At 36.7% G+C, this 72089-nt stretch overlaps 1 protein-coding gene and 1 long non-coding RNA gene across 2 annotated transcripts; both read left to right on the top strand.

The window, feature by feature from the left end:
• The first annotated feature begins 37547 nt into the window (after nt 1-37547).
• On the top strand, nt 37548-39458 carry LOC131648316 (uncharacterized). Its single transcript, XR_009298107.1, has 3 exons — nt 37548-37818; nt 38894-38990; nt 39284-39458. It is a non-coding gene; the product is annotated as an uncharacterized LOC131648316 (long non-coding RNA).
• An 18132-nt stretch (nt 39459-57590) lies between these two features.
• LOC131651427 (uncharacterized) lies at nt 57591-57986 on the top strand. The gene has a single exon (XM_058921094.1). It carries the CDS (start codon nt 57591-57593, stop codon nt 57984-57986), a length of 396 nt encoding a protein of 131 aa, XP_058777077.1.
• The last annotated feature ends 14103 nt before the right edge of the window (nt 57987-72089 follow it).

Here is a 72089-nt window from a genome sequence, read left to right as displayed (position 1 = left end):
TTAAATTTAAATTTTTTCTTCATTTAAAGTTTTTACATCCGATGCAATTACTTTTATTAATAGATAAAAATTATAAATTATTTGATTTGTATTTGTATGAAAAATGTTAGTCTAATATAATATTTAAAATAAAATTTAAATGATTTGTTTCTCGATTTTAAAATTAACAGTAGCTTTTATGAGTCTCAATGTATAGACTATGCTTCTGTCATGTCTCAAAACATATACTCACATATACTCACATATAAAACATAAATGTATAAAGTTTATAAATTTAGATAATTATATAGATTATGTTAGTAGTCTGTAACTCAATTCACCTCTTTTTTTACAGATGCTTCTCTTTTATTTTTTTATTCTTGTACTTTTGATGGATGGGCCTTAAGCCTATTTATAGTTAATGTTGCATTTATCCCACATTTCATGTATGCACCTTTACTTTATCCCACATTTCATGTATGCACCTTTACTTTATCCCACATTTCATGTATCCCACATTTATCCCACATTTCATGTATGCGCCTTTACTTTATCCCACATTTCATGTATGCACCTCTCCCTTTATTTTAGATTGTTTCTATTTTATTTTATTTAAATAACTCAAGTAAATAATTAGGATAGTTAATAAAAAACCTATTTCAATTTTCAGAGCAATTTAAAATTAATCTTTTTATAAATTTAAAAATCTTTATCAACATCAAGGACTTTTCAAAACATACTTAACTTGTGGTTAGAATGTTTGGCCCCCTTAAGGACATATGGTTTAGTTAAGTCATGTCACAAATTTCCTAAATATATTTGAGATTAAAAAAATGGATGGTTTGAACGTATTTATCCTCTCTATTTCTCAAACATGTTTGATTATTATAAGGCCTAGAGAATGAAATAATGCAATAAAAATTAGCCATGATCAACCATAAAAATAAAGCTAAGTTTAAGAATAAACGAACACAAAAATAATAACCAAGCCAAATGTTAATTATAATTATTCAATCAAATTAATCAATTTAGATTAATTAATCGAATAAAATAGAACTAATTAGTAACACTAATTAATCACAAAAACAAACATATTAATTTTACACTACATAAAAGATTAACTAATATATTCCTAAAAACTAACCAAACAATTAGACCCTAGTTAGACATAAAAACTAATTAAAAACTAATAATAAAAATTTAATTAAAAAACTAATTTATAAGATAAAATTATAATCAAACATAAAATCAATTTTAAACCAAAATAAAGTTTAAAAAAATGAAAAGGAGAAATTAAAACATCTCATCTGTAAAAAAGAGCCGTCACCGGTTTGTGCGGTCTCAATTTTAGACTCATCTTCTGACTCCTCATCATCAAACCAAGATACAGTAAAGTTCTTTTTATGTTTCATGAGAAAGGTGGGACATTCTCTAATATGACCAAACCCTTCACACTCATAACATTGAACAATTTGCTTTGTTTGGACTTCTCTTCAGGTCTGGTATTATTTTAACAATCATTGACATTTCTGATGTAATATGAGATGTTCTTCACATCTAGTCTTCCTCTTCTATTCATTCTCTTTTGAATTCTAGTGAATCTTTCCCAAGTTACACAATGGTATTGGACAGTCATTCCTCAGTATTCAAATTAGTTTGATTTGTTTCATCTTGAACATTGGATATAAAATTTATGTCTTTGTTATTTTTCTCTGACTTTTCACTAATAGTTAATTCAAAAGTTTGAAGTGAGCCAACAAGTTCATCAACCCTCATAGCTCTGATGTCACGAGCTTCTTCAATGGCTGTTACTTTCATGTCAAATTTCCTAGATAGAGACCTAAGAATTTTTCTTACAAGCGTTTCTTCTGACATATTTTCTTCCAAGGCACTAGATGCAATTACTATTTCAAGAACCTTCATATGATATTGTTGGATAGTCTCATCACCATTCATTCATCTTCATATTTTCAAATTTAAAAATGAGAAGTTAAAGTCTAGACATCTTCACTTTGGATATGCCTTCATGAGTTAATCTGAGGATTTCCTAAGCATCCTTGGTTAGTTTACAGGTATTGATCAACTTGAAAAATTATTTACTCCATTTAATAGAGCATTCAAAGCCTTGAAGGTACCAATAAAAAAGTTATCACCGTCATCAGAACAATCTTCTTCTTGTTTTAAAGAAACATTCTCTTCTTTGTCCTTCTCAACAGGATGATCTCATCCTTTCAAAACAACCTTATAAGCTCTATTATCCATGAATTTTAAGAAAGCCACTATTCTGACCATCCACCTGTCATAATTTGAATTATCTTTCAGAGGTGGTCTGTTGTTATATCCTCATTCCTTATGCATAGTACCAGAAAATATTTTCCCCAGAGCTTACCCAATAGACATAACATGGGTCCTACTCTGATGCCAATTGAAATTCTGGCACTTGCTATACAAATTCTATAACATCGACTGCTGATAGAAAAATGAACATAATCAATTGTTAACCAAATTCGGTGCAAATCACCTAATTTGGGGTCTACCAAGCCAGAGAGAAAATACACTATTATAGTATTAGTTCAAAGCCTAAACAATCCCAGTTTACAACTTGTCATCTAATCGTTACTTTTATGCAATTTCTACCTAGGAACCTCCTATTTGTGAGAACTAACTATCACTTTTCACTATCACTTAATGTATCAGAAGATACATGAATGACATACAAACAAAAACACAAAGAACTTGAACTACTCTCTAAACCTAAACCCTTATGTTTCACTGATTGTTTTTTGTTTTAAATACATGCTATTCTAGGTTTAGCAGGTCCTTATTTATAAACTTTTATAGTATGGGCTTGGACTTGAATCAAATACAATCTTCTCCTTTTTCAATTTGCTGCAAGATCTTCACAATAATTAGGAACAAACCAAATCAAATCTAATCATATTTATGTTATCCTGTATTTATGCGGTTGCATGGTGTTCTGATACGAACCAAAATGAAACCAATACAGAGATAGAAGATGGTGGGCCAACATTAGGGTTTCTTTAAATCATGTTTCATTTTGGTATTTCATCAACATTATCTTTGACTTTTGTTGAGGCGGTAAAGCAGCAAGCAAAAATTAATCATTTTATTATTAAAGGGTGATATAGATTATATTGTATCGTAGCCCACACAGATTAGTTGAGAAGCACTGTCGTTCGACTATCTCGCGTTCTAAGTTTCATGACTTGGGTGCGGAAAGGTAATGCGGGAAAAGTAAATAAAGGTGAACTCAATATGAGATTGAGACATTCTTGGCTTGTTTAAAGTCTGGTTTGAAGAGTGAAAGAAACTCATCAGGGTAGGCTAAAAGGTGACTAAAGACCCGTTCCTATGTTTATAAGAAACCTGATGGGTCCTTGTATACAAGCTCAAGAGGAAGCTGGGAATGATTTTAAGAAGCCTGTGGGTCCTTGTACAAAGCCCAAGAGGAGGCTAATCGAGGGTCCTTGTTATAGCACAAGAGAAAGCTATGTGGTTTTGAACTTATTTTGGCGCTAAGCAAATGGGTAAGAGATTTCACCGGAAATAATTCCTCTTGGGTGGATGTATCCTATTTGGATTCTAAGGCTTTTTTCAAGATATTTCACCGGGAATAATTTATCTTGAGGTTTGAACTAAAGATCTCTAATTAGGAAAGAGCCTTCACCGGGAAGACATTCTCAATCCTAGGCCATAGTCCTAATTTGATCCCTCCTCATATATATATATATATATATATATATATATATATATATATATATATATATATATATATATTTTAATTGTCCTAATGTTTACACTGAGAAGTAGTCCTAAACAAAATATAAACAGTTTATATTTGACAGTAATTTAAATGAAGACTGTAAATTGAAAGCTTGTAAAGCCTAACCTGGATGGAGTGGATGCCTTTGAAGATGTATGTACAACGCCTTTACCAGCAGTTTGATTGTTTATTGATAGCAGTTGAATATTTATTATAAATAGTTAAAGGTTTTTGAAAACAGAAGAAGTGAAGATGGACATAGGTCACATAGGTATCTGTAGAGTTTCACCGGGAATAATGCCCCTTCAAATACCAGAAGAATGTTTTGAAAACAGAAATAAGATTTTGTAAATACAGTTTTTGAAATCAAACTAAGAAAAGAAAAAGGTGTTGGGTCTTAAACTCTAATAGAGGCCCAAAGAAGAAATATTTATTGTTCATGAGAAACAATTGTTTGAAGATGATGTCGCTACCGCGAAAATTAACAGAGTCGCCACTAACATATTTATCCTGAAAAGGAAGGGAATGCCAGCAAACCACAAAACAAAACAACGGTCTCACGACCAGAGAAAAGGGTAAGGGAGTCGGTTACGCGAGGGGAAGGTGCTAGCACCCCTCGCGCCCATCGTACTCGATGGTATCCACGCTAGTGTCTAAATCTATGGGTGTGTAAGCAAACTGCGCTAATCTGGACTAAAATGAATGCATAATGTAGGGAAAAGAAAGGATTATGCTCGCACGGGCCCTACCCCGCTGCCTACGTATCTGTTTTGCAGAATCAGAGCTACCGTAGCTCGGCTAACTAGTTTCTATTTGTTTTGTGTTTTTTAGGTGAACGAGTTACATTCGCACTCCGCTGCTCGACCTTTGGAGACTTATGCTTGGGAATGGAGCGGAAATAACAAGCTCTTAAGAAAAGAAAATCAAAGAGTGTGGTTTGTGTTTTAAAGAATGCATGAGGAAGACCTAAGCTAAGGGGGAAAGCTTGCTACCTAATGTTATCATACAAAGGGTACAAGTCTAAACTAGCCTATCAACCTACGGGGAGAAGCGAAAGCAAACAAATAGCAGACAAACGAGCATCCGCTCGTAAAGCAAACAAACCAACGGTACTGACCGAATGGTAGAAAAGCGGTCCCGCCATAGCCAAGGGGAGCAGCTCAACCCAAGTCAACCAAGCATTAGACCTCGTGAAAATGATCGGGCCATAGACAAGAGGGCGGACCCCTCTCAGCAACCAAGCCGTCACGGATCGTAAAGGAAAACGGTGCGTGCGTACACCGAGCATCAACGTCGAGCAACGCGAGCTATAAGAAAGGCGGGGGTCCGGCTGCATGAACCCTTTTCCTGACATACTCGATAACAAGATCTTGTGCAGGTTCAGAAGCGAGCAACGCGTGGCGTGCGCATACCGAACGGACTCGATGAGACTAGGCGGGGGTTGATTGCTAACCCTTTCCGCATGCCTTCCATGAGGACTTAACGGAGTGCCATATAGGACTTATTACACCGTGACTCCCTGCCGCAAAGCACAAATATAAACACACCAACAAAAACAGAGCCTCTTTCGAGGGCTTGGCCAGATACATGTCTAGGTCCTACTTCTCATGTTACAGGATGATGCGGAAAAGCGATAAAGTGCAAGAGAAATAAAATGAAACGGGAGACAATACTAAACGGATAGCAAATCCGTAATGAGCTAGCAAGCGTAAGCAGAGAAGTCTGAAGTACTTCGCGTAATCTAACATCCAGCAAAGCTAGGAGTCCAGCATAAGCGTCAAAGCGATGCGGTGTGAAAATAAATCACAACCGCTATGTAGTACGTATCAAACACAACCACATAAGCAACCTGCAAGAGAAACACAATCCAGACAATACAGGAATATACATCTCAATGAATGAGAGATCAGGTGAATCGCATCGGGAATAAATTCGTGTCCCACAAATAAAGTGGAACACGATGCAAATCAATCGCACTGGAAGCGAATTCGTGTCCCACAAGTAAAGTAGAACACGGAGCAAGTCGAATCTCAATCGAAGGCTCTCTCGAAGTACCTCGCACATCTCAGCAAACGCATCAGTAATAACAAGGAAGCATGCACCGACCATAGAGAATAATAGAAATTAAATTCTAAGTAAATTCTAAAAGAAAAGTTAGCAAGATTAAATTGTTTTTTATGGCATTTTTTATCTAAAAGAAAATAGAGCAAAACTATGTAACAAAAGCATTTAAAATCTAACAAAGAAAATATTACATGTTTTTGGTATTATCTAAAACAAACATAGAAAACAAAATCTAATTCTAACTAAAAAGATTACATGTTTTTATTCATTTTTTATCATGTTAAAAATCTAACAAATGATTGATTTTATAGCATCTATTCACTAAGGAAAAACATAAAAAAAAAAAAAGAAAACTATTTCTAACATGCAAAGAAATGTAAATCAGGGGGGTGTATTGCTGAGTGAAGGAGTAAGGGCGCAGGCCCAAGCACACTAGCCCATCAGCATGTTTTTGTCATAGTTTTCAGATTTTTATGTCAAAAGAAAATGATGGAATTGGGCTCATGGAGGTGAGATCAGCAGTAATTTCGCATGAAGCCCAGGGAAATTGAATTGATCCAGTTTAAAATTGATCCAGTTTTAAAGCTAAACAAATCAGATTATGGTACAATTAATTAACAGTAAATCAGATTAAAGCCAAAGTGAAAATTAAAAAGGGATTAGGTTTACATTTTGTGGCTATTGAGCTTTTCCTCTTTTCTTCTTCACGATGAAACGGCGGTGCGGCGGTCTTCTCAAACGTCCCCGATCAACGCAGCGGCGGCGATTCTCCCCTCTCCTCCCCGATTCGAAACTCTCACTTTCTCCTTTGATCTCATCTCGCTGCTCCCTTGATTCAAATTGAATCATTGCGATTCTGAAGAAAGCTCGGTGTTCTTCGAATTGGAGATCTTCGAATTGGAGAAAGATGTAATGAAAGAAGTTGATTGATGATGTATGGAGCGTGGATGACGATTGCAGGTGATGATTGAAGAACGAAGTGATATTGTCGATGATGTGACTCTCAAATTTTCGTTGCGATGATGAAGTGATTTGCAGATGATGTGAGATCGCAGAGAACGCTAAAGGTGAGTTGATTCTTTTTCCTTTCGATCTTTCCTTTTTGCGTTTCTATATCTGTGACGTGATCTTGAACGATGCTGTTACCGTTTTTTGTTAGAGTTTTCTGATGATCATTGAGTTGAGGTCAATTGGTGAATGAAGGTTGTTGAAGCCGATGAAGATGATTGATGTGAAGATTATGCAGGGTTCTAGAGGATCTTGTTTGTCTATGAATTCAAGGATATCGTCAATTGAATGGAGAAAGATTGATTGGTTCTGCAAATTCTCAATGAAGGTTATGGAGATGGTTGAAGATCGATGATCTTGTGATGAAGATTTGAAGTTGCAGAGATGGTGAATCGAGAGAGAAAGATGAAGATTCAAGGGTGAGAGAAAAAGTTTGTTACATTTTTCTGTTATCTGATTTTTTCTCCTTGCAATTTCCGTTATGCTTCTCCTATAAACATCCTCTGAAATTCTGTTATATGCTGCACTCAGTTTTGGGATGACTTTTGAAATTGATTTTACTCTGCCGAACCGGCTTCGATTTTTTTCTTCTTTCATGTGCAGGCTAAGGCTCGGTTTGATGGCAGATAGTGCTGCAGGGTCGGTTCGTTTTTGAAGGTTCATTGCATATTATTAGTTTGCACATGATGACAAAGGATGTGGATCAAGGACGCGAAGCATGGATAAGGCACCAGGACTCAATGTCACATTTGGATATTTTTTAATAATACGACTACTGTACTGAAACTTTGTAATAGAATGGACTATGATTGTAATGGGCTTTGACTTTAGGAATGGACATCTTGGAGAATTATATTTGTGATATTTGGATTTTGAATTTTGTAAAAATGTGCTTGTATGTTGAAATTGAACGTGAAATGAACAAACTTCCGGGAATGTAATATCTCTTTTTTTTTAAGAAACGAGAGTTTCTCCTTTTCCTCCAACATATCTCAACCTTGAATACCTTGAATTCAACTGATAATTGCAACCACAATGATGAACTCCTAGCTTTAGTCTCAAATTACCTCACATCATAAGCAACAAGTCATAAACGACAGAGAGAACAAACAATTGTCTTGATCGCTACTTTATTTCTTTATGCCATAATTTGCATTTGAACTTCAATCCAACACAACAATAATGCCTTAAGGAATCCTTGAAGAAGATAGCAATTAAAGCACATAAGAACACCTTGACACTGAAATCCAATGACCCTCAGGTGGATTAACGATTGCAGCCACCATGCATAAGAAACTCTTTATTATTTTCTTTGATTTTCGAACGACGAAATAAACGTCCTTTCATAACTTATAGCACAGAAAAAGAGGGCAAATTTTGGGGTGCAACAGCTGCCCCTATTCAAACTTCTTGAACTAGACGAGTAAGAAATGAAAGTTTCGAACCGTCGAGGTGGAAGGAGATTGAATACCAGAATGAACTCGAAAATTTGCGCTCTTGATCAAATAGAAGATTCCATCTTGCAATAAGAAGGAATGTACCACCCCGCAAGCAGGGAGAAAAAACTTCAATTGACCTGGATAATTAAATAAGCTCCAACTTGTGATAAGAAGGAACGGACACCCACAGGCAGGGGAAACACTTCAATTGATCTGGGCATCAAGAGAAGGAACATCTCGACTGATCTGTGTATCAGACGTAGCAGATGTCTCCGAACTTGCATCGGGATAGATGTCTTAAGTCGATCTGGGAATCGAAGGAGATACATCGGTTGATCTGGGCATCAACAGGTAAAAAGTATCTCTGATCTGGGAATCATGATCTGGGAATCTGGGCAGACATCTCTTCTGATGCAATTAAATCATCAGGTAGATATTCCAACTAATCTGGGAATTAGCGGCTAGCTCCTTCGTAAGACCACAGGGATCCGGAGGCGGTTCCTTCAACTGAACTGGAAATCAGGATAGGAACAATATCTCTTCCAAACTGTGTACGCCGGGGAAAGAATGCCTTTAAACTGATCTGGACATGATGCCAGAAAATAAGTAGGACAATCTTCATCTGAATGAAAAAGTCAATCAGGCAAACATCTCCATCTGATCTGATGATATCAGTGGCTTGCTCCTTAGTAAGATCACAGGAGATCCGGAGGCGGTTCCTTCAACTAATCTGAAACTGGATATTAGGATAGGAACGGATGTTTCTTCCGAACTGTGTACGCCGGGTAAAGAAAACGTCCTCAACTGATAGTAAGGTATCAGGACTGGGCAAACGAGTTTCTTCTTCTGAACGAACTAAATCGTCAGGGAGTAGATATTTCCAACTGATCTGATGTATCAGAGGGCTTGCTCCTTCGGAAGATCTTGGGAGATCCGGAGGCGGTTCCTTCAACTGAAAGTCTGATTTATCAGGAATGGGAACAAATATCTTCCACCGATCTGGGGGCATCGGGAATAGGAATGTCTTTGAACTGATCTGAGCTGTGCCAGAAAATAAGTAGAACAATCCTCTTCTGATTCGAAATATCAGGATAAGCGCCTGTAATGACTAGGCGAATATTGCTCTCTATGGAGCATTTGAATCTGGATGACTTTCTTGTAGAAAGAGACAACAGATATGATATGGTTTATGCATGATGTATGTATGAATGTGTATGGAATAACATTTTCGAGAAGGAAGACGCTATACGCTTTTGAGAATGCAATGCAAATGATGCATGATTCGAACGTTGCTTAGGGAGACAACGGAGGAGCACTGAATTGCTGAAGAAGTCCTGGAGAGAGTATGGAACTCCGCGGAGAGGACAAGATGGGTGACCAAGGGTCACAAACTGCGAGCTGGCCAAGATGAATCAGAAATCTGCTGGAGACGATCAAATCTAGATGCGAGCTCTGGTTGGGGAATAAATCTTGCTTGAAGATATGAACATCCCACTTAACTGCTTGGGGAAGACCCATGCAACTTCACTGGAGAAGCAAATTCTCGACACCCTGGGGATGTGGAGATAAGAGCAAGTCGTGGAGATAACTCTGGTGAAGAGTAACCAACTTGCTGGTGTAGGACGCATTCCGCTGGGGAAGTCCTAGATGAGAACAGATTCTGCTGAGGATGCATGTGGATCTTTGCTGAGGAAAGAAAACCCAGTGGGGAAGATGAATACTTCTGCAAAGCAAGCTGCTGAGGATATGAGAAATCCGCTGGGGATAAGGAACTTAGCACAAGAACCTTTGTTAGGATCATTCCACTGGGGAATAAGATGACGCTCTTGGGGAAAACAGTTCCATCTGTTGGAGAGAGAAGCGCTCTACTGGGGAAAGAGAGGCATTTGGGCAAGGAACCTCATTAATAGCTTGCTGGGGAATCAGATTCCATTTAATCATGATTCAACTGGGGAGAAAATATTCCACCGGGGAAAAGGGCTTCTGAAGCACGGAGATTGCATCGAAATGTGCTTTACTGAGGATATGAGAATCTTGGAACAAAGAAAGTCTCATCTGAATGTGCTCAGCTGGGGAATGAGGATCTCTCTTTTGGCTAGATCCGCCAATGCGCTGACACAATGCGCTCAAAAGGATATACCTGCGAGATAAACAGATGAAAATGCCCCAGGATATAGCATGACATCCATGGGATTTCCTCTCATGGCAGAGGATGGTGATGCTCACCCATAATATGCAAATGCGAGGGCAAACAGATTATCAGACATCTGCTTTGAAGCTTTCCAAACATGTATTGGATTCGAAGAGTTGGTAGGCAAACAGTGATTAGAACACCAAACAAGTATCGGCCGGAGCATCAAACAGGCATTGGTTCTCCAAGAGAAAGCCACCAGGAAGTGGGCTTAAGGGGTCAAGCAAGTGTTGATTTCAAAGGGACCAAACAAGCATTGGCTTTCAAAGAATTATGCAGATTCTCATTGATTGTGAGGATGCCAACAAGTATTGGACTTTCAGCTTCTAACTGCTGAGGATGAAGACCCTGACGGTTCTCAAGTTCATAAGTTGTTTAGCTCACACCTGAACTTTAAACTGAACACCTCCTGATGAGGATAAAATGCCAATGCATAGTGTCTTGCCCCAGCCTGTAAGGACTTTGAAGAAATTTTTCTTGTAAGGACCTTTTGAGATTTGTTCACATCAAACTGACTTGCCCCAGTATCGTGAACTTTGAAACCGTGCCCTGATTGATCAGTGTTGTAGTTAGCTTCAAATGTGCTTGGGTGAATGCCCCTGATTGCTTAGCACTTTGAGAGATTCTTCTAATCTTGACCTAATTGCCTCAGATTGATTGAAAACTTACTTGATAGAGTATTCAAATGCTTCTATGCCCATGAGGGTGATCAGACTTTGAAATATTGCTGCCTCTACTCAACGGAGTTCGGAAGACAACTTGTCCTTCGGGAGGACAAAACTTTTCATCTGAAGTTCATGATGGAAACTTTCTTGATGTTAAGCACTAGTTCATATGCAAAGAATGTTTATTATGAGAAATATAATTCTAATGCAAAGAGTATGTTTGTCTCGAAGTTTAAAGAAACTTTATGAAAGGATGTCGTAACATCGAGTTTTTTTTTTTGAAAGAAAGATGGTGTGATACCAACTCAAGCGTTTAGCAGATCTCCTAAGAGTCAGCTTACCGTATTCTCGTGTATAGTCTGCTTTCAAATTAACCATGCTTCAATTAGGACTTTTCAGGGTTGTAACGTGGCCAGGTTCACGGTTTGAGAAAAAAGGATTTTTAGGCTCAAATTATTTGGTGCCCACCCCCTTCATGATGTTCTCCAGTCCTAAATTCAGTTAACTTGATGCGAGCATTCATCTTTCAAGAGAAGTTTGGAAATGATTGAGGAGTCAATGAGGTCTTCTGGACACGGCCGTCACTTTAGCTTTTGTTTTTGGTGTCTGATCACACGACTTTGTTCTTTTGATGAGGATTCTTATTTTGCAATCCTTGTTTGCTTTGCTTTGCTTTTCTTTTTTTTCGTTTCCCTAACTTTTGCCTGGACAAATTCTTTTGAATTTTGATTTGGATGTCCAGCGGGATGCCCTAATTTTTGCCTAAGTCACATGTTCTCAAGTTGTTGACTTAGCGAGCTTTCTTTCTTTTTTTTCATTCTTTTTTCTTTCTTTTTTTTTCTTTCTTTTTTTTATTCTTTTCTTTTGAACAAGTCGTGTGATCCTGAATCTCTGATTTGTTGGAAGTGATTGTGACTGCCTGAGTCTTTAATTAATGAGGAATTATCATTGTGGTATCATCATATTTTGACCTCTTGATGTGAGGGATAAACCACAGCGGCTTTGATGTTGGTCTCGACCTCCTGATGTGAGGGATAAATTTGATGTCTCGACCTCCTGAGGTGAGGGATAACCGTTGTGGATTTGACTTTCCTCAACCTTTTGAAAGATAGCCATTGTTGTATCCTTATATGTGTGCTCCTGATGAATTTAGAATGCTCGATCAGATTAACTGAATACTACCCTGCCCCAGGGTTAAAATAAGGGTTTTTTCTGCATAGAAAAGAAACTCCTACTTCGAAGGCTCAGAAGGGTTGACGAAGGTCTATCTCCCTTATATCTCCAGTGTTTGGGGATTTGAAACAATGCCTGTACATCATCAACAGGGTTCTACTCAAAAGCATACCATTTGAGATTATTGGTATTATGTGTTCATCATCCTCCCTTCGGAGTTATCATGCTTTATTAACAAGAGTTAAATATCACAAAAAGCGTAGAAAAACATATAAGAGCAAAAAGCGAATGGATTTTTTCAAGACAAACATATCCAATGCATTATTATTATAGTTCAAAAACAAACAAGTATTGCATGCACCAATATTGAACAAAGCAAGAAGGCTTAAACATGAACATGCAAGATGATTTAAGAAATGCCAACATTGAGGAGATCCTCTCCGTATGGACTTATTGCTTCAAAAGATCCGCTGAGTCGGAGGAGAACTTCAATTATGGCCCTCAAGTGCGAATGTGATAATCTCAGTGTCAATCAGGTCTTGAACCTTGTCTTTGAATGACTGTCAGCCTTCAATCAGATAACCAAGTTCCCCAGAGTGGAGAACACACCAAGCACTACGTCAAAACACTTTAGGCCACTTCCTGGAAGAAGATTTCGGCAAAGTCATACAGAAGTTGTAAGTGCTCAGCTTTAGGGATTTGAGCTGTGCCAGTGGTGCACAAACTCAAGATACAAGGCGTCTTGCTTATCCCTCGGTCGGGAGCCCCAAATATAGCGACTGGAGTTGGTGAATGCTTTAGGGATTTGAGCTGCCAATGATGCGAACTCAAGAACACGGAGTCTTGCTTATCCCTCGGTCGGGAGCCCTAAGTATAGCTGCTGAAACAGAAAACACCATTATGAATGGAGGAACATTGTATTGCTATCAGCGAACAACAATAACCTCTGCTGCTTGGTCATCAAAGTCGTTACTTGGAACACACAACAGTTGTTGAGAAGGAAGCCTCTAGCAGTACCTATTGCAAGTGACTCTCATGAGTTACTTCCTCGAGGAAGAACAAACATTCTACTTGCCGCAGATGAAATGGGATTGACCAGTAGAAACCATTATGAATAAGCTCAAACATCTCTGCATCGAGCAAGTCCCGGACTCTTTGTACCTCAACACCTTGTAAGACTTGACATTATGATCAGGTGCCCCGAGAATGGAAAACACCAAGTATTGTCATTGAAACCAAGAGAGCTATTTGTGGTGAGAAACACCCAAAGCACGAGTCTTAACCGATTGAAATTCCATCAAGCGAGGAAGCAACTAAACACCAGACATGGGGATAACATCAACTTGCTTCTTACTCTTTCCGTCTCTGTTGACAAGCAAATGATACTGACAAGCAAACTCCAAGAGAGGAGGAGGTGAATCGGGATATGAAGCAGAACCTTGAGAATGAAAGGCATCTCTGTAGAACACTTTTGATTACTGTCTGCCAGAAGATTCTGGCAAAGTCACACGGAATTTGTAAGTGCTTTAGGGATTCGAGCAATGCAAATGGTGCAAGCTCAAGATAGACAATGTCTTGCTTATCCCTCGTTCGGGAGCCCCAAGCAATTTCAAAGACTTGAAGATCTTAACATCACGACTAGGTTCCCCAGAATAGAACTCACACCTAGTGTCATCATCATCAAGCAGAGAATCTGTGGACGTCCACACGGTACAAAGCTTTAACCAGTTGCAAATAAAGCAAGCTTGGAAGCAAGTGAGCATAAGACAAGTCTTCAAAAAGAACCTCAACTGAGCTTTCCTCTTGATCACCCCACAAAGTTGTTTCATGACTGATATTTGAACACACAATAAGAACAAATCAAGTCTCTGAGTCTGGTGAGAGTACCAAGTCTGAATAAGAAATCCTCGATCCTGAACCCCTGTTATGCATGGAATGTATGAGATGCATGTTATGAATGCAATGCCATGTTCATCCGATTTCCAAGGAATCCTCACGTTTTGATTTTTTTTTTGAAAGCAAGAGATGGAAAAGCTCGACACGAGGCTTAAAGATACAATTCCTTGGAAATGAGAGGAACATGTATGCTAGTTATTTTTTGTACATCATTTTTTCGAAAGTAAATATGCAATGATGCAACATGGTGGGAACCACAATACTGGATATATCTGGGATACCGACAAATCACACGGCGCAGGATCAAAGGTTCGGCATAGTTTCAGATCACCACACAAACCACAAGTCACCAACGGAACAAGTTACCATCGGAACCAGAACATATAGTCACCAACACACTGGAATAGAACATAGATTACCACTCGAACAGAACCATAGTACCCCATGAATAGGAACCAATAGTACACTCGAACAAGAACAGCGGTAACCCACGAACAAGAACAGCGGTAACCCACGAACAAGAACAGCGGTAACCCACGAACGAGAACAACGGTCACCAACAATGTACCTGTTAAACAATGATTGATTCCCGCCCCACTCACGGGTAAATCTAGGCCAAGGTAGGTCAAAAAGCCAACAGAGGATCGAATGTAGGCGTTATCATACGATATTGCCTCATTCCACCAAGCTCTGCCCGTGGATACGTGATCAGATCAATCAGGCATACGCCTTCTGTCCGTCACGGCCACTCTAGTCCTAGTTCCTATGGTATCACTCATAGCCTGGGTATTGGGCCTTTTACCTCTTGAAACACCCACCCACAGACAGAAATCCAGACAGTCCAGAATATGATGCAGAAAAGTAAAAGCGCACATAGAATGCAATGCAAACAGGTAAATATGCAAAGCAGTAAAACACCCAAAGATAAACACACAAGCGCTAGGATCAACTCGCTAGGTCCGGACCCGCAACAGGTCGAGACGTCCCCAGCAGAGTCGCCAGCTGTCGCTACCGCGAAAATTAACAGAGTCGCCACTAACATATTTATCTTGAAAAGGAAGGGAATGCCAGCAAACCACAAAACAAAACAACGGTCTCACGACCAGAGAAAAGGGTAAGGGAGTCGGTTACGCGAGGGGAAGGTGCTAGCACCCCTCGCGCCCATCGTACTCGATGGTATCCACGCTAGTGTCTAAATCTATGGGTGTGTAAGCAAACTGCGCTAATATGGACTAAAATGAATGCATAATGTAGGGAAAAGAAAGGATTATGCTCGCACGGGCCCTACCCCGCTGCCTACGTATCTGTTTTGCAGAATCAGAGCTACCGTAGCTCGGCTAACTAGTTTCTATTTGTTTTGTGTTTTTTAGGTGAACGAGTTACATTCGCACTCCGCTGCTCGACCTTTGGAGACTTATGCTTGGGAATGGAGCGGAAATAACAAGCTCTTAAGAAAAGAAAATCAAAGAGTGTGGTTTGTGTTTTAAAGAATGCATGAGGAAGACCTAAGCTAAGGGGGAAAGCTTGCTACCTAATGTTATCATACAAAGGGTACAAGTCTAAACTAGCCTATCAACCTACGGGGAGAAGCGAAAGCAAACAAATAGCAGACAAACGAGCATCCGCTCGTAAAGCAAACAAACCAACGGTACTGACCGAATGGTAGAAAAGCGGTCCCGCCATAGCCAAGGGGAGCAGCTCAACCCAAGTCAACCAAGCATTAGACCTCGTGAAAATGATCGGGCCATAGACAAGAGGGCGGACCCCTCTCAGCAACCAAGCCGTCACGGATCGTAAAGGAAAACGGTGCGTGCGTACACCGAGCATCAACGTCGAGCAACGCGAGCTATAAGAAAGGCGGGGGTCCGGCTGCATGAACCCTTTTCCTGACATACTCGATAACAAGATCTTGTGCAGGTTCAGAAGCGAGCAACGCGTGGCGTGCGCATACCGAACGGACTCGATGAGACTAGGCGGGGGTTGATTGCTAACCCTTTCCGCATGCCTTCCATGAGGACTTAACGGAGTGCCATATAGGACTTATTACACCGTGACTCCCTGCCGCAAAGCACAAATATAAACACACCAACAAAAACAGAGCCTCTTTCGAGGGCTTGGCCAGATACATGTCTAGGTCCTACTTCTCATGTTACAGGATGATGCGGAAAAGCGATAAAGTGCAAGAGAAATAAAATGAAACGGGAGACAATACTAAACGGATAGCAAATCCGCAATGAGCTAGCAAGCGTAAGCAGAGAAGTCTGAAGTACTTCGCGTAATCTAACATCCAGCAAAGCTAGGAGTCCAGCATAAGCGTCAAAGCGATGCGGTGTGAAAATAAATCACAACCGCTATGTAGTACGTATCAAACACAACCACATAAGCAACCTGCAAGAGAAACACAATCCAGACAATACAGGAATATACATCTCAATGAATGAGAGATCAGGTGAATCGCATCGGGAATAAATTCGTGTCCCACAAATAAAGTGGAACACGATGCAAATCAATCGCACTGGAAGCGAATTCGTGTCCCACAAGTAAAGTAGAACACGGAGCAAGTCGAATCTCAATCGAAGGCTCTCTCGAAGTACCTCGCACATCTCAGCAAACGCATCAGTAATAACAAGGAAGCATGCACCGACCATAGAGAATAATAGAAATTAAATTCTAAGTAAATTCTAAAAGAAAAGTTAGCAAGATTAAATTGTTTTTTATGGCATTTTTTATCTAAAAGAAAATAGAGCAAAACTATGTAACAAAAGCATTTAAAATCTAACAAAGAAAATATTACATGTTTTTGGTATTATCTAAAACAAACATAGAAAACAAAATCTAATTCTAACTAAAAAGATTACATGTTTTTATTCATTTTTTATCATGTTAAAAATCTAACAAATGATTGATTTTATAGCATCTATTCACTAAGGAAAAACATAAAAAAAAAAAAAAGAAAACTATTTCTAACATGCAAAGAAATGTAAATCAGGGGGGTGTATTGCTGAGTGAAGGAGTAAGGGCGCAGGCCCAAGCACACTAGCCCATCAGCATGTTTTTGTCATAGTTTTCAGATTTTTATGTCAAAAGAAAATGATGGAATTGGGCTCATGGAGGTGAGATCAGCAGTAATTTCGCATGAAGCCCAGGGAAATTGAATTGATCCAGTTTAAAATTGATCCAGTTTTAAAGCTAAACAAATCAGATTATGGTACAATTAATTAACAGTAAATCAGATTAAAGCCAAAGTGAAAATTAAAAAGGGATTAGGTTTACATTTTGTGGCTATTGAGCTTTTCCTCTTTTCTTCTTCACGATGAAACGGCGGTGCGGCGGTCTTCTCAAACGTCCCCGATCAACGCAGCGGCGGCGATTCTCCCCTCTCCTCCCCGATTCGAAACTCTCACTTTCTCCTTTGATCTCATCTCGCTGCTCCCTTGATTCAAATTGAATCATTGCGATTTTGAAGAAAGCTCGGTGTTCTTCGAATTGGAGATCTTCGAATTGGAGAAAGATGTAATGAAAGAAGTTGATTGATGATGTATGGAGCGTGGATGACGATTGCAGGTGATGATTGAAGAACAAAGTGATATTGTCGATGATGTGACTCTCAAATTTTTGTTGCGATGATGAAGTGATTTGCAGATGATGTGAGATCGCAGAGAACGCTAAAGGTGAGTTGATTCTTTTTCCTTTCGATCTTTCCTTTTTGCGTTTCTATATCTGTGACGTGATCTTGAACGATGCTGTTACCGTTTTTTGTTAGAGTTTTCTGATGATCATTGAGTTGAGGTCAATTGGTGAATGAAGGTTGTTGAAGCCGATGAAGATGATTGATGTGAAGATTATGCAGGGTTCTAGAGGATCTTGTTTGTCTGTGAATTCAAGGATATCGTCAATTGAATGGAGAAAGATTGATTGGTTATGCAAATTCTCAATGAAGGTTATGGAGATGGTTGAAGATCGATGATCTTGTGATGAAGATTTGAAGTTGCAGAGATGGTGAATCGAGAGAGAAAGATGAAGATTCAAGGGTGAGAGAAAAAGTTTGTTACATTTTTCTGTTATCTGATTTTTTCTCCTTGCAATTTCCGTTATGCTTCTCCTATAAACATCCTCTGAAATTCTGTTATATGCTGCACTCAGTTTTGGGATGACTTTTGAAATTGATTTTACTCTGCCGAACCGGCTTCGATTTTTTTCTTCTTTCATGTGCAGGCTAAGGCTCGGTTTGATGGCAGATAGTGCTGCAGGGTCGGTTCGTTTTTGAAGGTTCATTGCATATTATTAGTTTGCACATGATGACAAAGGATGTGGATCAAGGACGCGAAGCATGGATAAGGCACCAGGACTCAATGTCACATTTGGATATTTTTTAATAATACGACTACTGTACTGAAACTTTGTAATAGAATGGACTATGATTGTAATGGGCTTTGACTTTAGGAATGGACATCTTGGAGAATTATATTTGTGATATTTGGATTTTGAATTTTGTAAAAATGTGCTTGTATGTTGAAATTGAACGTGAAATGAACAAACTTCCGGGAATGTAATATCTCTTTTTTTTTAAGAAACGAGAGTTTCTCCTTTTCCCCCAACATATCTCAACCTTGAATACCTTGAATTCAACTGATAATTGCAACCACAATGATGAACTCCTAGCTTTAGTCTCAAATTACCTCACATCATAAGCAATAAGTCATAAACGACAGAGAGAACAAACAATTGTCTTGATCGCTACTTTATTTCTTTATGCCATAATTTGCATTTGAACTTCAATCCAACACAACAATAATGCCTTAAGGAATCCTTGAAGAAGATAGCAATTAAAGCACATAAGAACACCTTGACACTGAAATCCAATGACCCTCAGGTGGATTAACGATTGCAGCCACCATGCATAAGAAACTCTTTATTATTTTCTTTGATTTTCGAACGACGAAATAAACGTCCTTTCATAACTTATAGCACAGAGAAAGAGGGCAAATTTTGGGGTGCAACAGATGATATACTGTTGTTATAAACAGTTTCATTGACTGTACTTGAGAGTTGAAAATAAAATGAAAAGGGGGTGGGACCTACACTCTATTAGAGGCCCAAAGATGATTTATTGTTCATGAGAAACAATTGAAAAGATACGAGGTTTTGTTGTCTGAAAACCTGGATCGTCTGGTTAACAGTTTAAGTTATTAACAAAAGTCAACTTAATTAGGGTAATAACAAAGTCTATACCTAATTATGACCTAAATGATTAGGATTTTAACATAAAAGTATTTACAAGAGATTAGGTTTTGAAAATCAAGTGAAATTTATATTCTTTATAGTATTAAAACAAACCTAAAATATGTGATTTTAAACCTAATTAAAACATATTAAAATAAAATATTTTTTATGTTTTTTTTGGTATATTCTCAAAATAGATATATTAAATGAGAAGTGTGTGAAAAATGAAGTGAAAATGACTTAATTTGATAGGTGAATTAATTGTGCAAAGTTGTGAAGAAAATAAAGAAAATAAGTGGTAAAAAAAATAGGTTTGTCTTCACCAAGGCTTGAACCCACGCCCTTATGGTCACACACTCAAAATAATACCACTGGGCCAGACGATGAATTCCTTTATAAAACGCATACCAATTAAAATAAAATAAACCTTGCCCAGAGATTTGAATTTTGCGTGCCACAGCCATGGTCGTCTTCTTCCTCAAACTCTCAAATTTTGAATTTGTGAACTTGCTCGTTTCTCAACCAAACAGGGTGATGTGAACATGGATTTAACTGTAAATTTTCTCACGAACTCAAATATGTAACTATCATAGATTTATATTAACTACATTTAAAGAATTAACTAAAAAACGTGAAGAACCCTAAATTTTAAAAATCAAATTAAATGGCTTTACTGAAAGATAAATGGATGATGATAGAGGATTTTTAATCCTCTGATGATGCTGAATGATATGATATTGAGTTTTATCACAAAGAGTGCATAAATTAAAAAGGTGGAGTTCAAAAACTTACCTCTGAAACTGAAGGTCGTGATGATGATAAAGAGCTTTTGGCTTTGAGTGAATGATTGCAAAAGCTTCCAGGGACCTTGTTGATGCTATCTGGGCACTTGGATTGCTTTGAATACCTCTGAATCAATCTACTCGATCCCTCTTGCTTGAGCCTCAAGTAGAAATGGAAGATGGTGATTGAAGCCTTTGAGTGATGCCCTGGAGCTTTTTAGGGTTTCCCAAATGTGGTCCCAAATTTGAGTCTTGTGATTGTTTTAGATATCATTACCTTTATTGATTGATCCTTTGCCTGAGCTCTTTTGTCCTTGAACATCCTCGATTAAGTATCAGATGAATAGATGACTACTCTGAGTATCTGTTTTGAATCTGATGAAAAGTCTGTAGATGTGACATCTTAGGGGGGGTCAAAATTAGGGTATGGAAAGATGTCTGAATATGCCATATGAAATATGAAGTCTGACTTGCACGAATTTCACAAATAAACAAAAATAGGCTATCACACTTAAAGGAGGGTCCCCAGTGAAGTCGCCACTTTTCTGTTGTGGCGGAAAATTTGAGATCGGAGCCATTGGATTTGACTTGACTCATTATTTCAGTGAAAGTTGCCACCACACTTTATTTTTTCCAAAGGAAATGAGAAAAGAGCGAAATAAACCCCAAAAGAAGTTATAAGAACCCCTCATATTTGTGGTACTCCACAAGAACCTTTTTGAAAATCTCTGTTTATTAAAAAGATATTGTGTTTAAAAGAAAGTTTATTTGATTTTTTTAAAATAAGATCGGCAAGACATTACATCTTATGCCTACATACCTCCTCGGTGCAATGGAGAAGTCTAAGGTAATGTAGTTCCACTTGAGGGAAAGGGGTTTTAAAAGGAATAAACACTTTATCATCATAGGAGAGAATACTCAGCATTGATCTTAAACATGAGAACAAATGAATCCTTTGCATCATAAATGAAAGTAAGGATCCAACTTGGATAAAATCAAAAAGTATGCCACTAGCTCTCTCAACTAGAAATGGTTCCATCATATCAATATATATCAAAATCGTGGGGTATCAAAATTCCCCATAATAATTAATCGTGTCTAAACTTTGAAAGAAACACCAATAAGGGTAAAAGATACTTTTAAGAAAATAAGGTTTTGCAAAAGGGAGAAGATTTTGAAAATCTAAGAAGGGGGAAGGAGATGAAGGGAATATCCTAAACAAAAAGTAAAAGCTAAGAAAAAGAACAATCTAACAAAACAAGAAGCCAACACTTGACATTAAAGAGTCAATGTAAATTTCTCATCCTTTGGACTACCATAAGCAAGCAATTATATTACCAACTAGGGATCCAGATGAACTTGATATCTTTAAGATATTCTTGCACCAAGCCTTTGGAATGCATCATAAGCTCTTGACAAAAATCGAGCAGAGTAACGACTATGTACAGATGAATTCCTTATCACAATGTCTTGGAATTAACCATCAAGGACTTTCAAAGAATCACCTGCATTCACAAAGAGAAAACAACCCAATGCCTTGGAGTAAAACTCCAAGGACTTCTAGAGAAATAGAATATAACCACAATCATAGAATTTAAATGAAACTGCAAGATGCTGGGGTCAAAATCCCAATTTTATGTCCATCCTCTAAGCTTAGGGTACAATAATCAAAGTCCGAGTCCACATTAAATCTGTTATGATTCATGTTTATTATTAGTGTTTTAGGCGTGAAAAGTAAAGTATGGTCCAAGTGGACAAAAGAAAAATAGCATAAACATAAACATGTATCCAAGTGGACAAAAGAAAAATAGCAAAAACATAAAAAATAAGATCGAGTGGACAAAGAAAAAATAGCATAAACATAAAGATGATGAATGATAAATAAAAGCATAAAGCGTAAAAAATAAATGCAATATAATAAAGAGCATAAAAGTAAAGTTAATGGTTAATTATCAATAGTTAGTAATTTCATATCAATGGTTAGTGAATGATGAACTCGGGTTTAAATTCAATGAAAGTTCATTAGAAGATTGATAGAATCAAAGTAACTGCACGATAAACTTTCAAAAGTCTTAAACCAACCACATACAATCTCTGCCATTTTTTTTATCTTTTTCCAATTCCGGACAAGGAATGTAGCGCTATGCTAAGAAATCACCAAGTAACTTATATAGAAGTCACCCTACAACGAGGCCGGTCAATCACGATTTGTGTGCTAATGCATACCAATATGTAGATTGTTTTCTGAAAGCAATGTCGCACGAAAAGAAAAGAGGTAACGGTCTCATCTTCATCAAGAACTCAAAAGAATTCCAATGATATCAATAATTTTCATCGACCAAAATAAAAGAGAAGAAAAAGATGGAAATACATTAAAGGTTCCTTCCATCTTCAAGTTCAATCACTTAATATTGTAGATTAGGATTTTCACCCCATCAACACCCTAATATAGGCTTAACTTGAATCCAAGTGGACAAAAGAAAAATAGCATAAACATAAAAAATAAGATCAAATGGACAAAGGAAAAATAGCATAAACATAAAGATGACGAATGATAAATAAAAGCATAAAAGCGTAAAAAATAAATGCAATATAATAAAGAGCATAAAAGTAAAGTTAATGTTTAATTATCAATAGTTAGTAATTGCATATCATTGGTTAGTGAATGATGAACTCGGGTTTAAATTCAATGAAAGTTCATCAGAAGATTGGTAGAATCAAAGTAACTGCACGATAAGCTTTCAAAAGTCTTAAACCAACCACATACAATCTCTGCCATTTTTTTTTATCTTTTTCCAATTCCGGACAAGGAATGTAGCGCTATGCTAAGAAATCACCAAGTAACTTATATAGAAGTCACCCTACAACGAGGCCGGTCAATAACGATTTGTGTGCTAATGCATACCAATATGTAGATTGTTTTCTGAAAGCAATGTCGCACGAAAAGAAAAGAGGTAACGGTCTCATCTTCATCAAGAACTCAAAAGAATTCCAATGATATCAATAATTTTCATCGACCAAAATAAAAGAGAAGAAAAATATGGAATTACATTAAAGGTTCCTTCCATCTTCAAGTTCAATCACCTAATATTGTGGATTAGGATTTTCATCCCATCAACACCCTAAGTCCATTGAATTTGAATAGGAATTGGACCTCTAAACTTGCAATTCAAAGCAAATCTCAAAAGAAAGAAGTAGAAGAAGTTGTATTATCAAAAACAAGGTAATAAAGGCAAAAAAGCACGTAATGCTGTCAGGAAATCGATTTCCCAAAACACGGAAAAGGATTTCCTATAAACATTTTGTTCAAATTTGGCAAAAACTGTTATGGAAATCGATTTTCCCAAATAGGGTAATCGATTTCCTGCACGAAATTTTCAAAAAATCAGCATTTTAAGAGAGAAAACTTTGCTCAAATATAATATCAAACACATTATGATCTTGATTGTGATTGAGCTAAAAAATACCATCAAATCACTAGAAAGTAGCACCAAAGTAACACCAAAGATGTAGCACACATAATCAATAAAGAATCACATCCTCAAGGATGGAAGTGGAACAAGAAATTACCAATTGAAATCAACTTCTTCACGAACAAACACCAACAAGCCTTGATCTACCAAGAATGGATGAAGAAAAAGTGTTTGGATGAAGGTTTAGTACAAAGATTAGTAAGATTCAATTTGAACCTCGCTAATTTTTTGTGGAAGAAGAGCTTTAAGTGATTTGGAATTTGGAGGGGATTGAGAAAAGATTCAAGAGATTTTCTTGCAAGGTGAGTTTGGCTATCAAAAGCTTGAAAAATGAATGAGAGGAGGCCTCTATTTATAGAATTGGGAGTGAGGGTAGTGGTAAATTAGTAATTGTCCTTTGGAGATTAATTTGAATTTAATTGGTAAAAATGAGATTAAAATGAAGTTTATGAAGGAAAATAATTATGGTAGTGATGTGGAATATTGTTGGTAATTAAGAATAATCAAAGAAATGAGATCGGTGCTAAAATGATATCATGTTACCCTCCTTTTTTTTTCTTCAAATTTCGTCCATGGAAATCGATTTCCCTATATGGGTAAATCAATTTCCCCAACCTATTTTCCAAAAAATTTCCTTTTGAATTGCTTTGGCTCTTGATCGGTTCTCACCTGTAAAAAACAAACAAAAACAACAAAAAATGCACATTTTTTTGATTTTGGTTAGTATAACACATACAAGCTAAGCAATCATAAGTGGTTGATTGTCCCCCTTAAAGATGAGGTGAGCACAACACCAAAGCTAAACCTTTAAGACTGTGATGTTGACCAATGATTGAAATGCAAATGAATACATAATCTTAGGGGTCAAAAATTGGGGTATGATAGTTAGCAAACTTGTCAATTCAAGCATTCTTTTCTCTAAAAATGTGAGACACGATGAAGTGCATACTATTTATACATTCTTGCCAGCGGGTTTTGATCTTTGAAGCAACAAGACAAGCATTGTAAAATGCTTACACAACAATCAAAGTATGAAATTCAAGCAAAAAATGAGTCCAATTTTTTTGCCAACGAGCACAACAACCATCATAGGACCTATGAGTTCAGAGGTGATTGCATAACCTTCCCAGATGAAATTAGCAAAATGACCAACATGATCACCCTTTGAGTTTCAAAAAATACCTAAATAATCTGACAAAGAAGGGGTGTCAGCCGCCATCCTGTCAGAATTACCTTCGGTAAAACCAAGAGGGGGGACACCACATAATTTCCTTGATACAAGGAGGAAAAATGATGAAGGTTTAGGGAAATGCCTTTTCACAAATTCTCTCATATTGATGTTGGCAAGATGAGGGAATCCTCAATAGAAAGGTTACCGATGATCAAGTTCCTACAAGCAAATCAATAATGTATAGAATGTATTTGATCTACCTTGATTGTAAGCAAACCAAATACCATTGACAATACATAAATATGAAGGGTAAAGATAAAGGATAATAAAGAAGGAAAAGCTACAGTAGTTTTATCATGAATCTCCCAATATTTGTTAACAATATAGTCATTAACCATTTTGTTTAAAAGATTGGAATCTAAAACGGTCAGATCCAAAGTTTGAGCCAAATAAGGTCCGCACCAAGAGTCTAGCCAGAAATTAATTTGATTATCGTTACTAAGATATTGGGAAGACTTCTCCATGATAATAGAAAAATAATGCTTAGTAGAACTCCAAATAGAGGATAAGATATGGTATTTGATTGTTCCTCTTTTCCTCAAAATCCGATCTTTGAGGAGATGCGCGCATCTCTCTATGTTAATAGCGTCGCAAACCTCTAAAGACCTACAACACTTCTTCCAAGCTACGATATCAAAAATATATATAGATAGAAAGTAAAAATTTATCAATCCTTTTATTTATTTATTTAGAATCTATTTAAAAGTTATCATTAAAAAACTATATATCCAATAAAGTATTTGTAATATCATTAACAAAGAAAATAAAAAAATAATAATAGTATAAATTCTAAATCTAAAATGTTTATTAACATATCATGTCAAGCTAGCGAACAAACGAGAAAAAAAAAATCTCAATACTTGAAAAATGAAGAGAATAAACAAGATATGTAAAGTACTAATAGTAAGACAAATGTAATGTAAGAAATAGTTTAAAATTAACTATAATAGAAAAATAATTTATAAAAAAGGACTTTCAAATAGTTACAATTATTTTTTATATAGTCTGCAAGGGTGCACCAAAAAATATCATCAAAGAAACCTGTCTTTTGTTTGAAATTTCCATTTTTGAGAAATCTTTTTTCAATGTACAGGTTTGGCTCGGAAGCAAAATTAATAGAGTTGTCGTTATTTGAATTTGAATGCTTCACAGTTCACACTTCATTTAATTTTCACTATATTAAAAGTAATGTGACAGAACATCAATGATATAATGGTCCACAGTACTAGTGTCATTGTGTTGATGGTACAGCCTTGTTAAATTCACTTTCTTTATATTAATGAATAATGCTATAATATTCGTATCAAAATTCATACAAAAGCTAATCAAATTAATTCAACTATACCTCTTATTAGTTTTACTTTTCACATTCCTTTCATATATATATATATATATATATATATATATATATATATATATATATATATATATATATATATATATATATATATATATATATATATATATATATATATATATATATATATATATATATATATATATATATATATATATATATATATATACACACACACACACTTACAACTTCATCTCATTTTATTATCCATCTCACAACACCACTCTTCAACTCAATTCTTATCTTCTAAGATAATTGTTGTCTTCACCATTTCTTAAAAAAAGAAAATCATTATAGGCCAGAAAAATCTCTATAAACATCAGTTGGTATGGAAAATTCAAACCATTCCAAAGAGCCATCATCATATGTTTCATCATCAAATGAAATGTTATCAATTAAATAAAAACATTTCTTTGATTAGTATTATCATCTAAAATAATAATAATGTAACAAAATCCTATCATAAATATATTTTAGCTGTTAATTTTATCTGTTTTTTTGCTTATTTACAAATTTCTTTTCATGATCTACCATCCTCCAATACAACAAAAAAGTAATCAAAGCAAGCTCTAGGCAAAATTTTGAAACAAACGAACTTCAGTTCTTCATCTACTAATAGAACACAAAAAAAAAATAAAAATAAACATGAATATTAACGGTTGAATTTAATTTTAAAGTAAGTCACAAATTTTTTTTTTTTGGTGTTAATCGACCGGTATCCGCGGGGAAAGGAGCCCCACGTGACTAATCTGGACCCGGGTTCAGAGGCGACGGCACCGTGGCCCCAGGGCGTTTTTGACTCCAGCCGGGATCGAACACGGGTACTAGCCGGTTCCGTTCCTTTTTGGAAAAAGCTCATTTGACAACTGAGTCAACCCTTTGAGGTTCAAATTTTATTTCTATTCTAGTGATGATGATGATGATGATTCTGCGGTATAAATTATATTAATGATTAAGTCCCATCAAATAGAAAGAAGGATTGTAAATGAATGTTGCGCTTGATTGGGAGAAAAATCTTAATTCTTTGTTCATTTTAAAAGTTTATATGAATTAATTTTTTAAAAAATTATCAATTCTAAAAATGGAAAGTGAGTTTTGGGCATGGTTATATGTTAATTATTCCAATCTTCTTTGAAAATATTCACTTCCAAAAATTATCAATAGTTCACTACTACATAAAAATATTTCACATCGGATAAAATAAGTTTTACAGGTAAAGTTACTTTCTTAGGAGATTACTCCTCGCACTTTATTTGTAAACAAATTTATTTTAAATATTTTAGCCTTAAACATAAGTAAAATTTACCAAACCTATGTGTATTTAATTTTTATTTCAAAATTATTCCGACATTAATGACTTAATATTGTTAGTGAATGATAATTTAATGAAGGGTATTATCTCTTTTAGATGAAATCAAGAACATTAAATGCACTGAACTATTATTTTTAATAAGTATGAAAATTGTCTTTTTTTACTTATAAATTAAGTCGAAATAGTATGTAATATATCACTTTCACATCGGTTGACTAATAGAAGTCAATATTTTTTTATAACCAATCATTCTTACCAAAAGAAACATAGTACGGCTATTCTAATCGACCAACAAACGAGAGTTATACACTAACTCACTATAAACAATGAAAATTAACCTCTCTTCATAATACCTTCCAAAGGAGAGGTTAACCACTCATAGATTTACATTAAGAGGAAGAGTTACAAACCAAACTTAACCATTTCCACAACATAACATTAATCGAGATAAATATATGATTATCACCTCGTTCAGCAAGAAAATAATACTTTTATCCATCACCTTTACGAGTTTAGCAAAGATCATTTGTCATTCTTATCGTAATCCCAAATTGGTTAGTAATCTCTCTCTCTTTTTGTCGAATTTTATCCTGTTCAGTTGTGTAAACAGGTTGGAGAACCCTTAATTCTCTCGTTAATATAATTCTGGCTTGCACACAAAAAACCATTTATTTTTTTACTTCGGCTAAGGGGGTGATGCTGAACAAATGTGACATAGTTTTCTTTTGAGAGGATAATCCTTGTATCCATAAATTTTAGATAATTTTTTATTCGTTCTCAACAATCATAAATATTTATTGTGATAATTATTGAGCGTGATTCAAGGTTAAAGTACATATAAAGTACAGATATATTGTTAAGGTAGAGAACAGAATAAGATGTTGATATGTCACACTTTGTGAGTTATTATAAACCTTAGCAATTGAGTTTATCTTTTTAATTCAGTTATTTATTAGTTTAATTTAGTGCATTTTACTATTTTTGAGTAGATTGTAAAAAGTCCAATATGTGCTTTTGTTTGTTAGCTTTTATGTGTTTTTTATTTTTGTAGAGATGGCGTTTGGTGAAACCTAACACGATAGTACTGGAGATATATCTTAACCCTAATCGAAGGTGGAGAGCTAGATGCAATGGAAGACACAAATAGTATATATTCACGGTTTTAGGGCTTATGTGTGACCATCCAGCAAGATGGAGTGTGTTTGAATCAATGGCAATGGGATAAGGTCAATGCGCTAGAGGACTAAACTCTACACCACCGTACAACTACTACAACACCAACTTGTCTCCTTGTTGGAAAGAATTGTTGCAAGGTATCACTGCCTGAATAACTACGCCACTAGCTTGCCACAAGACACTTTGTTTTCCATATACTGTTTGTACCCTACTCTACAATGGTATGAAAGAGGGAGAATTTGAGGGAAGCTTGTTGATTTCTATGGGCAAGAATTCACGAATATCCAAAAGTTCATGATCCAAGACAACTCAAAAATCCTAGATGAAAGTGCCTATAAATGGAGTTCAACAATTCAGAGAGAGAAATACCTAGTGAGATTTGGTGAATAAATTGAGTTGAACAAAGTGGGGGAACTTATTCATATCATCGTCTTAAGTGTATACTACCAGTATCTGGCGTGATAAAGTCAGTCTCTTGCTGACTGGATATTGCAAGAAGATGAAGAAGTTATTCTTAGGTTTCCATTTTTGTTTCATTATGCATTTATGAATGTTTATCTAAGGATCTGGTATTGATGTATGTATTAAGCTCGTTATGAGCTAAAATCCTTTATATTGAGCAATGTGAAATTAATATGAAGTAGTCATTTGTGTTAAATGATGTGTTGTTAGTGATTCCCTTCTTTGAATGATCAACTTAGAAAAAGACACAGATTTGTTGTTGTGAGAGATCCAGTAACAAGTGCAACTCATGATAAAAATGATTTAATACTACAAAAAATACATCTTACCTCTAATGCAAAGTGGTAATTACCTCGGTTACAACGATGAGCTAATGAAGGGAGACACACTACTACAAATAAGACATCTTACCTAGACGCGAAAGGGATTTTACCTCGGTTACACAAGTGAGATAACAAAGGGCGTCATGAAAAGTATTCCACTTATCCTCTTTGGATATTGCTAAGCCGAAGTGTAATTTGTAAAGTAGTCACTGTTTGATCTCCACTGATATCATTTTTGGAATTTTTAAATGGATAATTTTTCCCCTCAGTTTTAAAAATAACTTACGGGTTAAACTAGTTATGCGGATTGCTTATTCTACCAAACTCTAACTAAAAATGTAAACTTAAAAATTTATTTTGAAAATAAAAATACGAAAATCTAAGTTATGCTTCAAAAACAAGTATAAAACTTCTCTATATGTTACAATTTTTTCAATCAACACTTCATCCTCTATTAATTATGCTTCGAAAATCTAAGTTATGCTTCAAAAACAAGTATAAAACTTCTCTATATGTTACAATTTTTTCAATCAACACTTCATCCTCTATAATATCACTCGTTTTATAAAAATAATCAATAACATTCTAACCAACAACATTGATCTCAATTTAAACCTCTAGGGTTTGTATAAATTATTTGACAGATGCAAACTCTATAGAAAGGAAACTTAAATGAATGAACAATTCAATATGGCATCCCAAGAAAAATAAGTTGTTATGTCACTGAACCTTATGACACTAGATAGTCAACTTATAGGTGCTTAATAATCAATGACAAATCATAAAGTTAGACTTTTGGACAGCCTACAAGACTTTGTTTTTTAGTTATTTTGTTTGTTGGTTAATCATTTATTTTAGTTTTGTTGTAATATGATAAAGTGTGTGCTATTTTGGCCTTACAAATGGTATAAAATATGATTATGTAATACATGTTCTATTTCAATGTTTTTGTTTCGTAATGGGTAAAATATGGTCATGTAATACAGGTTCAAACAAAAATATAGAAAAATTAAAAAAAATATTTCCCCTCGGTTAATATTACAAATTGAAGTAATAATATTGCTCTATTATTTTGATTTATTTCCAACTGTGAGCAAACTTTGGGTGCACCGTCCATTCTTGAAAATAATAGAAACGCAGTTGCTGGGAATCGAAACCATGCATAAAACTTAACCCATCGATTAATCAAAAACCAAGGCATAAAGTGACAAATTTTCATGAGGTCCTTCGTTACCTCACTTGTGTAACTGAGGTTAAATCTCACTCGCGCCTGAAATTAAATATGTTTCTTGTTGTAGTGATATATTGTTAGCAATCAACCAAGAAATTAAAAGAGGATGAAACCACTTATAGTTATGAGTGATTCAATATCTCTTGCAATTCAAGTCTTCTATAATGACAAGTTTGTTCATTTAAATTTATTGTTGGAGATATAACATCCAAAATATTCATTCTTTAAGAATTAAAATCTCATGTATCTTTTCCAAATGGCCCAAAGGGAATACTTGAGCGGATAGATTGACTTACGCATGACTCGTGGTGAAATATTTTACCACATTGTGGTTAAAATATAGATCATTTTGGTTTAACTAACTAGCATTTTTATTAGATTTGATTATAAAAACAAATTTTAAATTTTTTTCACTCAATTAACACTTCAAAAACAAAATAATGTTATTTATTTAAATAGCTTTTATCTTCAAATATATAATATAAGCAATATATAGAAAGGTAACGTGAAAATTTTACCAACTATTTCATTCCAATGAACTATATATTTAAAAGTTATCATAGAAAAACTTTTTAAAAAACATTCATACTAAAATATTTCTTAACATTATACAATGCAGAAAAACCTAAAAAGTTCTTCATTCTAAAAAGATGAAGAAGATAAACAACATATGTGAAAATATAAATATTAGAGAAATTAATTTAATAATAAAACAGTTTAGAAATTAATTTAAAATTAGCTATAATATATCAAAGTAAAGCTCAAAACTCCATTGGAGAAGGAAAAATGGTGAAAGAGATTAAAGGAAAAGGGAGAGAAAGATGAAGCTATCTTGTTATTCCAAAAGTGCTTAACAGAAAACTGTTACCAAGTGGCTTATATATGCAGCTTACTAAGAGTAAACTAACTCAGGCCACGTCATCTTTTGTAACTAACACAAACTAACTATCATGTAACTACCATGCCATGCATACATACTTTACACTACATGCATACGTAGATTACAATGAATTAAGTATTCTCCATGGTATTTGTTACCCCCCCACAAGCTTGAGGCTGGTAGATGTCAACCAAACCAAGCTTGGATATGCAATCAAAAAACAGTCGTGGGCCAAGAGATTTCGTGAAAACATCAGCGGCCTGCTGTTGAGACGTGACTGGGAGCAAACGCATGAGACCAGCTTGCAATTTCTCCCTAACCAAATGACAATCAATGTCAAGATGTTTTGTGCGTTCATGGAAAACCGGATTGGCAGAGATGTGTAACGCACTTTGGTTGTCACAATATATCACGGGAAGACGAGCTGGGTGTTGTTTAAGATCATGGAGAAGAAAGCAAAGCCATTGTAGTTCGCGTGTGGCAGAAGCAAGGGCACGGTATTCTGCTTCGGCAGATGAGCAACTAACGGTAACTTGCTTCTTGGATTTCCAAGATACAAGTGATTGTCCAATGAAGAAACAATAACCCGATATGGATCGACGCGTATCAATACACCCACCCCAATCTGCATCACTGAATCCCAATATTTGCAAGCTTGAAGATTGAGGCAAGAAAATACCACGAGCCGGAGACCGTTTGAGGTAACGCAGCACATGCAAAGCAGCACGGTAATGAACCTCAGTTGGAGAGCTCATAAACTGGCTCAATTGTTGAGTGGCATACGCAATATCTGGACGCGTCGTGGTAAGGTACAACAATCTTCCCACAAGTCGCTTATATGCTGTGACATCCGGATAAGCAGAGCTACTATCTTGGTGAAGACGAATTGCAGCATCCAAAGGAGTAGAAGCAGGTTTGCAACCACTGAGTCCTGAATCACGAAGAAGTTCCAAACAATATTTCCTTTGGCATAGAGTAATTCCCTTGGAAGAACGAGCCACTTCAAGACCAAGAAAAAATTTCAACTGTCCCAGGTCCTTAATATGAAAGGTGCGATCCAAAGCATGTTTCAAATCAGCAAACACAGTTAATGAGGTACCTGCCAGGATTATGTCATCGACATAGACGAGGAGAGCTGTGAATGATGTTGGCGTGGACTTGGTAAATAAGGTATGATCAGCATGAGCAGAGATAAAGCCTTGAGAGTGAAGAAAAGCAGTGAGCTTTTCAAACCACTGACGACTCGCTTGTTTTAAACCGTATAAGGACTTAAGCAAACGACAAACCTGGCCTGGCTTAGGAGAAGACACACCTTGTGGTACTTTCATATAGACTGCTTCATGCAAATCTCCATGGAGAAACGCATTGTTAACGTCTAATTGATGTAAGTGCCAGCCATGAATGGCAGCCAGAGCCAAAAGCACACGCACAGTGGAGAGCTTTGCCACTGGCGAAAATGTTTCAAAATAATCCAAGCCCTCAGTTTGATTAAAACCCTGAGCCACGAGCCGTGCCTTAAAACGTTCAATTGACCCATCTGCATGTCTCTTAATTTTGAATACCCATTTATTGCCAATGGGAACAGCATTGGGAGGTAAATCCACAAATTCCCAGGTGTGATTAGAGTTAAGAGCCTCAACTTCTTTATTCATGGCTTCAACCCACCTAGAATCCTTGGAAGCTACACTGAAATTGGAAGGTTCAATTTCAGATGACAAGGCCATTATGTAGGCTTTATGTTTTGGTGAGAGATTGGAGTAGGATATGGAGTTAGCAAGAGGATATTGACATGTAGGAGAAACATTGGAGTTACACACATAATCCTTGAGATGACTAGGAGGTTTGGCAACTCTAGCAGACTTTCTTATCTCAGGTTGTGTAGGAGGACTTGTTTCAGGTTGGGAGATAGGTATAGGATTAGAAGAAATGGTTGGAACATCTGTTGTAAAAGACAAATCAGATGAGGAATTGTTTGAAAAAGTGGTTTCTTGTTGAATGAGACTAGGTTCAGATGAAGAGTGGTTATGAGGAATATTATCAAAATCAGATGGTGTTGTAACATCATTTACAGGATGTGAAGATATTTGTTCAGGTTCAGATATATTTGTGGTAGGAGTAATGGTAGACTGATCAAAAACAGGTTGAGATATGTACACATCAGTTGGAACACAATCAGCAGAATAATCTTTGCATGGAAATTCGAGATCAAAGAATTTAACATTTCTAGAGATAAAGATATTGTGATTTGTAATATCTAATAATACAAAACCCTTCATACCTGCCTTGTAGCCTAAGAAAACAGACTTTCTTGCCCTAGTATCAAATTTAAGTCTGTTGGTTGGTAGTGTTGAAGCATAGCTCAAGCAACCAAACACTTTTAGGGAGCTAAGATCAGGTGCAACTCCATATAACATCTCATAAGAGGATTTGTTTTTCAAGATCTTTGTAGGTATTCTATTCATGAGAAAGACAGCATGTAACACAGCATAAGACCAATACTCTTTTGCCAAGCCTGACTGAAACATAAGAGCACGACTAATGTTCAATATATGCTGATGCCTCCTTTCAACTCTGCCATTTTGCTGTGGAGTATACACACAGCTCTTTTGATGTAGGATTCCTTTAGAAGCATAATACATTGGCATGGCTAACTCAACTCAATTGTCACTTCTAACTGCTTTGACTGTTGAATTAAATTGTGTTTCTACCATGCTTATAAAGTCTCTAACTTTCTGTGGTACTTCAGATTTGACTTTTATCATTACCACCCAAACATGCCTACTAAAATCATCAAGAATAGTCAAAAAATATTTGTATCCATGAATAGAAGCAGTGCTGAATGGTCCCCAAATATCCAAATGCACAAGATCAAAAGCTTTATTTGCATTTCTACTGCTAATTGGAAAAGGCAGAATTTTCTGCCTGGCTTGCTGGCATACATCACATGCAGCATTCATGCCATTTGGAATATAGCTATACAATTTATTCATACAATTCATCCTATCATATGACAAATGTCCTAGCCTAAGATGCCACAGTACACTAGGTGGTATGCTCTCTTTATTTGCAATTTTTCTATTTACAAATACACTAGAAACAATTCCTATGCTCTTGCTTCTTCTTGCTTCCAAGTGATAGAGACCATCATGCTCCTTAGCCAAACCAATCCTCTTCAAATCCTTCTTTCCCTGTATTATGCAACTATCAGTACCAAATACAAGATCACAATCCTGTTCCTTACACAACTTTGATACAGAAATCAGATTTACTTCAAACTGTGGCAAATAAAGCACATTTGAAATTGTAAGATTATCTGATAACTTCACATTACCAGATATAGAGGCAGTAATAGAGTTCCCATTAGGTAGATTAACCATAATAGAACTTATCTCATTATATTCATCAAACCAATCCAAAGAGAAACATATATGATGTGTGGCTCCAGTATCAAGGATCCAATCTACACTACTGTGAACATTAAAACTGGCTATGAAAGGATTACCTCCTTTAGTCAGATTGACAGATCCAGTGTTCTTTTCCAGCAAAGCCATCAATGATTGATATTGATCTTTTGTCAAAGTCACGCTTCCATTGTCACTAGTTGAACCAATTGTGGATTTAGTCTCTGCTTCTTCACTATCCACTTGATTCACATAGGAATTCCCTTTGCCATTGTTTGGAGGATACCCATGCTTCTTATAACATCCATCAATGGTGTGACCGGTTTTCCCACAGTATGTACAAACCTTTGGATTTCCTCTTCCTCTTCCTTGGTTATAGTTCCCATTACCTCTTCCTCTTCCATATTGCCTTTGTCCATCCACTGCATTCACTAATCCAGCACTCTCCTCATTCACATTTGTGCTGAAAGAGCTTGTTCCATATTGCAACTTTCTCTCTTGTTGCATAACCAGAGAGAAGACTCTATTTATTGGTGGCATAGGATCCATGAGTAGCACTTGTGATGCTACTCCCTGATATTCTTCACTTAGCCCAATCAGGAATTGTATTATCCTGTCTTCAGCTTTGAAAGTCTTAACATTCCTCATTGCTAAGCATGTGCAAGGAACTCTACAAGTGCAATTAGGGACTGGTCTATATTGATCCAGTTCTTCCCATAATCCTCTCAATTCAGTGAAATAATCAGATATCTTCTTAGTACCTTGTTTGAGATTCGAGATTTCTTGGTGCAGCTGTGCAACCCTAATTCGATCTCCTCTCATGAACCGATCTTTGAGATCGTTCCACATATCAATTGCATTATCAATGAACACTACACTCTGTGCTATTGATGGTGTAGTAGAGTTGATGATCCATGTGTGAACCAAATTGTTACATCTCTGCCATGCAGCATAATTGAGATCACCTTCATTTGGAACTTGTATGGATCCATCAACGAATTTGAATTTGTTCTTCATCGCCAATGCTCTTCTCATCTTCATTGACCATGCATGATAATTGTCACCAGATAAAGCTGGTGTAACACAAACTGTAGATGAATTTTCAGATGGATGAACGTAATAAGGATCGAGTTGATCCACTTGATTTTGTCCGTTGTTGGTCTGATTTCTCGCCATGGCTACGATCAAGATCTTCAATCAACCAAAACTGAACGCAGAAAGAAAATACGAAAGAGAATCAAGAAAGAGAACTGAATCTCTAAAAATCCTCGATCACCATAACCAATCAATCGAAGAAAACAAGAAAATAGTATCGCAGCGAAAGCAGAGCAGGACGAACCTGCTCTGATACCATCAAAGTAAAGCTCAAAACTCCATTGGAGAAGGAAAAATGGTGAAAGAGATTAAAGGAAAAGGGAGAGAAAGATGAAGCTATCTTGTTATTCCAAAAGTGCTTAACAGAAAACTGTTACCAAGTGGCTTATATATGCAGCTTACTAAGAGTAAACTAACTCAGGCCACGTCATCTTTTGTAACTAACACAAACTAACTATCATGTAACTACCATGCCATGCATACATACTTTACACTACATGCATACGTAGATTACAATGAATTAAGTATTCTCCATGGTATTTGTTAATATAAAGTAATTTATAAACTAGTTTCATTTTTATTTTAATCACTAACGAAAAATCTCAAATATGTACAAAAAAAATTCAAATTATAGGTAATCAAACTTACAATTATTTTTCGTATAATATTGTCTGGAAGGAGCACACAACCAATACTATCAACACAATAATATTGTTTTGTGATTCCATTTTTCAGTTAAATTTTGCTATACTCTACAAAGAGAAAAATCTAAATTAAATATAAAAAATATTGTTATGCATAGATTTGTACACTCTCTTATTCTAGAAAACTAAAAGTATCAAATACAAAAGATAGGAAACATGTTGAAATGGTATGAATGCTAATGAATAATTAAACACAAAATATTTAATAATTAGTTAAAATTAAAAAGGGTTAAATAAGTTTTTGGTACCTATAAATATTGCAGTTTTCATTTTTAGTCCCTCCCTGCCTTTAAGCAACGGTTTTTACAAAAAAAACCGTTGTCAAAACTAGCTAAAACTGTTGCCAAAACCCCAAGAGGGACTAAAAATGAAACTGCAATATTTATAGGGACCAAAAACTTATTTAACCCAATTAAAAATATAATGTCATTTAAAATGGTATGTTGTGGGAAATTTGGCCGGAGAAACTTAAGTATGAAAATAGGGATCAAAATATCACTTGGTGGAAGTCTGAAAAGCGTGTTGTGTTATTGTCAGGAAAAAGAAAACTTTGGTGAAACAAGTAGAAAGAGAGTAGAATGCATTGATAAGAAAATTGATGATTCGCAATTAATTGGTGGGACCGTGAGGGAATAAGATAAGCATGAAAATAGGATCAAAGCTTTGGGTTAAATTTGTTACTGTCTCTAAATGTTTTAAACAAACAAAACCTCTCATACTATCCCTATTTCTTCTCTATCTCGTGTCTCTATTTCTTCTTTATCTCTATTCATTTCTTTTTTTTTTTTCTTTCTTTTTTAGATGAACATGAACCAATCAAAGCATAACTATCTCTCTCTCACAACCAAACCAAAATGGTTTCAAAGTGTCACTTATGTTGGATCTACTACCACAATATCATACTGGAAGCTTATGCAAGAGGACACATACTTAGAAAGGGTGTATGCAACCACCTTGCACTGCTGGAAGGTACCTCCTCTGCTTCCATCACTAGGAAAGGGTGCCTTCACCCTCCATGTGGCACCGCTGGCCACACAGATCAATTATACATGATAATGTTAATATTCTACGGAATTGCTTTCAAAACTTATCATGTAATTTATTTAAGAAATTCAATTTAGCTTGTGATCGCATCCAAAGTTCTAAAGTTGAGCAATTGTTATGTGTATAAATACTGAATTTATTAAGAAAGCTATGTCTTTTATTGAGCTATTTTTTATTGCACCAGAATTTCAGTATTGATTCGTCTTAAAGCTTCACTTGCGTTGCCTTCTCCATGCTGACCATGTAGGGAATCTATTTCATCAATAAATATGAGAGGGGCACTTTCTCAGGCCATTTGGAAAAGCTTTGAAACCAATTTTTCAATTCCACCCATCCACTTTGAAACAAGATCTAATGAAGAATTCAAATGTTAAAAAATGCTTATAATAATGAAAACTGAAGCTTACATGCTAATATATCCATACGACAACCATATGAGTCATCAACCAAAAGAAAACTGCAAGATCCCACAGTGATGACTTGTATAGCTTTTTGGCTTACAAAATAATTTTATAATATTTTTCAATCTTAATTACGATCTTATGTGTTGTGATCTTGCTACCCCCCTCTCGTTCTTACATTTGTTATCTTTTTAAAAAATTGTTTGTCACGGTGAATTTGATTATTTAAAAAAAATTATTTGAGGAAAATATAACTCCAATATAATTTAAAGGGGGAGAATAGTGCTGTTTAAACAAAACCTATAATAATTATCATCTTTATTAAGAATGAGACCAAAATACACATGATTTGAGTTTTATCAAATTCTATATTTTTTAAAATCAGATAGTGAAGACACATTTTTTTTTGTCTGGTGTGTATATATATATATATATATATATATATATATATATATATATATATATATATATATATATATATATATATATATATATATATATATATATATATATATATATATATATATATATATATATATATATATCATTGAACCAAGCATATAGTAACTTATCATGCTTTTCACGTGGTTGTTTTTTAGGTAGTCATACAAAGACAATAATGACAGGTAGTAGTGATATAAAGACAAGAATGTTAGGTAGTAGACATAAGAAGATGGGGCTAAACAATAATGATAGGTATGCTCTCATGAAGCTAGATATTTATCAGCTCCTTCATAAAAACAATGAGTAACAGATCAATGTTAGAAGTGTTTAGTGTTTAGTGTTTAGTGTTTATTGATTCTAATGTTATTCATGTTGAATCTACACCACAACTCCTCCATATTATAAGAGAGAGTTTATACTCTTGTCTTAAATCTTGAAGATGCAGCAGTAAGAGTTGTGGTGGTAGATTCAACATAAATACCATCAGAACCAGAAGAAGGAATTGTAGTAGGTGGTTGATTGAAGATTCAAGTTAATGTTTGCAGATTTGATTAGAGGCAAAGTCAGAATTAACAAGGAGTTATTAGGGTGGTTTGCAACAATTTGGTGCTTCTGGTCGGAGAAGAATAGGATTCTATTTGAAGGTGATATATGAATTAATTAATTATGTAATGAAGTTTCGAAGATTAATTATGCGACAATTTTTTTTGCAGTGTGTCATACCCCAAAATTTGCCCACACTTTTTAGTGACAAAAATTTTCGAAATTATTTTCAAAATTGGATTTTTATAAAATCTTGGGTTCATTTACATTGACATCCTGAATTTTATAAATATTCAATTTAAAGTCTATTTTAAAATATAGTAGTTTACTTTTATATTGCTTATATTTTTTAAAAAAAGTAAAAAATGTTGGCCGATGCTTCATACACATTCAATTGGCTTTTTATTTCAAGTAAATAACATAGCTCATTTGGTTAGGAAGTAAGGCCTGGAAATAAAAGGTCACGTGTTCAATTCCCGCTTGGTGCATTTCTATGTTTTTAAACTATTTTTTATCTTTTTTTTTTGCACCAGAACGCACCTGGACACACCAGAACGCACCTGGACACAAGTACGTCCATATTCTTAATCTTGGTCATCAAGAAAGGTCCATGGGCCTCTGGGTCGGATTTTTTCCTTTTTAGGATTGTTTTGACCTAATTTCCAGTCTATATAAAGGGCACTCCCCACCCTTTTCTTCATCAACAATTTTCTAACCCTAACAAACAATTTTCTCACAATTCTCACCATTCTATAACATCCCATACATTTTTTCAAATCTTTTTCTAAATCTCTACGCTTTTTATAAACCTAATTTTGGCCGATGATTTTCATATGAGGCCCCCTTTTATTTTCAATTTATTTTAATTTTAGTTTATTTGCCTATTTTTTTAACCATAGGATGATAATTCTCTGATGGTCTATTTTTCTCAAATTAATTAATAGTTTCTACATAATTTTTGTAGTACATTTGCAAATTATTTTGATACGGTGGACTAACAATTAACCCTATTTGTTCTAGACCTTGCCCATCCTAAAAACTATTCACGTACACTAACAGCGGCTTCCACGATAACCATTTTAGCTGTTAACATTGTTCTTGTGCATATAAAAACACTTTCATACGTATCACTTTCACTCACGCACAGTAACTTTTTTTTTCAATGCTTTTCCATGACATTTACTATGGCATATTTTCTAAATCAAAACTTAATTTTATTTTGAAATTTTATTTGATAAAACCGTCCCACTTTTTTAAGGCACAACATCCACTTTGTAAATTTCACTTTATTACCACTTACAAGTTACACCATGTAAATAAACCAGCAAAACAAAAAAAAAACTTTTCAAAACCTCCATTAAATTTAAAACAAACATCATGAATAAATTCCGCAAATTAATAACACAAACTTCACAGATGCCAAATTTCCACTGTATATTTAACATAATTCTAAACAGGTTGACAAAGAATATGGATCAACACGAACGGAGAAGATTGAGAATACAAATCGCAACCCAGAACAGCACCATATAAACTTTCAATTTTTATCTCAGAACATGATTGATACAATTGGTGCAAACGTTTTTGTTTTTTTTTTCAGGGAGGAAGAGAAACGGTCCAAACATCATCGCTGACGAAGCCCCGGCAAAACGCAGCTACCACCATGTGAACGGCCGCCCTTAGCCGACAACCACCGCGCCGATTTAGAGCCGTTCGATCCACCACGGCCCAATAACGATGTCTCCTTCAAACTTCCGACCCGGTAATCCTATGCTCTCTGTCTCTGAGTTATCTCTGTTGATGTGTTTCTAATAGAATTGGTTGCTGTTTAGTCATTCCTTAGAATGATTGTTGACATTGTTTGAGTTGTGTTCATATTTGAGGATATTGGTTGTGTGTTGCTGATATTTGAAATCAAAAGTGAGTTCTGAAAAAGTAGAGAAAAGGAGATGGGAACTGAAGAAAGTTGTGGATTGAAGCAAGAGGCGGACCACCCTTCATTAGGGTTTTGTTTGTGAACCAGATCTTAGACTTGGGCTTAATTGAAAAGCCCTGTCCGAATTGCCAGAGGCTACACATTCACTCAGCGACACACCCCTCCATTCTTTTGTTTTTATTTTATTTTATTTTGTTTCTTTTTCTATTTACTTTTTTTTAAGTTATCTAATTTTAAATCAACCAAATAAAAACCACAAAAAAATATTTTAATCTAGAATTAGGGTTTTAGCCAATTTCATTAATTAGGTTTTCTAGCCTATTTTAAATAATTTACTTATTTAGGTTTTCTAGCCGATAATTAGTTAATTAGGTTTTTCAACTAATAATTAATTAGTTAATTTAGATTTAGGTTTTAACTAAATAATTTTAATTTAGACTTTTTTTTAGTGGATTAATCAAAGTTAGTTAGGTTTCTACTTTTTAAACCTCCTCGATCTTCTTCTCATCTCAATTTCTCCATGTATGGCGCATGTTTGCTTTATTTTGCTGTTTGTTTTATTATTTAGATATTAGAATGTATATAGGTTCAAATGTAAATATCTAAAGAAAACCTCTTTACTTTCCTGCACTTTTAATTTCCGTACTTTTATTATATATACTGCTTAGATGTATGCTAATTAGGGTGTGTATGGCAAGATTAATTAATTGAACGTTAGCTAACCTTAACTCAAGATAAAAATATCTGAATCTAACACACTCATTTTACTGTTCACACACTCACCTCTAGGGTACGCCCCTCTTGGTTGCCTTACGAATAATAACGGTCATGTCCCTCGAATGTAGAGATACTTTAGCAAACGATGACCCTCGAAAATATCATCATAGAAAGATCTTAGTCCCTCGATGTCCCTCGGAGTTGCCTACGGTAAAAGATCTTGTCCCTCGGAGTCCCTTCGGAAAATGATGATAGTCCCGCTAAATTGCTAAGGTATCTCTATCATGTTGATTTCAACGACCGTCGATGACCCTTCGATGACCCGCACGTCCAATATAAACAAGGACTACCTATTCCTATATAGTATGGATAGTCCTAGGAACCGTAAAAAGTATAGAAAAGGACCAATTAATTAGGGTAGTTCTCTTAATTTGCCTAGCTCAACAAAAATATCTTTTCAACACTCTTTCAAAAAACTAAGGCTACGCATTTACGCTAAAGTCCTTATGCCTCTTTTCAACTCAAAACAAACAAAACATGAGCTAAGTAAGTTAAGAGCCCGTAGATAACTACGGATGAAAAGGGTGCTTACACCTTCCCTTTTCATAACTTACCCCCCGAGCCCGCTTTCTTTCAAAAAGGTCTTTTTCTGTACTTTTTACCTTTCCTAACATTGGACAAAATAAAAGTCGGTGGCGACTCATGCTTCACCGCAACATTTGTTGCTTATAAAGATAAAAAGTCAGTTCACCGTGTTACAGAACTGGCGACTCTGCTGGGGAGTCTTTAAGAGGGGTTTACCTTAGGGCTTAGTTCATTGTAAATGTTTTTAATTGTTTGTTTTTATGCTTTATTTTTAAGGGAAATGCTTGGGTTTGTTATTGTGTGAAAGATCCTACACCCGGATCTGAGTACCTTAGGTAAATGGCATGAGATCAAGGAGACTGCACAGCGTATACTGATGTGGTTGATCTGATGGCCATCATTAGTGTGACACATTGGTTTGTCCTGGTGTTCCTTGGGATCCGACCTGAGGAAATGCTTGGCTACCGCGTGGTGTCATTAAGCACTAATTCGCCCCTAGAACCTTAGTTGAACTAAACTTTGGCCTTTTAGAAAGTAGCGAGATGGCTGACTTTGGTTCCGACTGAAGTTGGTTGATACTCGAAGCTACACTCATATGGACTGGACTTTCGGGACCTTTTCGGTTGGTGATTCGATCGCCGAACTGAGATAAGCGCCTTCGAGAAAGGTCAATGATATGAGCCCCCTAGAACCCGATCTTTATCTAGGATAGGTTGAGCCAACTAAACTTCAGTGGGGAGGGTACTTACCTATGGACTCCATGCAGGCCTATAAACTTAAGGACACTTGTGTGACTTGATTGTTATCTAACCGTTTGGTTTCCTTGCAGGATTTGTTTATACCAAAACTGTTTGGTTTTCCTTGCAGGGTTTATTTATACCCTAACTGTTTGGTTTCCTTGCAGGATTTGTGTGTACACTAACAACTTGAACTCTTTGTAGGACTTACTCGTCCTCATCACCTAACTAACCTTTTCCAAGGATCTCAAGTATTTAGGGCGCGCAATTCCAGGTGCCATCCTCAAGAGCCAGATTCCTAACAAGGGGCAAGAGGATTTATTTTCCTCTAGCCATATTTCTTCCAGTTTAGAGGCACCATACCTATCAAGGGGCAGGAGGATTTATTTTCCTCTAGCCATGTACCTTCAAATTCAGAGGTATCCCGAATCAGAGGCTATGACCCACTGGATATGGTGAGCTTGATTCTTATAGAAGGATGTTCAAAGACGAAAGTCAAAATTCTTCAGACAAAGCTGCAACCAAGTTCAATCTCTAATGTTGCAAACTGGATTCCATAAAGATCCTTGGAAACTTTGCATATGCATTTGCATACATATCATTGCATAACAGAATCTTCTCCCTAGAAGTAATCTGCAGTTTCAGATACGAACGCTTGGATTGTTTTCCACTCTGGGGCACTTGGTCAGTCGATCGATGATTGTCAGCCATTTCAAAATAAGGTTCAAAACCTGATTGATGCAAAGGTCATCATCCTTCATACCTGAAGGCCATATTTGAAGTTCTCCTTTGACTCAATGGACCTTCTGAAGCAATAAGTCCATACAGAGAAAATCTCCTCAATGTTGGCAATTCGTAATTTCTCATGCATTTTCATGCGTAATCTTTCTTGTTTTTGTTCAATACTGTTCATATGCAATACTTGTTTGTTTTTGAACTATAATAATGATGCATTGGATATGTTTGTCTTGAAAAAAAATTCATTCACTCTCGCTCTAATATGTTTTTCTTTGCTTGTGATACCAAACTCTCAGTGATAAAGCATAATGACTCTGAAGGGAGAATGACGAACATATGATACCCATAATCTCAAATGGTATGCTTTCGAGTAAAACCCTGTTGATGATGTACAGGCATTGTTTCAAATCCTCAAACACTGGAGATATAAGGAAGTTAATCCCTTGTCAACCCCTTTGAGCCTTGGAGTAGGAGTTTCTTTTCTATACGAAAAACCCTCACATTTAACCCAGGGGCAGGGTAGTGTTCAGTTAACCTGATTGAGTGTTCAAAATTCAGCAGGAGCTCGCATCTAAGGATACAACAATGGTTATCCTTCAAAAGGTTGAGGAAATTCAAAACCACAATGGTTATCCCTCACATTAGGAGGTCAAAATATGACGATACCTCAATGGTTATCACTCATCAACCAAGAAATGAGGCAGTCACTGTCTCTCCAACAAATCGAAGATATCTCAGGATCATACGACTCGTTCAAAAAAAAATGATGAATCGAAAAAAAAAAAGCCCGCTAAGTCAATAACTTGAAAACAAATGACTTAGGCAAAAGTTAGGGCATCCCGCTGGACTCTAAACTCGGAATTCAAAAAAAATCCAGGCAAAAGTTAGGGAAACAAAAAAGGATCCTCAACAAAAGGGGCAAATTCGTGTGTCTATAAATACAAGATCGTGTGATCAGACACCAAGAATAAAAGATAAGTGACTGCCATGTCCAAACACCTCATCAACTCCTCAATCGTACGTCTCAAGCTCCTCTTGAAGGACGAATGCTCGCGTCAAGTTAACTGAACTTAGGTTGGAGAACATCACGAAGGGGGTGGGCACCAATAAATTTTGAGCCTAAAAATCTTTTTTTCTGAAACCATGAACCTGGCCATGCTACAACCCTCAAAAGTCCTAATTGAAGCAGGGTTAATTCGAAAGCATACTATAAACGAGAATACTGTAAACCGACTCTTGGGAGTTTTGCTAAAACGTTTGAGTTGGTATCTCACCATCTTTCACAAAAATCGATGTTTTGACATCCTTTCCAAAAAAAAAATCTTTTTTAAAAAAAACTTCAAGACAAACATGCACTTTGCATTAGAATTATATTTCTCATACTAAACATTCTTTGCATATGAACAAGTACTTGACACCAGGAAAGCTTCCATCATGAACTGCGGATGAAAATCCTCCCAAGGGACAATTTGTCTTCAGAACTCCGTTGAGTTCGAGCGAGAATATCTCAAATACTGATCACCCTTAGGGGCACAAAAAAAAAAGTTGAATACCCTTTTGAGTAAGAATTCATATATCTGGGGCAATCAAGTCAAGACTCGAAGACTCTCTCAGAAGTGTTGATCAATCAGGGGCATCGTTCCTAAACTCATGATACTGGGGCAGGTTGCTTGTGGTATCACAAAACTCAGAAAGTCCTCCCGACAGACAAAGTCGCTTCAAAAGCGCATCAAAAGCAAAAATGTTTCCTACGCCTGACTCAGTCAGCTAAAAAGCTTGTATATAGAAGGAGCATATTATCACTCCATTTACCAAAGGCAATTTGGTCACAGTTCATAGAACCTTTCAAAGACGTTGAACCACCAGAAAGGCTAGGCCACCACTGGGGGCATGTTGCATTAGTCACAAATTTCAAGAAGAGCTGTCTAGCTACTAGTATCAGGTGGTGTCAGTATCAGTCTCCCCTTCGAAGTTCCAATTCCAATAATCTCAAGCAATCAAGCATACCAAGTTACTGAATCCAGGGGCATGTAATTGTTTTCCAACAGCAAGTACTCAAGGACATGGGGCAATGAAAAATTGAAATCTCTGGGAATCTTCCCCACAGAGCAGTGTTCACAATATATCCCCACATAGCAATCCTCACGAAGTTATCTTTAAATAATCTCTTCCCAACAGAGACTTGGTTCCCCAACGGAGTTTACACCTCTAGCACTACCGGTTCTCCAACACGATCTTCTTCTCCAACAGGGTTTATTCAAACTCACTGTTCCCAGTAAAGTTGGCACTCACGGTGGAAACTTGGTCAGTTATCCATCTCTCTTATCCCCAATCAGGGCGCATCAGCATCAAATCACTCAAGCTACTTTCATCCCCAAGCGGTAATAAAAATCCCCAGCTGGATATCATCGAATGGAAGACAAGAATTCTCAATACCCTTGTCATCATCTCCGGCATCACACAGAGATTTATTTTCTCAACCAGCAATTAATATACAGAGTTACCAATATGCTTCGACTATATAGTTCATCCATGCATCATCCACAATACATACATAACATACAACATTCTCGTTTATTTCGAGAATCTCATTCACATTACATACATAACATACAACATTCTCGTTTATTTCGAGAACCTCACCAATACATGCATCATGACATTGCATAAAACTTATTTTGCCTTTTCAGGTCATTCCACAATCAAAAGAACATTATCATCCAGATATAGTGCAAAGACGATTGTATCAACAATTCAATCTTAACGCTCATTCAAGACATAAATACAATTCTGATGCTTCATTCTAGGTCTTTCTTCAAAGATAATTCAGAAATAATCAAAGAAATTCTCATCCTTTCTAGGAACCTTTCTAGGTAGTCTTCTCTAAGACATTTATCCTCCTTTCTAGGAACCTTTCTAAGTTGTCTTTTCTAAGACATTCCTTATCCTTTCTAGGAACCTTTCTAGGTAGTCTTTTCTAAGACATTTCTTGTCCTTTCTAGGAGCCTTTCTAGGTAGTCTTCTCTAAGACGTTTCATAACCTTTCTAGGTAGTCTTTTCTAAGACGTTTCTTATCCTTTCTAGGAACCTTTCCAGGTAGTCTTTTCTAAGACATTTATCATCCTTTCTATGAAACCTTTCTAGGTAGTCTTCTCTAAGACGTTTCATAACCTTTCTAGGTAGTCTTTTTCTAAGACGTTGCTTATCCTTTATAGGAACCTTTCTAGGTAGTCTTGTTTAAGACGTATCATATCCTTTCTAGGAGCCTTTCTAGGTCAGTCTTGTTTAAGACGTATCATAACCTTTCTAGGTAGTCTTGTTTAAGACGTATCATAACCTTTCTAGGTAGTCTTGTTTAAGACGTATCATATCCTTTCTAGGTCAGTCTTGTTTAAGACATGTCATGCCTTTTTAGGTAATCTTCTTTAACATATTTATCCAATCTTTTCTAAGACATCTATTTCCCTTTCAAGGAGCTTCTCTGTTAATCTTCTACAAGATAGTTCTTTCCGAGCTTTGTTTAAAGCCTAATCTTCTTTACATCAGTAAATGCTCTACCCTATTCGGGAACCTCTCCAGGCAGTTTTCTGTAAGATATTACTTCATTTTGATGAATCTCTCCTTCAGATAAAATCAATGCATAAGATTCAATCTGAAGAGCATCTGCTTTAGACAAGCATCTTGTTAAAACATTTGGATGGCATCTTTAAGCCCATCTCAGTCAAACAATTGGATGGCGCCTTTAAGCCCATCTCCAACATTATTCCCTGCACCAGCAAGCGCAAATTTCTGGGTATTCTAGTGTTCAATCCTCTTCCACCTTCAGATCTCGATAGGCACACAGGCCAATCTACATCCTCAGGTTTAAGAAGATTGAACAGGGGCAGCTGTCATACCCCAAAATTTGCCCACACTTTTTAGTGACAAAAATTTTCGAAATTATTTTCAAAATTGGATTTTTATAAAATCTTGGGTTCATTTACATTGACATCCTGAATTTTATAAATATTCAATTTAAAGTCTATTTTAAAATATAGTAGTTTACTTTTATATTGCTTATATTTTTTAAAAAAAGTAAAAAATGTTGGCCGATGCTTCATACACATTCAATTGGCTTTTTATTTCAAGTAAATAACATAGCTCATTTGGTTAGGAAGTAAGGCCTGGAAATAAAAGGTCACGTGTTCAATTCCCGCTTGGTGCATTTCTATGTTTTTAAACTATTTTTTATCTTTTTTTTTTGCACCAGAACGCACCTGGACACACCAGAACGCACCTGGACACAAGTACGTCCATATTCTTAATCTTGGTCATCAAGAAAGGTCCATGGGCCTCTGGGTCGGATTTTTTCCTTTTTAGGATTGTTTTGACCTAATTTCCAGTCTATATAAAGGGCACTCCCCACCCTTTTCTTCATCAACAATTTTCTAACCCTAACAAACAATTTTCTCACAATTCTCACCATTCTATAACATCCCATACATTTTTTCAAATCTTTTTCTAAATCTCTACGCTTTTTATAAACCTAATTTTGGCCGATGATTTTCATATGAGGCCCCCTTTTATTTTCAATTTATTTTAATTTTAGTTTATTTGCCTATTTTTTTAACCATAGGATGATAATTCTCTGATGGTCTATTTTTCTCAAATTAATTAATAGTTTCTACATAATTTTTGTAGTACATTTGCAAATTATTTTGATACGGTGGACTAACAATTAACCCTATTTGTTCTAGACCTTGCCCATCCTAAAAACTATTCACGTACACTAACAGCGGCTTCCACGATAACCATTTTAGCTGTTAACATTGTTCTTGTGCATATAAAAACACTTTCATACGTATCACTTTCACTCACGCACAGTAACTTTTTTTTTCAATGCTTTTCCATGACATTTACTATGGCATATTTTCTAAATCAAAACTTAATTTTATTTTGAAATTTTATTTGATAAAACCGTCCCACTTTTTTAAGGCACAACATCCACTTTGTAAATTTCACTTTATTACCACTTACAAGTTACACCATGTAAATAAACCAGCAAAACAAAAAAAAAACTTTTCAAAACCTCCATTAAATTTAAAACAAACATCATGAATAAATTCCGCAAATTAATAACACAAACTTCACAGATGCCAAATTTCCACTGTATATTTAACATAATTCTAAACAGGTTGACAAAGAATATGGATCAACACGAACGGAGAAGATTGAGAATACAAATCGCAACCCAGAACAGCACCATATAAACTTTCAATTTTTATCTCAGAACATGATTGATACAATTGGTGCAAACGTTTTTGTTTTTTTTTTCAGGGAGGAAGAGAAACGGTCCAAACATCATCGCTGACGAAGCCCCGGCAAAACGCAGCTACCACCATGTGAACGGCCGCCCTTAGCCGACAACCACCGCGCCGATTTAGAGCCGTTCGATCCACCACGGCCCAATAACGATGTCTCCTTCAAACTTCCGACCCGGTAATCCTATGCTCTCTGTCTCTGAGTTATCTCTGTTGATGTGTTTCTAATAGAATTGGTTGCTGTTTAGTCATTCCTTAGAATGATTGTTGACATTGTTTGAGTTGTGTTCATATTTGAGGATATTGGTTGTGTGTTGCTGATATTTGAAATCAAAAGTGAGTTCTGAAAAAGTAGAGAAAAGGAGATGGGAACTGAAGAAAGTTGTGGATTGAAGCAAGAGGCGGACCACCCTTCATTAGGGTTTTGTTTGTGAACCAGATCTTAGACTTGGGCTTAATTGAAAAGCCCTGTCCGAATTGCCAGAGGCTACACATTCACTCAGCGACACACCCCTCCATTCTTTTGTTTTTATTTTATTTTATTTTGTTTCTTTTTCTATTTACTTTTTTTTAAGTTATCTAATTTTAAATCAACCAAATAAAAACCACAAAAAAATATTTTAATCTAGAATTAGGGTTTTAGCCAATTTCATTAATTAGGTTTTCTAGCCTATTTTAAATAATTTACTTATTTAGGTTTTCTAGCCGATAATTAGTTAATTAGGTTTTTCAACTAATAATTAATTAGTTAATTTAGATTTAGGTTTTAACTAAATAATTTTAATTTAGACTTTTTTTTAGTGGATTAATCAAAGTTAGTTAGGTTTCTACTTTTTAAACCTCCTCGATCTTCTTCTCATCTCAATTTCTCCATGTATGGCGCATGTTTGCTTTATTTTGCTGTTTGTTTTATTATTTAGATATTAGAATGTATATAGGTTCAAATGTAAATATCTAAAGAAAACCTCTTTACTTTCCTGCACTTTTAATTTCCGTACTTTTATTATATATACTGCTTAGATGTATGCTAATTAGGGTGTGTATGGCAAGATTAATTAATTGAACGTTAGCTAACCTTAACTCAAGATAAAAATATCTGAATCTAACACACTCATTTTACTGTTCACACACTCACCTCTAGGGTACGCCCCTCTTGGTTGCCTTACGAATAATAACGGTCATGTCCCTCGAATGTAGAGATACTTTAGCAAACGATAACCCTCGAAAATATCATCATAGAAAGATCTTAGTCCCTCGATGTCCCTCGGAGTTGCCTACGGTAAAAGATCTTGTCCCTCGGAGTCCCTTCGGAAAATGATGATAGTCCCGCTAAATTGCTAAGGTATCTCTATCATGTTGCTTTCAACGACCGTCGATGACCCTTCGATGACCCGCACGTCCAATATAAACAAGGACTACCTATTCCTATATAGTATGGATAGTCCTAGGAACCGTAAAAAGTATAGAAAAGGACCAATTAATTAGGGTAGTTCTCTTAATTTGCCTAGCTCAACAAAAATATCTTTTCAACACTCTTTCAAAAAACTAAGGCTACGCATTTACGCTAAAGTCCTTATGCCTCTTTTCAACTCAAAACAAACAAAACATGAGCTAAGTAAGTTAAGAGCCCGTAGATAACTACGGATGAAAAGGGTGCTTACACCTTCCCTTTTCATAACTTACCCCCCGAGCCCGCTTTCTTTCAAAAAGGTCTTTTTCTGTACTTTTTACCTTTCCTAACATTGGACAAAATAAAAGTCGGTGGCGACTCATGCTTCACCGCAACATTTGTTGCTTATAAAGATAAAAAGTCAGTTCACCGTGTTACACAGTGGTTGTAAAATGGTGCAATTCGAGCTTTTGTAGTGAATGAGGAGTGTTCGAAGATTTGAGTTTGGATGTGAGAGTACTTATATAAATCAAAATTTTTTAGAATTTAATAATTATATAACAAAATTTTTTTTTTGACCCAAACAAACTTAACTTCTTTCATTAATTAAAATAGTTTCAATACAACGAGGTATACAACTAACGGAACTACGTCGAGGCCAAGAATTGGCCGCCTTTGTTAAACAATCACTACGCCGTTCAAGGGCTTTGAAAGCGCTTTTATTGGCCTTTAACAGCGCTTTAAAGCGCTGCCAAAGCCAGCGCTGCTATAGGCTACGAAAGCGCTTTTAAAAGCGCTCTGGTAGGCCCCCCCTATAAGAGCGCTTTTATGGAAAAAGCGCTCTTGTAGGCCCCCCTTTAAGAGCGCTTTTCAGGAAAAAGCGCTCTGGTAGGCACCCCTATAAGAGCGTTTTTTTCAAAAGCGCTTTCGTATGTTGCGTTTTTTTTTTTATGCTTTTTATTATTTCTAAACCTGCACTTTTTGGCAGCAATATTTTAGAACCTGTAATTTACTATTTTTTGGCAGTATTTTTTCATGAACCTATAATTTATCATTTCAAATCGATATATACCATTATAATCGATATCGATTATATACAAAAAAAGTATTATATTATATACCATTAATGTAAATCAAAATACATATATATATATATATATATATTTCTAAACCAAAACAACTAAACCAATTCACATGTTTCTAAACCAAAACAACTAAATGGGAAACAACTTCCGAGTTCTTATGCAACCAATGTACGCTTCCTGTATTATCTGGAGCTATGTTGTATTGATGCTTTAGTGGAGAACCAGTAGTCACCTGAGCTATGTTGTATTGTGTCACAGAATATGAATCAAATAACTGTACCCCGAACGATCCTGCCACAGAAGACGACTTCGGGGTACATTACTTGATTCATATTCTGTGGAACATAATCGGAAGGGGCACATTGTGTTCTATCCTTTACCAATCCATCCACTGTTTGAAGCTCAACCTACAATAGAAAAACGTGATTATTTACACAACATTCACATTAAACTTAGAAGTAAACTTTGAAGCTCAACCTACAATAGAAAAACGTAATTAGTGTTGGAGCTAAAGGTGCAGAACCTTTGCCTTGCAACTGTGAAAAAAAAACTATAGAGCATGAATATGTGAAAGTGCTAGAATATGTGAAACTACATTGATATTTTAAAATAGTCCTTGACATTCATAATGACAAATCTACAATGACTAATTTGATTGAGAATATTCAAACCGGGGTTTTGTTAACCGCAAATAGAATCCAACCAACCGGGGTTTTGTTAACCGCAAATAGAATCTGCCCTAACTCAGATTTTAATTCCGAAAAGAATTCCTCGTTTAATCTGCATAACAAAACACTCCATCACAACAGAATACAAGTACAATACAAATCACATTCACTCAGAAAAGTACTACGATACGAACCGAGGTCTCATTCTGGCAATCTCAAATTCAAAATCCTGAGCTTCATTGTCAAGTAAGTATTCAATCAGCTCTTTTGGAGTTTCAGGAACTTTACGTGACTGAGCAAATAAAAAATTAACAAACTTCAGTTACTAAATAATATATAAATGATCACTTTTCAGATTCCTTATATCAAAAAAGGCCAAACACTAAAATAATTGAGTATGAACCATTATACCAAAACAACAAATTATGAGAAGCAAAAGCTGAGCCAACATCACAAAAACCCTAAAAAAATTTCAAACATCATCATCATCCAAATACACAAAACCTTCAGAAATCGTTTGAAGAAAAAAAGAAAGAACATTGTTCATCATATTCATCAAGCATCAAACCTAGAAAAAACCCAGAAATTGTTGAAAGGGAAGAAGAGAGACTCAACGAACAAAAAACCAGAAAGATCTCACCGTAAAATCATCATCATCATCTGCTTCTGAAATCGCGTCACCATCACCAAAACCCAACAACAGGGCCGGGTTTGAAACCTCACACTCTCATCCTTGTTACCTCACTTTCATCTTCAACCTCACATTTCCAGAATTAGGGTTTCAAGAAACAACAAAATAGTGAAAGATGATAGAAGATTTACCTGCAAACGAAGCAGAAGAACGAAGCTGAAGAACGAAGCTGTGAACGAAGCAGAAGAACGAACGGCGACGGCGGCGGCGGTTGGCAAGAAGAACGATGACGGCTGTGTGGAGGTTGGCGGCGACGGTACTGGGTTTGTGAAACAGTGAAGAAACAATGAAGAAACAATGAAGAATGAAATACAGAACGCGCGTTTGTTTTAATTTGTTTTAAAAAATTTAATTTTAAAATGAGCTACTAAAGCGCTTTTCAAAAGCGCTTTCATAGGTATACCTATACCGGCGCTTTTTCTCTAAAAGCGCTTTCGTACCATATACCTAATTTTCCCTATACCAGCGCTTTTGGAAAGCGCTCTCGTATCCATCCTTTACCAGCGCTTTTTAGAAAGCGCTCTGGTACCCCCCCCCCCCCTTTACCAGCGCTTTCTATAAAGCGCTCTCGTAGCCCCCCCTTTACCAGCGCTTTTTAGAAAGCGCTCTCGTACCCCCCCTGCCAGCGCTTTTTTCCCTTGTTTTTTATTTTTGTTTTTTGCGCAACCTATAGCAGCGCTTTTCCCAAAAGCGCTTTCGTAGATGCGCTGCTAAAGGACAAATTTGTTGTAGTGAATGGGCAACCATATTCGCTTGACGCCTAACAAACTCTACCTCAAAGTTTGGAGAATAAAGTAACAACAACTTAATAGAACGAATAATAAAGCTAAACTCGGACCCTCCTAAGGAATTTGAATGAATAGCTTGCACCACTTGTTGAGAATCGCTTGAGAAGACAACGTGATCAAGATGAAGAGATAAAGCTCCTTGGATAGCTTCCTTCAAAGCCAAAGCCTCCGCTTCTAAAGTAGAAGAAGAACCCACATCCCAAGCGACACCCGCAGTAATAAAGTTCCCTAAATCATCCCGAATGCACCAACCTCTATTAGTAGTCCCACAATTACGATTAAAACCCGCATCGACATTGCACTTAAACCAACCCGGAGGGGGTGGAAGCCATTGATGAGTGTGAAGGGGGGTCGTTTCACCGTCTTGAGAATTTTGAGCCAACCACCACTCTTGCCACTTATGGAAGGCTAACCACCCAAGCCTCGATGCCTCTTCCTTTTCATTGTTCCAAATGTACTCATTCCTATTGTGCCATAAAGTCTCTATCATCATAGCAAAACACTCAGCAACCTTCCTATCCTCCTTACTACACAAAGTAAGAATGAGGGATCTAATATCGTTAGAAAGATGAAGAAGAGGTGCAACAGTGTCATACAAACCTGCTTCCTTCCAACAAGAGTTAGTTTCCGAACACCCGAAAAAAACGTGCCAATCATCCTCCTGAGCCACCCCACAAAACTGACAAATAAGAGGACAAGGGACATGATGCTGACTTAGGCGAACCCGAGAGGGCAAACATCCTGAGCAAATACGCCAAAGAAGATGTTTCACACGAGGAGGAGCAAGAATTGACCACAACCCATTCCAATGAGCATCGATAGGCTTCCGATCATGAAGCTTATACCAATTTTTCCAAACACGGTACCCTGATCGAACACTATATTCACCATCCTTTTCCTCCATCCAAACCAGGCGATCAACTGTAACATCCTCAATGAGCGGAACATGAATAATAGCTTCCGCGCCTACACAATCAAACAGCTCCCGAATCAACCTTAGATTCCATTGTTTAGCATTAGATAACAACAAATCTTTTACAACCAAATTATAAGTACCTTGTTGCTGAGGCCCATTAACACAACCCACGGCTCTCCCCCGAATCCAAGGTTCCTGCATAACCTTTATCTGACTGCCATCCCCTATACTCCACCTACAACCAAGCTTAAGAACTTCTCTGGCTTTCCAAATACTCCTCCATACAAAACTAGGATTATAACCAAGATTAGCTTCAAAGAAGGATGATTTAGGGAAATACCTTGCTTTGAAAACTCTGGACACTAACGCTTGCGGGTGATTCATGATAAACCATCCTTGTTTTGCAATCATCGCCATATTGAAAGCTCTGAAATCTCTGAAACCAAGACCTCCTTCCTTCTTAGACCAGGTTAACTTATCCCACGCCATCCACCGAATACCCTTATTATTAGACCCCCCACACCACCAAAAAGCATTCAACATTTTCTCAATTTCATTGATCACCGCATCAGGTAGAAGAAAGATACTCATAACATAAGCCGGGATAGCTTGAAGAACCGACTTAATCATTACTTCTTTACCAGCTTTCGAGAGAGATCGACCTTTCCAAGAGTTAATCCTTTGCCAAATACGATCTTTGATGAATGCGAAAGTCGCCTTTTTGCTCCTTCCTATCATAGAAGGCAGCCCTAAGTATTTCCTCGTACCAAGAACATGTCGAACTCCCATGATATTAGCTAAATCCTCTTGGGCAGGCAAACTAAGATTCCGGCTAAAAAAGACCTCAGATTTAATCATATTGATCTCCTTACCGGACGCCTTAGCATATGTATCAAGAATCTCCATAAGGTGAGTTACTTCCTTTACATTAGCCCTGCAAAACAAAAAACAATCGTCAGCAAAAAGCAGATGCGACACACTAGGTGCCCCTCTGCAAATTTGGATGCCGTGGATATCCCCCGAAGCCACACCCCTCTTGATTAGGGACGAAAGACCTTCAGAGATGAGAATAAAAAGATAAGGCGACAGTGGGTCGCCTTGCCTGAGACCTTTTCCTGGTACAATAGTTCCAACTTTGTCCGAATTAACTAGAACAGAATAATGGACCGACGTGACGCACATCATAATCCAATGAACCCATTTCATAGAGAAACCCATCTTCAACATCATACCTCTCAGAAAACCCCAATCCACCCTATCATAAGCTTTACTTATGTCAATCTTTAGGGCTAATTGAGCTCTCCTGCCTTGTGTTTTCCTTTTGATAGAATGAATAATCTCGGTTGCTATCATAGCATTATGTAAAATGGAACGGCCCTCCACAAAAGCAGATTGTTCCTCCGAAATACAATTATCTAATAATAACTTCATTCTATTCGCCAAAGCTTTAGCCAAAATTTTGTAGATCACATTACATAATGATATGGGATGAAAATCCTGCATTCTGTTGGGTTGTCCACACTTAGGAATCAAACAAATATTTGTATCGTTAAGAGAATCCGGAAGGTAGCCTCGTTCAAGCCACAAAGATGCTGCCTCAAAAATATCATTCCCACAAACTTCCCAAAAATGTTGATAAAAGCCGGGATTAAACCCATCAGGACCTGGAGACTTATCCGGGTGCATGTCCGCCAACGCCGCATACAACTCAGATCTAGAGAGAGGGGATGTAAGTTTGTTGTTATCCTCCAACGAAACACACTGGGAAATACCACTCAGCACAGGTTCAGAATCGTTACTAATGCTACTGGCAAATAGGTGCTCAAAATAACTCCTTGCAACTTCACCTAACCCTTGCTGATCTTTAACAGTACTGCCATCTTCATGAGTCAGATTCACAATTTTCTTAAAGCTCTTCCTAGCCGTAGTCGAGAGATGAAAGAAATTCGTATTCAAGTCGCCTTCCTTTAACCAATAAAATGAATAAAAATTATATACAATCTTTTTGATGTCATTAAATAAATATTCCTTGTCATCAAATAAATACTCTCTTTTAACAATAAATTTTCCTTGTCATCAAATTGCAAAATTTATTGGTTAAAACCAACACATTGGCAGCATTCATAAGTCAAAATCAAAATGAGTAAAGTTAGAGGAAAAGTATACCCTATACCCCAACAATTATCCCTATATCTCAACAATTTTAAAAATATTTCAATTTTTTCCTTTTCTAATTTTTATTTTATTTATTTATTTATTTATTTTTACTGTTTGTACGGTAAATGTCGAAAGTTTGGAAGTGATACGTAAGCTAACCGGATAACCCATGATATAAAATTCTGGTCAGTAACATATTCAACCGGATAACTCAACTATGCTTGAGTTCCGGTTTTGACTTTACCAACCGGATAACCCGTTGTGGTGATTTCCGGTTCTTTACATTACCAACTGGATAACCCCTCTATAGGTATTTCGGTTCACTTTTTTTTCAATTTTTTTTACAAATTATTTATTAAGTTTATTTAATTTTAATTGACATGTGTGGATCCTCCTTTGATGAAATGCGATTTAAATCAAACATGTGTGGATACAACTGCAGTTTTTGTAACTGGTCAAAAATTTGCTACAAGAGAAAAGGCGATAAGCTGGATTAGGGAGGATGGAATAAGGAATAAAATAACAGTTATAATAACTCGTTCAGATACCAAAACAGCCAAGAGATGAAGAAGTGACAAATTAATATTTGGTTGTGATAAAGATGGAAAATACAAGAAAAAAATATAGCGAAACCCAAAGTGCTAGTAAGAGATGTGGTTGTCCTTTCAAAATTAGGTCAACACCATCGAAAGATGGTTCTGGATGGAAGATCGATGTAAAATGCGGAGTACACAACCATGGCATACTTGATAGATTTGAAGGTCATGCTTTCGTAAATCAACTAAATGCAAATGATCAGCAACATATTGTTGATTTAACAAAACGCCATGTTCCACCAAGACACATATTATTGTCATTGCAAGAGCGTGACCCGGAGAATGTCACTCGGATCACGCAACTATACAAGCATAAAAGTAAGATACAAAATGACATAAGGGGTCCCAGAACAGAAATGCAACAATTGTTCAAGTTGGTTGAAGAATCAGGTTATGTTTAGTGGAGCAGGTAGAAAGATGAATCAGAAGTTGTGAGAGATATTTTCAGGGCTCGTCCAGAATCAATGAAGCTATTAAATATATTTCCCATTGTATTGATTATGGACTGCATATACAAGACAAACAAGTATAGGCAACCGTTGTTTGAAATAGTTTGTATGACATCAACTAAATTAACATTTGTTGTTGCATTTGCCTATACGCAATCTGAGCAGACAGAGACTTTTTGTTGGGTATTGGATAAGTTGAAACAGCTATTTATTAAGTAGGATTTTCGTCCACAAGTAATTTTGACTGATAGAGATCTTGCTTTAATGAAAGCCATTGAAACAGTATTTCCAAAGACAACTAATTTGCTTTGTCGATTTCACAGCAACAAAAATGTGAAATCAAAGTGTAAGGATCATGTTGTGGATAATATGCGAGAAACTGTGGAGAAAATGTGGTATGAACTTATTAGGGCTGGTGATCATGTTGTGGATAATTTATCTTGAGATTTGAACTAAAGATCTCTAATTAGGAAAGAGCCTTCACCGGGAAGACATTCTCAATCCTAGGCCATAGTCCTATAATATATATATATATATATATATATAGTTTAACTGTCCTAAGGTTTACACTAAGACGTAGTCCTGAACAATATATAAACAGTTTATATTTGACAGTAATTTAAATGAAGACTGTAAATTGAAAGCTTGTAAAGCCTAACCTGGATGGAGTGGAGGCATTTGAAGATGTATGTACAAAGCCTTTACCAGCAGTTTGATTGTTTATTGATAGCAGTTGAATATTTATTATAAATAGTTAAAGGTTTTTGAAAACAGAAGAAGTGAAGATGGACATAGGTCACATAGGTATCTGAAGAGTTTCACCGGGAATAATGCCCTTCAAATACCAGAAGAATGTTTTGAAAACAGAAATAAGATTTTGTAAATACAGTTTTTGAAAACAAACTAAGAAAAGAAAAAGGTGTTGGGTCTTAAACTCTAATAGAGGCCCAAAGAAGAAATATTTACTGTTCATGAGAAACAGTTGTTTGAAGATGATATACTTTTGTTGTAAACAGTTTCATTGATTGTACTTGAGAGTTGAAAATAAAATGAAAGGGGGGTGGGACTTACACTCTATTAGAGGCCCAAAGATGATTTATTGTTCATGAGAAACAATTGAAAAGATACAAGGTTTTGTTGTCTGAAAACCTGGATCGTCTGGTTAACAGTTTAAGTTATTAACAAAAGTCAACTTAATTAGGGTAATGACAAAGTCTATACCTATGAGTTCAGAGGTGTTTGCATAACCTTCCCAAATGAAATTAGCAAAACGACCAACATGATCACCCTTTGAGTTTCAAAAAATACCTAAATAATCTGACAAAGAAGGGGTGTCAGCCGCCATCCTGTCAGAATTACCTTCGGTAAAACCAAGAGGGGGGACACCACATAATTTCCTTGATACAAGGAGGAAAAAATGATGAAGGTTTAGGGAAATGCCTTTTCACAAATTCTCTCATAATGATGTTGGCAAGATGAGGGAATCCTCAATAAAAAGGTTACCGATGATCAAGTTCCTACAAGCAAATCAATAATGTATAGAATGTATTTGATCTACCTTGATTGTAAGCAAACCAAATACCATTGACAATACAGAAATATGAAGGGTAAAGATAAAGGATAATAAAGAAGGAAAAGCTACAGTAGTTTTATCATGAATCTCCCAATTTTTGTTAACAATATAGTCACTAACCATTTTGTTTAAAAGATTGGAATCTAAAACGGTCAGATCCAAAGTTTGAGCCAAATAAGGTCCACACCAAGAGTCTAGCCAGAAATTAATTTGATTATCGTTACCAAGATATTGGGAAGACTTCTCTATGATAATAGAAAAATAATGCTTAGTAGAACTCCAAATAGAGGATAAGATATGGTATTTGATTGTTCCTCTTTTCCTCAAAATCCGATCTTTGAGGAGATGCGCGCATCTCTCTATGTTAATAGCGTCGCAAACCTCTAAAGACCTACAACACTTCTTCCAAGCCACGATATCAAAAATATATATAGATAGAAAGTAAAAATTTATCAATCCTTTTATTTATTTATTTAGAATCTATTTAAAAGTTATCATTAAAAAACTATATATCCAATCAAGTATTTGTAATATCATTAACAAAGAAAATAAAAAAAATAATAATAGTATAAATTCTAAATGTAAAATGTTTATTAACATATCATGTCAAGCTAGCGAACAAACGAGAAAAAAAAAATCTCAATACATGAAAAATGAAGAGAATAAACAAGATATGTAAAGTACTAATAGTAAGACAAATGTAATGTAAGAAATAGTTTAAAATTAACTATAATAGAAAAATAATTTATAAAAAAGGACTTTCAAATAGTTACAATTATTTTTCATATAGTCTGCAAGGGTGCACCAAAAAATATCATCAAAGAAACCTGTCTTTTGTTTGAAATTTCCATTTTTGAGAAATCTTTTTTCAATGTACAGGTTTGGCTCGGAAGCAAAATTAATAGAGTTGTCGTTATTTGAATTTGAATGCTTCACAGTTCACACTTCATTTAAATTTCACTATATTAAAAGTAATGTGACAGAACATCAATGATATAATGGTCCACAGTACTAGTGTCAAGTGTCATTGTTGTTGGAACATACAAATCAAATTAAGGTTTCTTTAATGGGGAAAACGATTAATTGAAGAAGATGAAGATTAAAGAAGAATAGAAAAATAATAGAGAGAGAGAGAGTAATTGAGGGTGAGATAGTGAATTGGCATTAACCGCAACATAGGAGTAGTGAGCTCCTTATATAGTACAAGTTACAAAATGATTGGAATGATTTAAGACACCCTAAAACAAACAGAAAAACAGTTGGGCTTCAGTGTAACGGGTTACGGCAAACAGCGTAACCGGTTACGCAAACGCATCATCTACAGTGAATCTGTTTCACGGGTTCGTAACCGGTTACGGTAACAGGCGTAACCGGTTACGCCAACTGAAGTGCTAAAAACAGTAGTTTCAACACACCACCTCACTTCAGTTGGTCCAAGTCCACCATGCTCAGCTTCATTCTCAGCCTCTTGAACACCTCATTGGTCACACCCTTGGTCAATAAGTCAGCTACTTGATCTTCGCTTCGACAGTATTCCAATCGTAACTTTCCATCACTCACTAGCTCCCTTAGATAATGAAACCGCATCTCTATGTGCTTGCTTCTTCCATGTGCAATCGGATTCTTCGCAAGGTTGATCGCAGAGACATTATCGACAAGGAGAGTAATAGTCTCACCCTCACTACTATTAAGCTCCTTCAATAGATTCATAAGCCACATGGCTTGGCAAGCACTCAACGATGCCGCAATATACTCGGCCTCACAAGATGAGAGTGCTACCACCGGTTCCTTTTTCGAACACCAAGAGATTGGAGTTCTACCTAGCATAAAGATGTATCCAGCCGTTGACTTTCTATCATCCTTATCACCACACCAATTGGAATCGGTGAAACCAAGTAAATCACACATTCGGCCCGTATCCGATGCCGGAAAGAGAATTCCACAACCAAGAGTCCCTTTAATGTATCTAAGGATCCTCTTGACAGCTGCCATATGAGATACCTTTTGTCTCTCCATGAATCTACTCGCAATACCGACACTAAATGCCAAGTCCGGTCGCGTATTGCACAAATACCGCAATGATCCAATCAATCTTCGATATTGAGTTGGATCAACATCTTGCTCATCCTCACTTTTGGACAGCTGTAGCCTTGCCTCACATGGTGTAATGGCAACATTGCAATGTTGCATTTCACACCTCTTCAAGATCTCAAGTGCATACCTCCTTTGGTGCATGAGCAGTCCCATTTTTGACCTTTGGAACTCTATGCCAAGGAAATATTTCATGATTCCAAGGTCCGTCATCTCAAACTCATTCATGAGCTCCTTCTTGAACCTTGAAATACTCTCCTCACAGCTGCCGGTAATCAAGAGATCATCCACATATAAGCAAAGAATTATCACTCCATCCTTAGCATTCGATCTCACATATACACCATGTTCGGACACACACCGCTTGAAATCAATGTCAACAAGGAAGCCATCTATGCGTTTGTTCCAAGCTCTTGGAGCTTGTTTCAAACCATACAAGGCTTTATGCAACTTGTAGTATCTCATCTCTTGATTCTTTACTTCAAAGCTGGGGGGCTGTCCAACATAAACTTCCTCATCAAGTGGACCGTTCAAAAACGCAGATTTGACGTCCATTTGATAAACGCTCCAATTGTTGTTGTTTGCAATACCAACAACCAATCGGATGGTCTCAAGCCTAGCCACAGGAGCAAACACCTCCTCAAAGTCTATTCCTTCACGTTGCAAAAACCCTTTCGCTACTAATCGAGCCTTATACTTGATTATCTCGCCCTTCGGGTTTGCTTTCACTTTATAGACCCAACGGACACCAATTGGCTTCTTACCATGAGGTAGATCAACTAACTCCCAAGTACCATTTTTCTCGATTAATTCCAGCTCTTCTTTCATTGCACAAATCCATTTTGGATTCCTTAGAGCCTCCTCCGTATTCACCGGTTCGGATTCGGCCATAAGCGCAAAATGAACGAAATCACCTTCATTATTAACTTCGTTATCTTGGAATCTCTCGCATTCTTGGAGTCTAGAGGGCAACACCCTTTGCCTTGTTGATCTTCTACGGTGTTCTCCAGTTTGAACATCATTCGGAGGCTGCGGAACTGTTTCGGGACTGACTAGATCATAAAAAAATACAGTAGCTGGAGTTTTGTTCTGCTCGTAACCGGTTACGCCTGTATGTACTGGCTGGCCATAACCGGTCACGCTGTTCTCTGCAGAATTCTTGCCCTATTTTTCCTGTCTGTAACCGGTTACGCCAGTTTGTACTGGCTGGCCGTAACCGGTTACGCTGAGACTGCTGCTGTTATTTTCTTCAAAAATAACATCTCGACTAATTTGAATCTTCCGATTTCTCGCATCGAACAGCTTGTAACCGCCTGTAGAGTGATATCCAACGAATATCATTTCTTCTCCTTTGTCATCCAACTTCTTTCTCAATTGTCCCGGCACATGTTTATACGCCACCGAACCGAATACACGCAAATGACTTAGATTCGGTTTGAATCCAAACCAAGCCTCTTCCGGTGTAAGCTTCTCAAGCTTCTTTGTAGGACAACGATTCAATAAGTATGTGGCTGTAGAGACCGCTTCTCCCCATAGTTCCTTCGGTAGACCTTTACCGCTTAACATGCTTTGAACCATGTTCATAATCGAGCGATTTTTCCTCTCGGCAATACCATTTTGCTGCGGCGTTGTAATACGGTGAACTGACTTTTTATAGATCGAAATGTCGCGGTAAGCAAGAGTCGCCACCGACTTTTATTTTATCCAAACTAAATCAGAAAGGCAAAAAGAAACAGAAAAAAAAACCTTTTTAAAGAAAACTGAGTTCGGGGGGTAATTTATGCAAAGGGAAGGTGTAAGGCACCCTTTGCATCCATGGTTTTCCATGGGCTCTTAATTGCTTTGCTTGCTCGTTTTCAGAAAATGTAGATGAAAGAGGAAAAATGGACTTTAGCTCGTAAATGAGCGTAGCCAGTTTTTGAAGAATTTTGAGAAAGAATATAGAAAATAGAGCATGGCAAAGCAATCAGGGGCAATTACCTTAAACTCAGATGATAGGTCTCTTTTTAGCCTTTCAGAATGAAAGGGTCTATCCTTGCCATAAAAGGGCAGGAAGCCTTTCGTTTGGAGATAAAAGGGTCATCGAAATATCCTTCGCCCAAAGACTGACCCATGCCATAGAGAGACAGGTAGTCTAAGAGGAAGGGTCAGAATAGCCTTTTTCGTAGGCAACCAGAAGATACCTCAGCCTTTTTCGTAGGCAACTTCCGAGGGTCGAGGTCATGTTAGTGTATCGAAGGCAGCATCATTAGGGACCATGACCTTTAATCGAGGCAACATGGCTGAGGTATCCTCGTATTCGAGGGACTGGCTATTCTGCAAAAAATACAAGGCAACAAGGCAACAGGAACAGGCAACAAGGCAACAGGCAACAGAGAGGTTACCCAAAAGTGTGCGTGTGTGCACCAATCAAGTGATTATTATCTTGTAAATTTAGTGATTCTATGTTCAATTCAAAAGGTTGCACTCCCTAGGATTACTAACCACGCAGTTTAACAGAAATAATTAACAAATATGGGGGAGGGAAATTGTAACCAGCGGATCCCTTAATAGGGTTTGACATAAGTAATAATAAACAAAGAAAAATATCAAGGTTAGGGTTTTAGGGTTACCAAACTCGTAGCTTCGGCAGTCGACAAACCCTGAAAATTGGAAAAGAAAGAATAAACAGAAGGGTGAGCGCATTATCGGTTCGGAGGCGGACTTTGTTAACCCTACAAATAAATGAAGAAATTAAAAGTAAATAAATAAAATAGAAACACTTAGCTTTTGATTTGATCTGATATGGTTGGCAGGAAGCCCTCGGGGTTAACCTTGAAAAATCGCAAAGCAAGTAATATAGAAAGGTGAATGTATGCACAGTTCAAAAATATAAGGACAAACCCTAAAATCAAAAGGAAACAAAATAGACCTTTAAGATAAAATAAATTAAATACTTAGCTTTGTGAAGGGCGTGGCGCGTAGTCAGAACGTATTTGAAAAGCAACCTCTGATCTGGTGTGGTCGATCCTTGCAGGCTCTGAAAATCCACGCATGCATAAGTTATGAATGTCTGTAAAATAGTCCAACGCTCACGATGGTAGTACCTCGCAAAAACAAGAAAGTGTTAGTAAAGGCGTAAATTAATTGAATAATTAAATAAAAGACAATATCTATTTGTATCTTTTAGATATAAGTAAAACTCTAATGACATATTTTTGTAGGCAAATAAAATAAAGCAAAAGAAAAACAAAGAAAGCCATTAAAAAAAACAATTATCATGGACTGATATAGGGGTGTGAAAACAATGACTTAAGAGGCCCAAAAGCCCAATCAAACTTCTAAACCCAAATTAAAAACACATTTAATTAATATAACAAAAAAAGTGAAATAAAATAACTTAATAAAAGTAAAAATACAAATAAAAAATAAAGATGAAAAGAGGGTGCGTGGATCTGTCTTTCTTCACATTACCTGAGTTGATTTTTTTCCACATTAGTCTTGCTCCAATGATTTGTGGACACATGGCATGTAATAAATGGCACAAGGAAAACAAAATAACATTCCACCATTTATTAAGATTAAACAAAAAAAACCAGAACAAAAACTCTTCTTCTTTCACGCCCAGATTGGTCTCTAAAACAAGATTACATAATTCTCTATTCCAAATCTCAAATCAAGTTTACTAAATAAAATTAATAACCATTCACAACAATCAATACAAAGTCCAAACTCAACAACATAATCATGGAGGCAAAAACAACATAAGAGAAAACAACGATTACCGGCGGTGAGATACGGTGTTGTTCGGTGTGGTGGCCGGCGAAAACGTCGGCGGTTGATCCGTGCGAAGGAGCTCGTGGTGTAGTCGGGATTCGCGTCCGATGATTGTAGCTTGCGGAGGTGCACCGATCGGAGTAGATCGAGAAGGTCGGTGAAAGGGGGTGTTGCAGTGGCTCGGATCTATCGTTATCGGAGCGGCTCATGGGCTTCGTTTGGTTTGCAAGAGGCGGTTGTTGTTCACCGGAACTGTGTCGACGTTGAGGCGCTTCGCGGCGGAGACTCATTCTCGATCTACTTTATTATTTTTTTTATCTTCTTCTTTACTCCTATTATTTACCTGTAAGCAAAAACTAAAGAAAACAACAACAACAACAACAAAAATGTCATTTTGTTTTACAGTGTGAAATTTGTGATACCAAGTGATGGATGAATGTTAGAATTTTGTATATGCAGGCTTTGCATTGAAGTTATAGTGAGGTTAAAGTGGTGAAGGTCCATATGAGAACTTGGTGTGAATAATGTGTGGTTAAGGGTGTTAACATGGTGATAGTAGTGTTTTTGCAGAGAGCACAAAACGTGAGGAGGGAGTTCTGTGAGTCTTGGTGGACGGAAAGCGCAGGTTAGAAAATACTCTGGTTTGTACGTGGGAGAGAGGTCGGAAATTGGGGTAAAAAAAAAATAAGGATTCAAATTCTTCGTCCCCCTAGACATGAAAGTGAGTGACTTATTTATAAGATACAAAATTAGGTTAGAATGCCTGAGATCAAATGGACCCTAATTAGTTAAAAATAATTAAAAGCCTAAAAATTGAAATTATTTTATTTGACTTTTTTATAATTATATTTAATCAATTAAAAATACCAATGTAGAATCTTCTCAAATCTTTTTATTTTATAATTTTGAATAAAATATGAATAAAGTAAAAAAAAAGTATTTTTAATAAATAATAAATACGAAAATAATAGTGAAATAAAGTTAGAATTAAATAAAATGGAAAAATGTTAGAAGTGAGATTCGAACTAGAAAACTCTCACTATTGTGCTTTTCACGCTCAAATTCTTACCAACTATGCCAATTCATTTATTCGAAATAAAATGGCGTTCGTAAATATATGAGGGCAAATTTTGGGGTATGACAGCTGCCCCTGTTCAATTATCTTAAACCTGAAGATGTAGAGTGGTTTGTATGCCAGTCGGTATCTGAAGGTGGAAGATGATTGAACACTAGAATACCAAGAAATTTGCCCTAGCTGAAGTAGGGACTTTTGTCGGAGATGGGCTTAAAGATGCCATCCAGGAGTTTCGAGAAGATGTATGATGGGGATGGGCTTGAAGATGCCATCTGACTTGATATACTTGAGAGTCAGAATGTGTCGTACTGTTTGCATCCGCGGATGTCTGGAAAACCGTGCGTTAGGCTGAAGACAAGTCGTACGTTAGACTAATCCTGATTGCATCCTCAGATGTCTGGAAAACCGTGCGTCAGGTTGATGGATGAGTCGTACGTTAGACTACCCAATTTGCATCCGTAGATGTCTGGAAGACCGTGCGTTAGGTCGAAGAATAAATCGTGCGTTAGACTATTCTCAATTGCATCCTCAGATGTCTGGAAAACCGTGCGTCAGGTTGATGGATGAGTCGTACGTTAGACTACCCAATTTGCATCCGTAGATGTCTGGAAGACCGTGCGTTAGGTCGAAGAATAGATCGTACGTTAGACTATTCTCAATTGCATCCTCAGATGTCTGGAAAACCGTGCGTTAGGTTGATGGATAAGTCGTGCGTTAGACTAATCCGATTTGCATCCGCAGATGTCTGGAGTGCCGTGCGTTAGGCTTTGAATAAGATTCGAATCTTTGTAATGTACCTGTCAGATAATATTTACTTGGTAACAATGTCAGTTTTATGCAATGTTTATGATGTATGTAATGAATGAGATGGAGTTCTCAAAATAAATGGAACGCTTTGTATGTTATGTATGAATTGTAATCGGCTGCAATGTATGAATATGCATGTGATGTATATGATGCCTGACTGATGTTGTTCTGAGAAAATAAATCTCTGTATCATTGTGATTTGATCTTGTTTTGAAGAGATATAGCCGGGGATTTATGACTTCTGCTTGGGGATGAATAGTAATTTGATGGATCCTGACTGGGGATGAAAGATATTAGTAAGCCATGTTGGAGAAGAACAAAGTGTCGGTGGTGTTGAAGATGTCAACTCTGTTGGGGAGCCATGTATTGGTCGGGACGAGTATGTTTGAAGATATCTTCTTGAAGGATTGCTTTGTGGGGATGTGATTTTATGAACCTGGCTCTGTGGGGGGACATGGGTGTCTTGAGAGTTGCCCCCAGTATTATTGCACTTGCCATTCCTGGATCTGTGTTGATTAGAACATGCCAATGAGTATTGATCGAAGATGTCAAACTGGACTTGCATAGATTTGCCACAGATATTAGGGAATTTGGAAAGATTCGCCTCGCGAGGAGTCGTGAGATGTGCATTATGGGTGACATGCCCCTAGCAATTATAAACTTAGGACGATGCCCCTGACTGTTTTTGCTTTTGAGATTCTCGGAATCTTGACTTGATTGCCCCAGATTGATTGGGAAAAACGTGTCATGCCCCTTGTATACGTAGAGACATTGCTTCTCGGAGTAATCTTGTCTATCGGGATAACTTTCAGTCGTTAGTTGTACCCTGTGCAAGTTCTTTCTGTTGCTAACATTTGAGATTATGTAGCAGAATATGTTTAATAATGAATTCATGAGATGCAATGCATACATTTGTCTTGAGTTTGTTGAAAAACATTAAAATTGGATATGTAAAAGCATGATGTTTATAAAAACGTGATGTTTGTAAAAAAAACGAAGTGTCAACTCAGCATTTGTGGTAAACCATAAGGAGTCAGGATACCTTTTTGGTGACAGTATGCTTTCGAACTAACCATGCCTCAATTAGGACTTTCAAGGGTTGTAGCGTGGTTTGGTTCACGGTTTAAGAAACAAAGGATAAAGGCTCAAAGTTTATTTATACCCATCCCTTTCTTCGTGATGTTCTTCAGTCCTAAGCTCAGTTAATTCAACTTATGCATTCAGGTTCCAAGAGACTTTTGGATTTACGCCTTTGATAATGTTGATGGTTCACAAGCAAAGAGAACTTTTGAGATGGCGATCACTTCTTCCTTTTGGCAGTCACAACATTGTGTTGTTCATGAATTTATTAACTTCTCTTTTTTCATCTTTTTGATATCCCTAACTTTTGCCTGAACTGTCTATTTTGAGCTTACAGTCAGCGGGATGCCTTAATTTCTGCCTAAGTCATCTTTTTGGTTTTTGACTTAGCAGGCTTTTCTTTGTATATATGTTTTTTCATTTTTTATTTTTGAAAGATATTGAATGCCTTGCTTAGTGATTGATGAACCATTATTGGCTTTTGATTGACTTCTCCAACACTTCTTTGACGTGTGCGGATGAACGCTTGTGATTGAAACATTTGTTGAAAGGTGTACTGAATGGTTCTCTTAAAATAGAATGCACAGCCAAATTAACTGAGAACTACCCTGCCCCAGGTTATGATCAAGGGTTTTAATTAGTACAAGAAAGAAACTTCTACTTCTTAGGCTCAAAGGGGTTGACGAGGGATTAACATCCTTATATCTCCACTGTTTAGGAATTAAAACAATGCCTGTACATCGTCAGCATAGTCCGTTCAAAAGCATATTGTATGAGGTTGCGGTATCGTTTTCGTCATCCTCCCTCAAAAGGTATACAACTTTAGCAGGAGTTGAATATCACAAAACATATGCAAAGTAAAGACATAATTTAAAATGAGTGATAGCGAAATAATTAATTCAAGACAAACATATGCAATGCACTGATGATAATTATTAAAACAGATAATGTCTATCATGATTCGAATGTTTAAACAAACAAAAAAGAAATATGCAAATGAAAGTAGATCTAATGATCCAAAAGTTCATCCGTCTAGACGTCAATCCATCTTGTCATGACTAGGCATAGGAGCGGTGATCACCACAGGGGTTTCAGGAGGGTTAGATTTGATTTCTCCGACATTGATCAGATCTTGAATCTTATTCTTTAATGTCCAGCAATTGTTTATGTAATGTCCAAGACTGTTGGAATGGTACGCGCACCTCGCATTGGGTTTATAGTAGGTGTTAGAATTTGTTGGCTCGATTGCCCTGAGCATCTGGATCATATGAGTGAATTGATTGTTATGACTCAGTTGTCGTGATTCCATTATCGTGACTCAGTTGTCGTGACTTTGTTGTCGTGATCCCATTATCGTGACTCAGTTGTCATGATTCCATTATCGTGACTCAGTTGTCGTGATTCCATTATCGTGACTCAGTTGTCGTGACTTTGTTGTCGTGACTCAGTTGTCGTGGTCTTTTCTGATTAGAGTGTCATGATTAAATCTTTAATCGCACGCTTCAATGGTCTACCATCCTTTACACCATAACCAGGATTGTTCGAATAATAGGCGCACCTCGCATTGTAGTTGTACCCTAAGAATAGGAGTGCCTTCAATTCTTCTTGCCCCTTGGGTGAGTTCAGAATCAAAGTCTGGGATCGGGTATTCCAAGTCTGGAGGTGTTTGACTAATTGCTCGAAATCCACTCATGCTGGAGTAAATAACAAGAGAGGATGAGATACCTGTTGTGAGAAACCTGTTATGCGATGTTATGAATGCAAATGAAATGTTTTCAAGGATCTTTGGGAATTTAGTTAGCAATATTTAGAGAATGATTTAGTCGCTTCTTTGTCCGAAGAAATCTGATTTTCGTCTGTGAGTGCCCCTCTTTGAGAATCAAGCTCACCATATCGAGTGGATCATCGCCTCTGATTCGGGATACTTCTGAACTGGAAGGTACGTGGCCAGAGGAAAATAAATCCTCTTGCCCCTTGATTAGGTACTGAGTCTATAACTTGGAAGGTACATGGCCAGAGGAAAATAAATCCTCTTGCCCCCAGATAGGAATTCAGTCCTTGACAAAAGCAACTGAAATTGTGCGCCCTAAATTCCTAAGATCTTTGAAAGGGTTAGTCAACATGTTATGCTTATGATGTCATGATGTCATGATGTTATGCGAATGCAGCTCATAAGGCATAGTGTGAGATAGTAAGGACAAACAAGTCCTTTTAACAGAACCTGCAAGAAACGAAGGTTAGTGGCAAACATAAATAAGTCACGCAAGTCACGCAAGTCACACAAGTCACACAATTTTGGCTTAAGGCTTGCATGGAGTCTGATCAGGTGTCCTTCCCAAGGGTATTTCTATGGATAAAGAGATTTCAGCAACGGGTTCTACAAGTTATCCTGAATTGTCAGCCCTTCTAAAGCACCCTCGGACATGATGCATTTGCACCATGCAATGATACTTTGAGAAAGAACCTATCTGAATTGTAGCATCGGGTAGCGACTAGTTCTTAACATTTGTCAAGAGTAGTCCCCCCACTACGTTCCTAAAGGCCAGGATGGGTTAAAGGGTAACTAAAGGTCCTTGAGCTCCGGCGCACCCACAGACACATACATAGACCTCCCTCATTTGAGAAAGGTGTGCATATGCTATGGAGTCCTAACTCAAGTGTGAACTTCATATTGACTCATCTCTCACATATGTGAAAGAGGTCGCCATGACTATGCCACTCCTAATCTTAAGTGTTCTTGAATCCGGGAATAGGATTCGTCCATCAGTTAATTCCCAAAACGGCCCTGAAAAATAAAACAAGCAAAGCAAGCAATAGAAAACATTTAAGTGAATCCTAAACTTTTAAGGTAACCCCTCTTTTAATCGAAAATCCCCAGCAGAGTCGCCAGTTCTGTAATACGGTGAACTGACTTTTTATAGATCGAAATGTCGCGGTAAGCAAGAGTCGCCACCGACTTTTATTTTATCCAAACTAAATCAGAAAGGCAAAAAGAAACAGAAAAAAAACCTTTTTAAAGAAAACTGAGTTCGGGGGGTAATTTATGCAAAGGGAAGGTGTAAGGCACCCTTTGCATCCATGGTTTTCCATGGGCTCTTAATTGCTTTGCTTGCTCGTTTTCAGAAAATGTAGATGAAAGAGGAAAAATGGACTTTAGCTCGTAAATGAGCGTAGCCAGTTTTTGAAGAATTTTGAGAAAGAATATAGAAAATAGAGCATGGCAAAGCAATCAGGGGCAATTACCTTAAACTCAGATGATAGGTCTCTTTTTAGCCTTTCAGAATGAAAGGGTCTATCCTTGCCATAAAAGGGCAGGAAGCCTTTCGTTTGGAGATAAAAGGGTCATCGAAATATCCTTCGCCCAAAGACTGACCCATGCCATAGAGAGACAGGTAGTCTAAGAGGAAGGGTCAGAATAGCCTTTTTCGTAGGCAACCAGAAGATACCTCAGCCTTTTTCGTAGGCAACTTCCGAGGGTCGAGGTCATGTTAGTGTATCGAAGGCAGCATCATTAGGGACCATGACCTTTAATCGAGGCAACATGGCTGAGGTATCCTCGTATTCGAGGGACTGGCTATTCTGCAAAAAATACAAGGCAACAAGGCAACAGGAACAGGCAACAAGGCAACAGGCAACAGAGAGGTTACCCAAAAGTGTGCGTGTGTGCACCAAT

The sequence above is a fragment of the Vicia villosa genome, linkage group LG2 (assembly GCF_029867415.1).
Source record: "Vicia villosa cultivar HV-30 ecotype Madison, WI linkage group LG2, Vvil1.0, whole genome shotgun sequence".
NCBI classification, from domain to species: domain Eukaryota; kingdom Viridiplantae; phylum Streptophyta; class Magnoliopsida; order Fabales; family Fabaceae; genus Vicia; species Vicia villosa.
The sequence above is the reverse complement of the archived record's forward strand: the minus strand, read 5'-3'. Positions and strand labels throughout refer to the sequence as shown.

Bases quoted from the DNA above. Each gene is read 5' to 3' on its own strand.
- LOC131651427 (XM_058921094.1), top strand. From the start codon at position 57,591: ATGGAAAATACAAGAAAAAAATATAGCGAAACCCAAAGTGCTAGTAAG.